The 68511-nt window shown below is 51.2% G+C and overlaps 3 protein-coding genes across 9 annotated transcripts in view; 1 reads left to right on the top strand and 2 right to left on the bottom strand.

Moving 5' to 3' along the window:
• Nucleotides 1-8203, bottom strand: part of PLTP (phospholipid transfer protein) — a 9991-nt gene extending 1788 nt beyond the window's left edge. For 2 of the 6 annotated variants that reach the window (XM_004370554.2, XM_023724374.1), the window contains exons 1-12: nt 7927-8203; nt 7198-7308; nt 7010-7109; nt 6080-6208; nt 5706-5861; nt 4674-4737; nt 4529-4592; nt 3711-3802; nt 1957-2133; nt 1809-1868; nt 517-681; nt 357-424 (exon numbers count right to left, since the gene is read on the bottom strand). In XM_004370554.2, the coding sequence (XP_004370611.1) occupies nt 357-424; nt 517-681; nt 1809-1868; nt 1957-2133; nt 3711-3802; nt 4529-4592; nt 4674-4737; nt 5706-5861; nt 6080-6208; nt 7010-7109; nt 7198-7297 (1175 nt within the window). In that variant the 5' untranslated portion in view covers nt 7298-7308; nt 7927-8203. The remainder of the gene's footprint in view (nt 1-356; nt 425-516; nt 682-1808; nt 1869-1956; nt 2134-3710; nt 3803-4528; nt 4593-4673; nt 4738-5705; nt 5862-6079; nt 6209-7009; nt 7110-7197; nt 7309-7926) is intronic. The other 4 variants (XM_023724396.1, XM_023724388.1, XM_023724385.1 and 1 more) reach the window with 3 other exon arrangements.
• Nucleotides 8204-26635: 18432 nt separating this feature from the next.
• On the top strand, nt 26636-37944 carry PCIF1 (phosphorylated CTD interacting factor 1). Of its 2 annotated transcripts, XM_023724366.1 has the most exons (16): nt 26636-26742; nt 28638-28810; nt 30199-30341; nt 30432-30556; nt 31664-31801; nt 31991-32121; nt 32245-32399; nt 33087-33234; nt 33316-33399; nt 33679-33778; nt 34822-34984; nt 35731-35903; nt 36054-36140; nt 36223-36407; nt 37014-37107; nt 37201-37944. In XM_023724366.1, the coding sequence occupies exons 3-16, from the start codon at nt 30218-30220 to the stop codon at nt 37690-37692; spliced, it is 2199 nt and encodes a 732-aa protein (XP_023580134.1). In that variant the 5' UTR covers nt 26636-26742; nt 28638-28810; nt 30199-30217; the 3' UTR covers nt 37693-37944. The 2 variants fall into 2 exon arrangements, with proteins under 2 accessions (XP_023580134.1, XP_023580128.1); XM_023724360.1 differs by lacking the exon at nt 26636-26742 and having other exon boundaries at nt 28675-28810; nt 30432-30805.
• Nucleotides 37945-38536: 592 nt separating this feature from the next.
• ZNF335 (zinc finger protein 335) lies at nt 38537-62954 on the bottom strand. Its single transcript, XM_004370289.3, has 27 exons — nt 62393-62954; nt 59527-59767; nt 58881-58958; nt 58362-58670; nt 58131-58265; nt 57118-57264; nt 53992-54244; nt 53701-53878; nt 52389-52501; nt 51566-51584; nt 51330-51446; nt 51165-51241; nt 50917-51077; nt 49953-50185; nt 48700-48793; nt 48468-48562; nt 43244-43503; nt 41750-41861; nt 41298-41672; nt 40263-40405; nt 40034-40185; nt 39781-39884; nt 39613-39690; nt 39352-39435; nt 39198-39263; nt 39034-39115; nt 38537-38954 (listed from the first exon to the last, which is right to left on the bottom strand). The coding sequence occupies exons 1-27, from the start codon at nt 62591-62593 to the stop codon at nt 38827-38829; spliced, it is 4035 nt and encodes a 1344-aa protein (XP_004370346.1). The 5' UTR covers nt 62594-62954; the 3' UTR covers nt 38537-38826.
• Between the last annotated feature and the right edge of the window lie 5557 nt (nt 62955-68511).

The raw sequence follows: 68511 nt of genomic DNA, 5'->3' as shown, positions 1-68511 counted from the left end.
ACTTGCCTCAAGGTCACTAGGCTGCTAAGTTGTGCTGAGGTTTCTGCCAAAACCCAAGTTCTTGCAGGTTCTGGTTCCCAGGCACTAGCTACATGGCTGCAGGTATGTCATTTACCCTCACTGGGCCACTTGCTCATCTCTCAATACCTGTGCCGCCTGGCTTTGGAGTTTTGAGAGAATGCAAAGAAGTCATGCTTTAATAAAGCCCTCAGTATGCAGTAACAGAAAGGCCCAGCTCTCCAGTGACGTATAGGTATGATTGCATCTTAGTTCCGTGATTCTGTTGGGCAGGTGTGACTATCCTGCAGACACGGAGGCTCAGAGAGGGCAAGGGCTTGCCCAGGGTATCTGCTTACTTGCGCAAGTCCAGGTGCGTGCGCAGCGCCTTCCCCTTGAGTGCTATCTTGGCGCTGAGCCGGGCATCCTGTGGGTAAGTGGGGAGGGGTGTTACTGACTGGAGGGGTACACAGCCCACTTCTCCCTGACCCTCGGCAGCCCCCACTCTGGCAGCCGCACCATGGTCATGCTGGACAGCTGGACCTCAGGCTGGTTGGGCGGGACCAGGGCGATGGTAATGCTAGCAGTGATGGAGATGGTGGTGCCAGAGGGTTTGATGGTGCAGCGTGGTGGCACTGTGACCCGCAGCTCCAGCTTCATCGGGGAGTCGATCACTGCCGGGCTCTGGGGACAGAGCAGGGCAGGCGAGTCAGATCCCAGATCTGTTCCCTCATGAGCCCCCCTGGGAGGAGGGGGTGATGCAGCCTCTGCCGTCTGTGAGCACAGGCCTTGACCAATGTGAAGCCTCGTCTAGCTTCCAGAACCTTCCCAGATCTGCCTGCAGTCCCCGTGCCTTTGTCTGCATTGTAGACCTTCTAGGAATGTCTCGTTCCTTCTGTTTTTGCTCTCCTATGTTCTCACCACTCAAGATCCGTCTCCAATCCAGATGCCTCAGGGACAGCCTCTTTGCATGAAATATCTCAGCCCGTGGCTATGTCTCTTTTTTTCTAAACTGCTGTGCTCTTTCTTCCCCAGGCAGTGTAGGAATCCTAATAGCTAATGTTAATCAAGTGCTTAGGCTTCACTAAACATGATTCTAAACACTTCCCATGTTACTTCTTTAAGACTCACAGTAACTCTATGAGGCAGGTACAGTTATCATCCCCATTTTACAGAAGCTGAGGCACAGAGAGATTAAGTAACTTGTCCAAGGCTATGTCGTTATTAGCTGGGATTCCAATCCAGGCAGTCTGGCACCAGAGTCCATGCTCTTAATCGCTTAGCCGTAAGTTTGATGAGGATGATGACAGTGATAATAACAGCAGTTAGTGTTCACTGAGCACTTAACTCTGTACCAGGCGCTATTCTAATGGCTTGGCGCGAATTGATTTAATCTACATCACACCCAGCGTGACCTGGGATCACACAGGTTCAAATCCCAGCTCCATCATTTACCACATTGAACCCAGGACACGTCCTTTCACGATAACTGAAATACTTCTTTTTAAATGCTTAACTCCCATGCCCCTCACTATGCAACGGAAAATAACCCAAAAGAATATGTAGTCATTATTTAAGCCCGGGTTCTCACCGCGGCTCCGTGAGGGAGACAGGACAGGAAGTAGTATTCCACCTAAACAGACTTTGGAAACAGCTTAGCGGTGAGGAGACTTGGCCATGGGCAAGAGGCTAGGTCTTCTGTCTACTCCTTGGCTGCTGCTGGGGCCAGCGCCTGCACCCTCACTGGTCCCCTCCCCTGGGGTCTAGGTGGTGTGCCCCCCACCACATCCCTACCTCCCACCACTGCTCACCAGCAGGATGATGCTCCCAAAGTAGGTGGCCCGCAGCAGCATGTCCAGATCGTGGGGCACCTAGACAGGGAATGGGGGTGAGACAAAGTCATCAGGAGCTCTGTCACTGGCCCTCTCTTGCCCACCCCCCGTACGGGCCCTAGTGTACCTTGTCCCCCACCAGTGACAGCTGCAGAGCTCCCGCCCGGAAGTAGCTCTCCATGGCAGAGTCGAAGAAGAACTCCGAGATAGCCACATACACCATCCGCTCCTCCTCCTGCAGCTGGGGCTCCACTGCCCGGTTGGGCAGGCTCCAGTTCCTCTCGGCCAAAGGGAAGAAGGCCCCCTGGGGTTGGGGGTCAGGGTCAAGGCAGACTGGCTCAGTACACAGACTGACGGCAGGTGTCTCCCAGCCCTGTCCCAGGTACTATGGGGAGTGACGGGGTTCGGACCCAGGTGCTGCCCTTGAGAGATCTGCAAATACATCTCTTAAAAGGCATCAAAAGAAGGGCAGCTGGGGTGCTGCAAGGGAGCAATTCCAGCCCACTGGAGGGTCGATCAGGACAGATTTTACAAAAGAGAAGGTGCTTGAGTGGATCTGGAAAGCTGGATGGCAATAATAACAACTGTTGTTGGCTTCCATGGAGTCGGCTCTCAACTCATAGTGACCCCATGCACAACAGAACAAAACACTGCCCAGTCCTGCACCGTTCCCATGATTGCTTATAAACTGGACTGTTGGGATCCATAGGGTTTTCACCAGCTGATTTTTAGAAGTAGATCTCCAGGCCTTTCTTCCTAGCCTGTCTTAAGTCTGGAAGCTCAGCTGAAACCTGTTCAGCATCACAGCAACATGCAAGTCTCCACTGACAGATGCATGGTGGCTGTGCACGAGCTGGATTGGCTGGGAATCGAACCTAGGTCTCCCGCATGGAAGGCAAGAATTCTACCACTGAACCACCACCGCCTCATAGCTAGTGTTTACATAGTAATTATTATGTGCCAGGCGCTATTTAATCCCTTTACGTAGATCAGTTCCTTTAAGCCATATAACAAATCTGTGAGGTATGTTTTCTTACTGTATTATTTCTATTTACATATTAGGAAACAAAGGAGCCCTGGTGGTGCAGTGGTTAAGCGCTCGGCTGCGAATTGAAAGGTTGGTAATTCAAACTCACCCAGCAGCGCCGAGGGAGAAAGACCTGGCGATCTGCTTCCATAAAGATGATGCCCTAGAAAAACCCTATGGGGCAGTTCTACTCTTGTCACGTGGGGTCACTATGATTAGAATTGACTCAACGGCACCTGATAACAACGTTAGGAAACAGGCACAGAAAGGTTAAGCCAAGATTTGAACTTTAGCATTCTGGCTCTGGAACCTGTGCTCCGAAACTCTGCTACATTCCATCGGGAGGTGCTAAGGATAACGATTATGAGCAAAGCTGGCCACGTGCTAGTTGTGTGACCTTGGGCAAGTGACTTTGCCCCTCTGAGCAAGTCTCACAGCCCTGAAATGGGTATAATGTTAATACCTGTCTCAGGGTTGTAAAAAGATGAAATGAGATTATGTGCATAGAGCTTTATGTCCAACTCCCTCAGGAGAGACAGGGAAAGGTAGTGGGAGCAGCATTAGCAGAGGCCCTGAGGTCAGAAGCGAGGAGCATATCTGGGGAAAAGAGCAGGTGCAGAGAAACAGGATAAAGTTAGAAAGGTTGGGCCAGATAAGATTTAAGAAGGCTGGAAGGCCAGACACAGGAGGTTGAACCTAATTCTCTAGGCATCAGGGAGCCACGGCATTCTAATGGACTGGCTTCATCAGAGCCGTGCTTTAGGAAGATAAAACCAGCAATTTAGGGGAGGAGGAAGCAAGAAGGAGTCTGGTTAGGAGGTCAGCGGTCACAACACACCAGCCTAGCAGCTCACCCGGAACTCCATGTCCAGGTTGCTAGAGGAGGCCACAGGATCTTTCAAGAGGGAGTAGTCAATGCCAACGAGCTCGTCCACAGAACTGCGCACTAAGGGAAAGGCTCAAGTCATTCAAAGCTGTGTGATGTTGAGCAAGATGCTTACCCTCTCTGGGCCTCAGTTCCTCATCCATAAAATGGTGATAATAGTACTTTCCTCACACGGTTATGAGGATCAGATTTGTTTTAAGTGTAAAGCACTTAGAGCCTGGTGTGTAGTAAGTGCTTAATAATGTTAGCTGCCATTATTATTATTACTATTATTACAGGGGTTTCATCAAATCACTAAGAGCAAAATGGCCAGGCGTCCCCATTTCTCTTCGTTGATCTCCCCTGCCTCTCCTCCCCATCCCTGACTGTATGTGGAGTGTGATGGGACAAGCTCCCTGTCCCACAGGCAGAGGACACGGCTTAGAAGAAAGGAATTCACATTATCTGAGCATCTATTAAGTGCCAGGCGATGAACACAATGGGCCCCCGATGGCCGGCAAGAACATACTAAGATGTCCTCAATATGTTAATCATCACAGCAACCCCACGAGGGAGGCATTGCCAGCCAAGTGAGAAAACAAGGCTCAGAGAGAAGGGAATACTTTCCTCAGGCCACAAAGAAAGTCGGCAGTGGAGGGCAGATTTGAACTCAGGGCTGTTCGACAGAACAGTCTGGAAGGGGCCCACTCTGAGGTGCCACATGACAACTCGACCCCAGCCTCTTCCCCATCCCGACTCCAGTCCAGGGCCTGACCCAGAGCTCCCAGTCCCCCAGCACCAACTCACCAGGCACAGTGCTAAGAAGGGAGTTGAGCAGCACCATCCCAGCGTGGTGGAGCACCGGGCAGATCTGGGAGGTGGGGCAGAGTCAGGGCCTTGTAGGCGAGGCCATGCCCATCCCTGCTGCCCCCTGCCCTGCCACTGCCCACACCTGCTGGTTGAGGAGGAAGCGCATCCCTGAGGTGATGAACATGGACAGGAAGTCATACACCTTCCTGTGGGGGGATAAGAGGCCAGGTGAACCCCTGCCCCTACCCCTTGGGTCCTGGAGGAATCACAGTGACTAGAGATGTGGTGGTGGTGGTAGGGACGCCTCTGCTTTGACCTGAATTACCAGCTCCTTCATGGAGGTTTTCTACGACCCAGGCCCAAGTCTCCCCAACGTCTGATTTTTAAGACCTCTCCTACTCCTTGCCCCCTTCCAGCCAAATGAATCCACCATAGTTCCCCAAACCTGCTCTGAGCATCCTACTTCCATATGCTTACTGATGCCCTCCCGTTCACCCTCAGTGCTCCCTGCCCTGTCCTGGCTCAGATGCTTCCTCCTCCAGGCAGTCTTCCCAGATCATCCTCCTCTGACTCCCCGCCCCCACCAGAGTCCTGACTTGGCCCCTCTCTTGAGGCCCTGATGACAAATGTGTTGTCCCTCCAGTGAGGCACTGAGCTCCTTTTGGAATCCTCAGGGCCCGGCACATACTTTGCTGAATCAATAAAAGCTGACATCAGATGATAAATGCACCACTTCCAAAGCAGCACAAGGTCGCCTTCTCAGCCCACCACCCAGAATTATGCTACTATTTTTTGTTATTAAGAGCTGCCATTTATTAAGAAACTCACTACATGTCCAGCTTTGCACACTCTAACCTTCACAATTACTCTAAGTGGTTAGCACTTAGATAAGCAGTTATTATATGCCAGGTACTGTACTAAATATTTTTACATATATTAACTCAAATTCTCCTCACAACAATTTTATAAAACGAGTTCTATTATCCCCATTTTACAGATGAGGAAACTGAGCACTGAGCTTCAGTGACTTGCCCAAGGTCACAAGCCAGGAAGTGGTGGAGTCAGGACTTGGACACACATGGTCTGACTCCTAAGCCTGTGCACTTTATATTGCACTAGGCACATGGGCTATGCGGCTCCAAGGGGGTGCACTGGGGTTGGGGATGGGGCTTACTTGAAGGTTCCCCCGAAGTTCACGTGCATTCTGGAGACAGAGGCCTGGCAGGAGAAGTTGGACACCTTGATCTGGCCAGTGGGGTCCCGGGAGAGCTGCAGAGCTGTGTGGATGGATATGCCCTCTGCCGAGGCATTGATGTAGCCCCCATCATAGCTGCCAATAGGAGGTTAATGCTCACCCCAGCTGGAAATTTAACTGGGTCTTCACCCCCATACATTATGATAACTCATTTAATAAGGCTTCACTTCTTCAGTCTACCAGACATTCTGCCAAACCCTCCTATCAATCCTTATGTACAAGAAACAGACTCAGAAAGGCTAAGCACCCCAGTCCTCCTGACCCACCCCCTCCCTGAGGCGCTGGATCCTCACAAGAACCAGTAGAGCAGCTGTCTCCGGAAGCGCATCCCCAAGGAGGCGTTGGTAATTTGTAATATCAGCTCCTGCTCCGGGTGAAAATTGAGCTCAGAGGAGGTCATCTGCAGCTCTGTGACCTTCATCCTGCGGGGGACCTTTAGAGTCAGACCCAGGGCCGGGACCCCTCAAAGGGCCTGGAGACCAGGAACTGCTCACATCCCCCAGGGCCAAGAAGAGGGGACCCTCTTGACAATGGGAAACTCCTTCCCTCTTCTAGTCCAAGTCTGGGAAGTTGGGTTTGGCAGAACCAATTCTCTTCCTCTGCCCCTCAAGGGTCCAAGATGAATTTGGGTAGCTCCCACATTAGCTTGTCCTGACTCAGGCGCTAAAGGTGAGCTCTGCCTCATCTCTTAGAAGTCTTATTGTTTGCACCCACCCCCTCCCACATCCTGGAGTTGCTTGACCTGATCTTTTTACTGGCTCCTTGGATTTCATCTCCATCATCTAAGCTCCGCCCCATCTCCCAATTCCCTGTTCCCCACTCCATCCTAAACCAAGGCTCCGGTCTTTACTTTGGGGCTGGATCCCCTCCATCTCCAGGCAGGGTGCCCTAGACTCTACTCTCATCCATTGGCTAAGTTCCTTGACTCCGCCTCTCAACTCTTAGGCTACGCCTCAGTACCATTGGTCCTGCTTTACTCCTCTTGGCCCCACCTATCCTTTCTAGGCCTCGCCTACCTGCTTGGTCCAGACTAAGTTGGCTGGCTTGGCCTTGGTCTCCTCGGCCCCATCCTGTTTCCTAAGTCCTGCCTCTTCCATTCGTCTCGCGCTCATTCCACTCAGCCATCCCATCTTCCGAGACGGCGTACTATTTCATAACCCCCGCTCCCGTGTCGCGTAGGCCCCACCTTCACCTCCCAGACCCCGCCCCGGCCCCCCACTCACTCGGAGATGTTGTAATAGAAATGGCCCTCGCTGCCCCGCAGGTCCGGAATGGTGATGGTCTCCAGCTCTTGCTCCAGAAAGCGCAACCCCTCCTGCTTCACTGAGGCAACAGTGAGACCCTTAGCGCGGGCGCCCGCTGCTGGGGCGACCCCACCGCAGCCCTTTGCCGCTCGCCCCCGCGCCCTTACCTAGCTCCAACGCCTTGGAAGTGATGCGCATTTTGCAGCCCGGGAGCTCCGCATAAGCGCCTGCCAGCAGCGCTAGGAAGAAGGCCCCGAAAAGGGCCATGGCGAGCAGGCCTGGGGTGGAGGGTCGCGGGGGTCATCCGGGCCGCTAAAGCCCCCTCCTCGGACATCCCACCAGGAGAAGGGGCTGGCCTGGACCGATACTCTTGGAGATAGCTCTTCGGGGAACTTGCAACCAATAATATTGCCTCCAGTTGGCAGATGGGGAAACTGAGGCTCAGAGAGGGGAAGCGACTTGCACTCTAGCTCCAAGAGGATTTGAGGCCGGGGTAGGGGTGTCCTCAGTTCCCTCGTGCAACCTCCGCGTGACGGGTTTGGACCTCCGGGGGACCAGCCCCCGCCCCCTCAGCCTCCCTTATCCTTGGCCGAGGGCAGGCGCGGGCTTGCATGTTGCCATGGCAACGGCTGCACGCGCATTCCTAGGGGCCGCCCGCAGTCTCCCGGGCCCCGCGCCGGGGGGAGCGGAGGGAGCGGCCCCCGGCCCGCGGGCTCCAGGGTCGCCTTGCTCCCCCAGGTCCTAAACCCTGCCGTGCATGATCCCGCCTGGTGCTCCCCATCTCGGCACCCTCCTCCATCGGTTCTCCTCCCCATCCCAGGTTCAGTAGACCATGCGACTCGACGAGGGTCTGGGGTGGAGGTTGGGGGGCGATACAGGGACGCGCCTCAACTCACGCAGCCGGGGAGCTGGGGGCGGCGCGGTCACGTGCGCGACGGGCAGCGCTGGGATCCCGGCGGCAGGGTCTGGCTGGCAGCGCGGTTCTAGCGCCTTTATAAAGCCGGACCTCCCCGGCCCCCCTTCTCTCTCTTCTTCTCCCCTCCTCCCTTGGGGCTGGGAGGGGACAGGGCGGGACGCTGGCAGCCAGGAGGTGGAGAGGGCTGCACGGAGTGGGCCCGTGATAAGCCCGGCCGCCAACGAGACAAATGTGGTACCCCAGCAGGGCTGGAGAGAGGGAAGTCAAGGAGCCGCCGTCCCGCCCCAAGAGTCCCTCCTTTGCCGGGCCTTGGTTCAAATCTCAGTTGCCCATCTCTTCCTGCGTGGTCTTGGGCAAATCACTTCCCTTTGGGCACTGAGCCTCAGTTTCCTCATCAAGCAAAATGGGCATGATAATAGAAACTGCCTCTGAGGCCTTTACTGCAGCCCAAGGCAAAGCAAAAGTCAATGCCCAAGGCACGTTTTTTCCTTTCCGTCGACCCACAATCATGTCAAGACCTCTCCTTGTCTGTCTTCTCTAGCTGGGGCCCCCAGCTGTCTGTGTGTTGCTACCTGGGGACCTTAAAGGCTCAGAAGCCTCTCCCACTTGGATCCAAGTATATGCTGCAACCCAGGAGGTGAGGACACAGCCGCAAGGACCAGAGTCACGTCCAGAGGGAAGGTTAGTGTTTTCTGAGGGCCTGTGGATTTTTCCTGGTGCACCCTTGAAGCTAGGTGCTTGCACAGTGCCTTCCATCTACCCCCTACAGTATTCCCAGCTCCTAGGATAGGGCGCAGAGTGGGTTTTTTATTGTCAAATGGATGAAAGGAGAAGCAATAATGGTCAATGTTCATTGAGCACGTATTGGGCACCAAGCTCTCATCGTCCCTGGTTTTGAAACTGAAAATCCCCTTCCTGGGAACCCGCTCAGTCTCAGGCAAACCAGGATAGCTGGTCGCCTTAGATCTAGCTGAACTCACTTAACCTTTGTAAACCAAAAACCAAACTCCTTGCCACTGAGTCAATTCTGACTTATAGCAACCCTGTAGGACAGAGTGGAACTGCCCCATAGGGTTTCCAAGGCAGTAAATCTTTACGGAAGCAGACTGCCACATCTTTCTATTGCAGAGCGTTTTAACCACTGCGCCAGCCACCAGGCCGCCTTAACCTTAACAACCTGTGGGAAAAAAATGCAAACCTGTTGTCGGTGGACTGGATTCTGACTCATAGCGCCCCTATAGCGACCCTGTGAGGTCAGTACTATTATGAACGTCCTTTAACAGAACACTAGAGTTAAAGATAATCCTGTTAAAGACTTCGCTCTTGGGAAACCCAAAGACTGTTCATGGAAGAGTGGGAGGTGAGTTTTTACAGCCTAATAGCTAGATGCTTAGATTCTTGTGTTTGACAGACCAGGGTTCAAATCCCTGTGCTACCAATTTTTAGGTATATGACCTTGGATGGGTTCCTTAAGCACTCTGAGCTTTAATTCCTCATCCTAAAATAGAAACAACGATTTAAGGTTGTTGGAAGAATAAATTAAATGGGATCATGTATGTGATGTGCATGGGCACAGTTAAGTGTTCTGAATTCCCATTCTTTGCAATGTTATCCATAATTTGTTATGATCCACACAGTTGAATGTGTTCGTGTAGTCAATAAAACACAGGTAAACATCTTTCTGGTATTCTCTGCTTTCAACCAAGATCCATCTGACATCAGCAATGATATCCCTTGTTCAATGTCCTCTTCCAAACCCAGCTTGAATTTCTGGACAATGAATAAGAAGACTGAAGAAGAATCGATGCCTTTGAATTATGGTGTTGGTGAAGAAATATTCAGTATACTGAATACTGCCAGAAGAGCAAACAAATCTGGTTTGGAAGAAGTACAGCCAGAATGCTCCTTAGAAGCAAGGATGGTGAGACCTCATCTCACTTACTTTGGACATGTTATCAGGAGGGACCAGTTCCTGAAGAAGGCCATTATGCTTGGTAAAGTAGAGGGTTAGTGAAAAAGAGGAAGACCCTCAACGAGATGGATGAATACAGTGGCTGCAACAATGGGCTCAAACAGGCAACAATTGTGAGGCTGGCATGAGACTGGGCAGCGTTTCATTCTGTTGTATGTAGGATCACTGTGAGTCAGAACCGACTCAACGGCACCTCATGACGACAGCAACATTATGACCAGGGGCACAAACCACAAGCAAACAAGGCAGAAAGGGTGTAGAGGGGAACAGAGAAAGTGCTAAGGGCATCCCGTGGAGGAAGTGCTTAAGTGCTGGCCCGAGATTTCTTTGAACTCCAGTAACCCTCGGCCTTCCTGGAGCCTGGCTCAAGCAGAGCACTGGTGGCTGTTAGTTTTCTTTCCTCTCGTTTTCCAAACTGACTTGCAGGCTCCATCTTTGTATTGTTTTTATCCCCTACAGGGTCTTGTCCCCTGAAATTCACTGTCCCCACAACAGGCCGAGTGGATTTTAAATGTGTCCATGTGATCTTGGGCCAGTGGTTTAACCTCTCTGGGCCTCCATTTCCCCATCTGTAAAATGAGGATAATCAAAGTACCTCCCTCCTAGCGTTGCTCGTGAGGAGTCAGTGAGTTAATGCATTTCAAGGGCTTAATAAGCACCTGGCATTTAGTTAGGGCTCAAAAAATGCTAGCTACAATCATTGGCATCATCGAGCCATCATTGGGCCTCTCCCCCAACCCTCACCATTTTACATTCTGCTCCGGCCCCACTGGCCTTTCTCTGCCTTGAACACGCAAGTTCTTCTCGCTCGGGGCCTTTGTATTTGCTATTCCCTCTGCCTGACATGCTTTTCCCCCTGATCTTTCCATGGCTGGCTTGGTCATTCCAGGCTCAGCTTAAATACACATTCTTCAGAGAGGCCCTCCCTGCCAACCTATCAGTTATTCTCAATCACATCAGCCTGGTTTTATTTTCTTTATAGTTCTTACTACCACTTAAGATGTTCTTGCTTTTTTGTTTATTGTCTGTCTCCATGAGAGCTGGGGTTTTGTTCACCACTGTCACCTCAGTGCCTAAAACAGTACCTGGCACAGAGTAGGTACTGAATGATAATAATAACGTGTGGAGTAATTGTACAGGTTTGGAGCCCTTGCATGGCCCTGGGGAGCAGGCAATACGTACCGCATTCCTCATTCCTTATGAACTCTGTGCCTTGCTAACCTCAGCCCAAATGACTCTATGCACAGCCCTGAGCTGGGCTGGGAGAGTTCCCAGTTTCAGTGACTTGCCTACTCAGCTTCACCTCTCCGTCACATGGGCTTTCCCTTCTCCCAAAAGCTTGTTGCTTGATGCTGGCGGATGGGCTGCTAGCACGGGCTTTGGCAGTCCCTCAAGTCCTCTTCACTTGGCTTAAGGGATCAAGGGCTCAGAATCCTTCCTGCTTTCCCTTCTGGCTTTGAAGAGGGAAGGGGAGGTCCCAGCCCTCAAAGGGACCAGAAAGGAACACTTTTTTAGCCTCTATTATGCACTAGGCACAGCAAACAAACAAAAAAGAGGGCAGCAAAGCAGTTAAGTGCTTTGGGTCCAGACAGACCTGGTTCAAATCCTGCTGCCATTTTCTAGAGCAGAGGTTAGCAAATTTTTTCCCTAAAGGGCCAGACTGTAATTATTTTAGGCTTTGCAGGCCCTATAGTCTGTCTGGAGGCCTGGTTGCACAGTGGTTAAGAGCTACGCCTGCTAACCAGAGAGGTCGGCATTTCGAATCCACCAGCTGCTCCTTGGAAACCCTACGGGACAGTTCTACTCTGTCTTGTAGGGTCGCTATGAGTCGGAATCAACTCGATGGCAATGGATTATAGTCTGTCACAGCTGCTTAACTGCCATTGTAGCACAAAAGCAGCCATGTTGTTGTTGGGTGCCATCAAGTTGATTGCAATTCATAGCTACTTCATTGTGGGGTTTTTTTTTTTTTTTTATTGTACTTCAGGTGAAGGCTTACAGAACAAATAGTTTCTCATGAAACAGAAGTACACGTTGTTTTATTTTTTTTTTTGGTAGTGCAAAAGCAGCCATAAAAAACAAACAAAAACAACCCATGGCCATCGAGTCCGACTCATAGAGACCCTAAAAGCAGCCATAGACAATACTTAAAACACGCTGCTCACTGGGTTTAGTCCATGGGCTGGGCCGCAGTTTGCAGACCCCTGTCCTAAAGTAGGAGCCCTGGTGGCAGAGTGGTTAAGAACTCGGCTGCTAACCAAAAGGTTGGCAGTTTGAATCCACCAGCTGCTCCTTGGAAACTCTCTGGGGCGGTTCTACTCTGTCTTATATGGTTGATAGGATTCGGAATTGACAAGACGGCAATGATTTTGGTTTTGATTTTTGTTCTAAAGTAAATAAAAAAGTAAATCACTTTCTGAGCCTCAGTTTCCGCATCTGTAAAATGGGGATGGTCTTGTCCTTGTCAACCTCCCTGGGTGGCAATGAGGGATTACATGTGATAAAGTGTACAAAGTGTTGCACTAGTACTTGGCACAAACCAAAGGGCACAACAAGTGGTTCTGATAATTAGTGGTAACTAGTTGTTTAAAAATGTTATAAAGAGCTTTACAAACATTAACTCGCTTAAACTGCATAACATTCTATAAGGTAGGTATCATCACCCCTATTTTACAGAGAGGAAACCAAGGCCCAGAGAAGTTAAGTAATTAGCTCCAGGTTACAGAGCTAGTAGGTGGCAGATCTGTGAGTCAAACCCAATCAGCTTAGTGCCAGAGTTCATGCTGTTAACCACTCTACTCTGAAGTAGCTCTAATTGGGAAACTGAGGCGCAGACAAAGGAAGTAACTGGTTGAAGTGAGTAAACACAGGCCCTGCTGACCACAGAATACCAAGTTGGATTTCAGCCCAAGATGTCAACATGGGCAGCCTGGCTCCCTCCTCCCTCTTCCTGTCTGCGGTTGTGTTTTCTTTGGATTCCTGCATGGCTTGGAGAAGCTGCGTCAGCCCATCTCCCCTCCTGACCATTCTCCCACCCCTTAAACCCACCCAAACTATCCCTCAGGAAATGACCCCCTCCCTCTCACTCTGCCTGAGCTCATGAGCTCTGCTGTTTACGTGCCTGCGTTGGTCAGCGTGGGTGTGCCTGGAAACATGTGAAAGGGGACCCAGTTGGAATGGGGAAGGGAGCAGATGTCCCACTAGGGGACCCTGATTACATCTCTCCAAACGGGCCAAATGACCACGTGTTTCCAGAGTGCAGCTGGACAGAAGAGCCCTCATGGGGCCAAATATTTGCCAAATGGGGAGAAGGAAAAGAAAGGACTGGGGTTTTATGGGTTCAGCCAAGGCAGAGCTGTTGGATGCTTTTCTGTGACTTTTGAAGCATGTGGACGTGGTCTTTTGCTTTCTCCTTCTTTTCATTTCCTCCTTGAAGACCAGTTCCTTTTTCTGGGGAAGGAGCTGGCCATCTGGTCCTTGAAGGCCCCTCCAGGTTTGGTACTCAAGGATTCTAAGGTTTCTCTCAGGGTTCTCGCCTACCTCCCAGGTCCTTCGCACCCCTATACCTGGTGCCTCTCCACACAGTTTGGATGTTGCCTCGAGCAGCTCACTCTTCCTCTTTGATTTCTTCTTTCTTCTCTTCCTGCTCCACCTTCCTTCCCAGTTTCTATGCTTCCTTCCAGCCTGATGGCTAACTCTGACTTAGGAGGCCTCTTTTTTTTCTCTGTGGTCTTCTATGCTTTCATTAGTAATGTGAACTCTATGTGGTATCATTACTGTTTATGTTTTCATTAGTAACCCAGCATGGGCTTCTCGTCCTTAAATTGTTCTGAGGAAGGGGTGGAGGATCTGTAGCGGTGCTTTTTAGATGTTTGGGTTTCATAGCCAGTAATAAAATTTAAAAGGAATTGAAGGGAGGGGGCAACAAGAGGTAGTGGACTTTTCTTTGGACAATAAAGATGGGCCACCACCTGTCTCTTTTTTGCAGGACCTTCCTAAAGGTTACAAGAAACAGCCAACATACTCTAGCATCTTAAATTTTTCCAGGATGCCCTAATGCTATGGTGTCTGGAGTCCCAATAAAACACAGACTGTGTTTAACCAACTTTTTGGCTAAGACCTAATGTCTTAGGCTGGGTTCTCTAGAGAAGCAAAACCAGTAAAGGGTATAAATATATATATAGAGAGAGATTTATATCAAAGAAGCAGTTCATGAGATTGTGGAGGCTGGAGTGTCCCAAGTCTGTGACTAGGATAGAGGCTTCTCCCGATTCACGTAGCCGCAGGGGCTGGTGAACCCAAGATCGGCAGGTCGGAAAGCAGGGCTCCGTTCACAGGCTGTGAAGATCCACGAATCCCAGGATCAGCGGATAAGCTGATAGCTCAAGTCCCAAGAACCAGAGGCCAGATGAACAGGAGGCACCCGCAGGATCCAGAGGGAGCAAAAAGCCAGAACGTCTGCTTATGTTTGGATGCAGGCCACACCCCCAAGTAAATTCCCTTGCAACTGATTGGCTACTTACAGCAGACTCAGTTATGGGAGTGATCACATATAAACCCTGAGAATCATGGCCCAGCCAAGTTGACACACAATCTTAACCATCACACCTAACAAGGACTGCCTACCCCATAGCCAGGAATCATGAGGCACATCACAGCCCTCTGGCTTCCCTCCTCTCTTCCGCCCAGCTAGGTCCATATTTTAGCACCTTCATCCTCTGGTACCAGAGTCTTCTCCTCTCCCAGCCTTCTCCATCTCAGATCATGGCACCATCTTCTACCCAGGTGCTCAAGTCAAAAAGATAGGAGTCATCCTTGACTCTTTTTTTCTCTTTATGCCCAATATCAACAAATACACGTGTTTCTAATTTAAAAAGATGTCCTGCATCAATACATTTTTTCCAGTTGCGCCAACACTAGTCTAAGCCATTTTCATCTTTTACCTAGAAAACTTGCCTCATCTCCCTGCCTTGCTCACCCTTATCGGCCTGTTCTCCTTGCATCAGCCAAAGTGAGCTTTAAAAGGTAGAAACCACTGCATTTTAGTCCCCTGCTCAGAACCCTCCAGTGGCTCCTTATCACACGCAAAATAAAGCCTGGACTCTGTTCCATAGCCCCTGAAAGATTCTAGGTGATCTAGCTCCTGCCTACCTTCTCCAACCCCATCTTCTGTCAGCTCTTGAAATACACGAAGCCTGTTCCTTCTGCCTGTTAACTCTTCCCTGTTCCAGATACATCTTTGCACAGACTTTTGTTTGTGTAGTTAGCTTCCTTGATTCACTCAGATCTCTACTCAAATGTCACCCCTCACAGAAGCGCCCTCTTCATCATTTACCTTTCACCTATTTGTAATTCTTTTTTTTTAAAATTGTGGTAAATGTGTATGTAACCAAACACTGGTCATTTCAGCAGTCTTCACACGCACAGTTCAGTGACATCAGTTATGTTCACCATGTTGTTCAAACATCGCCCTTATGCATTCCCCAATTTTTGCATCATTGTTGACTTCTTTATTGTCTGTTTTCTTCAGTAGATGGTAAGCCCCACAAGGGCAGAAGCCTGACTCTCTTATGCATGGCTATGTCCCCAGTACCCAGCAGAGTGCCTGGCACATAAAAAGTGCCCAATGGACATTTGGTGAATTCAAGAATGGGTAGTTCTTTGGTGAGTGGCGTCTGGGGTCTTAAAAGCTAATGAGCAGCCATCTAAGATGCATCAATTGGTCCCAACCCACCTGGAGCTAAGGAGAATGAAGAACACCAAAGACACAAGGAAAGTATTAGCCCAAGAGACAGAAAGGGCCACATAAACCAAAGACTTCATCAGCCTGAGACCAGAAGAACCAAATAGTGCTCGGCTACCACCAATGACTGCCCTGACAAGGAAAACAACAGAGAGTCCCTAACAGAGCAGGAGAAAAGTGGAGTGCAGAACTCAAATTCTAGTAAAAAGACCAGACTTAACGGTTTGATTGAGACTGGAGGGACCCTGGAAGACATGGCCCCCGGACTCTCTGTTAGCCCAAAACTAAAACCATTCCAGAGGCCAACTCTTCAGACAAAGATTAGACTGGACTATGGGATATAAAATGATACTTGTGAAGAGTGTGCTTCTTAGCTCAAGTAAATACGTGAGACTAAATGGGCAGCTTCTGTCCGGAGGCAAGATGAGAAGTCAGACAGGGTTAGGAGTTGGTTGAATGGGACACAGGAAACCCGGGGTAGAAAAGAAGAGTGTGCTGTCACAGTATAGGGAGAGCAACTAGGGTCACGTAACAATGTGTGTGTAAATTTTTGTATGAGAGACTAACTTGAATTGTAAACTTTCACTTAAAGCACAATAATTAAAAAAAAAAAGAATGGGTGGTTATTGTCATCCAAAGATCCTTCCAAAGTGGGAGAGTCTATCGCGGACTGTGTGGCCCTCACCTAATTTCCCCCTGAGCCTCTAAGCTGCCTGTGCTTCATGTTGGCACCACCTAGCTCCTTGTGTTTCTCCTGGAGCTAGGTCTGCAGCCAGGAATGTTATGCTTTCCTAATCTGTTTAGGGGCCTAAGCAATCCCTAAGGTCGTGGGAGATGCCCCTCAGGATCTGGGCTGACTGTGCAGGAATCAGGGCTACTGGACCCAACCCACTCCCAGCCCCCTTCAGACAGGCCCAACTGTCCTGGGACTGCACAAGAACTTTCTCTGGAGTTGGGGAAGGTCTTGTCTCCTGCCCCAAAACCCATGTGTTTCCTGATGTGGGAGAAGCTGCTGGGGAGCTTGAACTTCCTCTCAGTGGCCCTTAGGACAGAACTTTAGGCCTGAAGTTAGATCAGTGATTCTCAAGTCTTATGCACATTAATCAGTTGAACCAGTTGCTGCTGAGTTGACTTCAACTGGTAGCGACCCCACGTGTGTCAGAGTAGAACTGTGCTCCACAAGGTTTTCAATGCCTGATTTTTCAGAAGTAGACAGCCAGGCCTTTCTTCTGAGGTGCCTCTGCCAAGCTCATTAATCATTTGCAGCACCCAAGGACTCCTGCACATTATCAGCTTTTAAAGTAGGGAGTTTTTGGTTTTATTGTTTTGTTTTAATAACTATGCCTGGGCCCAAAACCTTAAGATTCTCATTTAATTGGCCTGGAATGGGGCCTGGGTATTGGAGAATATTTTTTAAAGTTCCTCAGCTGGATGTAATTAAACAACTGAGAATAACAAGTGTGAGTGAGGACATGGAGAAACTAGAACCCTCATACATTGTTGGTACGAATGTAGAATGGTGCAGCTGCTTTGGAAAACACTTTGGCAGTTTCTTAAAAAATTAAACATAAATTTACTGTATGGTCCAGCAATTCCAGTCCTAGGCATCTACCCAAGAAAAATGAAAATGTATGTCCACACAAAGAGTTGTACATTAATGTTCATAGCAGCATTATTCATACTAGTCAAAAAGTAGAAATAATCCAAATATCCATCAACCTATGAATGGATAAACAAAACACAGTACTGTCTATCCATACAATAGAACACTATTCAGCCATACAAAGGGATTAACTACCAGTACATGCTGAAACATGATTGAACCTCAAAAATGTCATGCTAAGTGAAAGAAGCCAGACACAAAAGATTACATTTTGTATGATTCCATTTATATGACATGTCCAGAAAAGGCAAATTTACAAAGACAGAAAGCGGAGCAATGGTTTACCTGGGGCTGAGGGGGAGGAACAGGGATTGACAGCAAATAGCCACCAGAGATCTTTTTGGGTGATGGAAATCTTCTAAAACTTTCATTGTGATGGTTGCACAATTCTGTAAATTTACAAAAAATCACTGAATTGTGTACTTGAAAGAGGTGATCTCATAGTATGCAAATTAGACCTCAATAAAGCTGTTGAAATTTTTCCCATCCAGGGTTGGGTCCTCTGCATTAGAAGCCAAGTGTCTCAAGAACCCTTCAATTGGGACCCAGCCTCAGTGGGTGTCTTCCTCCCCCTCTTCTGTAGATCAAAGTTTCCTCTGATCTCAGACATTCAGGAAGCTGCCAGCTGTCACCCTGGCTTCTTTTTGGAGAAGTCTGGGACTGAATTTTGCAGACTCAGCTTGTATCAGCATAAACATCCTGGTCTTGGCCACTCCACCCAAAGTACAAAAGTGGAGATTGTAGAGAGGTGGGGGGAGGGGACCACCACAAGTGCTCCCCACACCCGAGATGACTTGGGGATGCTGAGCACTAACCCAGGTTGTTGCTGTGTGCCATCGAGTCCGTTCTGACTTGTAGAGCCCCTATACTGACTGAGTGGAACTGCCCTATAGGGTTTCCTAGGCTGTTACCTTTTGTTGTTGTTGTTACTGAGAATATACACAGCAAAACATTCACAGATTCGACAGTTTCTACAAGTACAATTCGGTGACATTGACTACATTCTTTGAGCTGTGCAGCCATTCTCACTCTCCTTTTCTGAATTGTTCCTCCTCCATTAACATAAACTCACTGACCCCTAAGGTTCGTATCTAATCTTTCGAGTTGTTGTTGTCAATTTGATCCTGTATAGATAGTTCTTAAAAGAGCGTAATGCTCAAGGCAAACATTTTTTACTAGTTAAGCTAAACTATTGTTTGGTTTTAAGAAGACTTCAGGGGATATTTTTGGCTTAAGATTTAAAGATTATCTCAGGGCAATAGTTTCAGGGGTTCATCTAGCCCCTATGGCTCCAGAAAGTTTGGAATCCATAAGCATTTAAAATTCTGTTCTCCGTGGTGCCCCCTTTGATCACGATTCTTCTATAGAATCTTTGATCAAAATGTTCACCACCAGTAGCCGGGCACCATCCAGTTCTTCTGGTCTCATGGCAAAGGAGGCAGTTGTTCACGGAGGCAATTAGCCACACATTCCATATCCTCCTCCTATTCCTGACTCGCCTTCTTCCTTTGTTGCTCCCGGTGAGGAGAGACCAGTTATGCCTTGGATGGCCACTTGCAAGCTTTCAAGACCACAGGGACTACACAACTAACTAGGAGGTAGAAAAGAAGCACTAAACATGTTATTAGGCCAATTAACGGGGCTGTCCCATAGGCTATAAGAGCAGATTACCATGTCTTTTCTTCGGCAGAGCAGCTGGTGGGGTTGAACTCACGAACCTTTCAGTTAGCAGCCGAGAACTTAACCATTGTGCCACCTGGCTCCTACTATCCCAGGACAGGAGCTGAATTTGGATTCCAAGGCCCTGGTTAGACCTGCACCTCCCATTCCCTGGGGATGCTCAGGCTGACCAGTTCTCCAAACATGCCATAGCTTTCCACATCTCCAGGCCTTTCCACGCGCTGTACCTTTCCCCTTTCTTGCCCACCTGGAAAATCCTATTCTTCCAGCAAGATTCAGCCCGTTGTTGTCTCCCCTGTGTTCCCACAGCCCTGTGCCTGCCCTCAGAGCCCTTGTTTCACTGGAGCAGAGGGTTTGCTTGAGTGTCTGCCTCCCCCACGGCTCTGTGGGCTCCCTGAGGACAATGGACCTGTCTTATTTACCACTTGTTCTGAAAGCTCTTGGACAGGCCTCAACATATAGTGGGCCCAGCTATGTGAAGAAGTGGAGGAAGGGACAATCTGCACTACATCAGACGCTAGCGGGGCCTGGAACACCAAAGGAGCCACCCAGTTCCCTTCATCTATTCTTGGCCTGAATGGCGTCTCTCATCTGGTCCCAGAATCACCAGGGAGCCCCTCCCTGTGGGAACCACAGTCTTAGGGTGGACGCCTCCCTTCCTTGGCTCTGCTGGGCCAGGCCCATGTGCCTTGGAAACTACCTTAGGGTTAAACTGCAAAACAGTCTGTGGGCAGCTCAGGCCCAGCTTGGGGGTGGCGGGCCACCTATAGCAGGATGTCAGGGGATGAAATGTATGGTTCCGTATCAGCTGCTGTTTGCTGTAGTGGAAGAGAATGAAAGGGTTAAGGTATGTGGCAACGTGGGCCTGTATGTTTATGTTTTTGCCTTAACTCGGAGCTTAGGCTCTATCCTGAGTTGAGGCTGGCATCCTCAGAGGCCCTGGCAGCTGGCTCCCAGACAAGACTAGCTGCATAATTTTTGGGGCCCAGTGCAAAATGAAAATACAGGGCCCCTTGTTAACAAATTATTAAGCATTTTACACAGAAGAAAATATTCTTTGATGGTTATGAGGGTAGGGAGGGAGGCAGATGGGTATTCGCTAACTAGATAGTAGATAAGAATTATCTTAGGTGAAGGGAAGGACAGCACACACAACAGGGGAAATCAGCACGACTGGACTAAATCAAAAGCTACAAAGTTTCCTGAATACAACCAAATACTTCGAGGGACAGAGTAGCAGGGGCGGGGATCTAGGGACCATGGTTTCAGGTGACACCTAGGTCAATTGGCATAAGAAAATTTATTAAGAAAATGTTCTGCATCTCACTTTGTTGAGTGGCGTCTGGGGTCTTAAAAGCTAGCAAGCTGCCATCTAAGATGCATCAGTTGGTCCCAACCCACCTGGAGCTAACGAGAATGAAGAACACCAAAGACACAAGGAAAATACTGGCCCAAGAGACAGAAAGGGGCCACATAAACCAGAGACTCCATCAGCCTGAGACCAGAAGAACTAGATGGTTCCCAGCTACCACCGATGACTGCCCTGACACGGAATAGAGAGTCCCTGACGGAGCAGGAGAAAGGTGGGGTGCAGAACTCAAATTCTAGTAAAAAGACCAGACTTAATGGTTTGACTGAGACTGGAGGGACCCCAGAAGACATGGCCCCAAGACTCTCTGTTAGCCCAAAACTAAAACCATTCCAGAGGCCAACTCTTCAGACAAAGGTTAGACTGGACTATGGGACATAAAATAATACTCGTGAAGAGAGTGCTTCTCAGCTCAGGTAGATACATGAGACTAAATGGGCAGCTCCTGTCTGGAAGTGAGAGGAGAACGCAGAGAGGGTCAGGAGCTGGTTGAATGGACACGGGAAATCCTGGGTAGAAAGGAGGAGTGTGCTGTCACAGTATAGGGAGAGCAACTAGGGTCACATAACAATGTGTGTATAAATTTTTGTATGAGAGACTAACTTGAATTGTAAACTTTCACTTAAAGCACAATTAAAAAAAAATTATTAAGCATTTTAAGATGGCCACAGGAGAGCAGAAAACCAAGCACAGGGCCCTTCTAAAGCCAGCTGGAGGGAGACTGCTTCTCCAACCTCCTCTCCCAGCCCAGATCTGCTGGTCTAGCAAGGCTTCCAGAAAAGTTGCTGGAGTGTATGAAGACCCCTGGATCTTTGCTCAACTTGGTCATCCTCATCTTGGGAGTGGAAGACTCCAGGCTTCTTGGTGGCCCAAAGGGTGCTGCATTGGTGTTCCCACCACAGAAACCACAGCCTGGAATAGGAACGGGGATACCTTACAAAGTCATTCAGACTTCAACCCAGTGCCATCTGTCTGCGGTCACTGAATATTTACAGAGGGTCAGGCATAGCCCTGGACATGGGGCCACGGGTGAGCAAGCCCTGGCCCTGCCCTTAGGCAGCTCACAGCCTCGTGGGGGTAGTGACAAAAAAATGGACATGCCCCATGAGCACAGCCCACTATGGGAACACAGAGGGGCCCTGACCTAGCCTGGGGTGGGGTGGGGGAGTTCAGGGAAGGCTGCCTGATGAAGGTGACATCTATACTAAGACTTGAAGGATGAAGTAGGCAGAGGGGAGGAAGAATGAGAGTAAATGGCATATTGAAAGGCCATAGGCCAAGAGAGAACTTGGCACATTTAGGAAAGCTACAAGTAGTTCAAGATGGCTGGGACCAGATCAAAGAGAGATGGTTTGAGGGTTCAGATCATGAATAAAATGAATGTATGTGAAGTGCTTGGCTCACTGCCTGGTACACAGTAAATACTCCACCACAGTAGCCCTCATTCTAATTCTGGTCTTGTAAGCCAAGTTAAGGGCTTGGGACTTTATCCTGTGGACAACAGGGAGACATTCAAGGATTTTAAGCACAGAATGACTTGATCAGATTTGTAATATGACCAGATATAAAGAGATCCCCTGTGGCTGCAGGGTGGATTATGGACTGGAAGAGGAGCAAGGCTGAAGGATCAGAAGATCAATTTGGAGACTATTGTAATATACTAGAAATTATTGTATATATGTCATATGTTTGTATATATGAATTGTATGTGTATGTATATATTATATAATCTATCTCTCAACAATAGAATAAATAAATATATAGTGGAAGATAGAATACAGCAATGAAAACCAACCATAGCTACATGCAACAACATGGATGAAACTTACAAGCACGATGTTGAGCAAAATAAGCCAGATACAAAATAATAGTGTATAATTCCATACACATAAAGTTCAAGGAACAGGCAAAACTATTGTGTTTAGAGATGCACACTCAGGTGATAAAACTATAAGAAAAACAAAGAAGTCATTATCACAAAAATAGTTGGACCATGATTACCCTGTGGTAATATTCAATATCTTGACCTGAGTGATGTTTACCTGAGTATTCTCTTCATGAAATACATTTATGTCTTATGTTTACATTTGTTATGGTTTCCATTTATGTTTTATGTACTTTCTGCATGTGTATTATTCTTAATAAAAAAGTTTTAAAAAATGAGACTTGATTAAAGGTAGTGAAAATGAAGACGGAGAGAAGTTAAGGTTGATTTTGACTGTATGTGGAAAGCGAGGCAATGAGGAATACACTGGGAGGAACAAGTTTGGGGAGGCAGATGAAGGTGAAGAGCAATTTTTTATTTTTTAAATTGTGCTTTAGGTGAAAGTTTACAGCTCAAGTTAGTTTCTTATACAAAAATTTATACACACATTGTTATGTGACCCTAGTTGCTCTCCCTATAATGTGACAGCACGCTCCTCCTTTCCACCCTGGATTTCCCCTATCTATTCAATCAGCTCGTATCCCTTTGTGCCTTCTCATCTCACTTCCAGACAGGAGCTGCCCATTTTGTCTTGTGTATCTACTTGAACTAAGAAGCATACTCTTCACTAGTATCATTTTATGTCTTATAGTCCAGACTATTCTTTGTCTGAAGAGTTGGTGAAGAGCAATTTTTAACACCCTGAGTAAATTTGTAAGATGCTGAAGTGAAATGTTCAGTACCACTGCGTGAGCTCAGACAGGTCACTTTCCGAGTTGATGCCCTTCTCTGCAAAAGAGGGAAGCAGTGTGGTTTTATGAAACCAGCTTTGGGTTTTGGCATTGGGAACCCTGAGCTTTAAATCCCTGTTCTGTTAGTTTGTGGCTGTGTATAAACTTGGACAGTTATTTCATCCCTACCCGTTTGTCCAGCCTCAGGTTCCTCATATATTGTGTGCTGTTGAGTCCATTCCAACTTATAGAGCCCCTAAATGACAGAATAGAACCGCCCATAGAGTTTCCTAGGCTGTAATCTTTACGGGAGCAGATGGCCAGGTCTTTTCTCCCTTAGAGTGGCTGGTAGGCTTGAACCACCGATCTTCTGGTTAGCAGCTCAGCAGTTAACCATTGTGTCACCAGGGTTTCATGCGCAGATTTGAGATAATTCCTACTCACGAGGTTCTTGTCAGAGGATTACATGGTAAAACAAAGGCATAAGCACATGGGATGTGCTTGGTTATCAACTGTTAAGAGATTATGAGCAATAAATGGGAAAATATTTTGAAAACAAAAGTAAGAGCAGGAAACAATTACTACATGGCACTTACATGGTATTGTAAGACCTAGCTGGGAAGCTTGTAAAACTGGGCATTCTGCAGGTCCAGGATGTCCATATAACTTATTGCCCGAAACAGCACATTTTTTAAATTTTTTGTTTTGTTTATTGTTGTAGTTTAAGTGGAAGGTTACATTTCAAGTTAGTTTTTCATACAAAAATGTATACATTGTTCTGTGACCCTAGTTGCTCTCCCTATACTGTGACAGCACACTCCTCCTTTCCACCTCTGATTTCCCATGTCCATTCAACCAGCTCCTAACCCTCTCTGCCTTCTCATCTCACCTCCAGACAGAAGCTGCCCATTTAGTCTCATGTATCAACTTGAGCTAAGAAGCACACTCTTCGTATCATTTTATGTCCCACAGTCCAGTCCAATCTTTGTCTGAAGAGCTGGCCTTGGAAATTGTTTTAGTTCTGGGTTGACAGAGAGTCCAGGGAACATGCTTTCTGGGGTTCCTCCAGTCTCAGTCAGACCATTAAGTCTGGTCTTTTTACTAGAATTTGAGTTCTGCACCCCACCTTTCTCCTGCTCCATCAGGGACTCCCTGTTGTGTTCCCTGTAAGGTTGGTCATTGGTGGTAGCTAGGCACCATCTAGTTCTTCTGGTCTCAGGCTGATGGAGTCTCTGGTTTATGTGGCCCTTTCTGTCTCTTGGGCTAATACTTTCCTTGTGTCTTTGGTGTTCTTCATTCTCCTCTACTCCAGGTGGTTGGGACCAATTGATGCATCTTAGATGGCCGCTTGCTAGCTTTTAAGACCCCAGATGCCACTCACCAAAGTAGGATGCAGAACATTTTCTTAATAAACTTTGTCATGTCAATTGACCTAGATGTCCCCTGAAAGCATGGTCCCCAGACCCCCGCCCCTGCTACTCTGTCCCTCAAAGTGTTTGATTGTATTCAGACAACTTAACTTTGGTTTAGTCCAGTTGTGACTTCCCCTGTAGTGTGTGCTTGTCCTTCCCTTCACCTAATTCTTGTCTACCATCTAGTTACTAAATCACCCTCATCCTCCCTCCCCACCCTTGTAACCATCAAAGAATGTTTTCTTCTGTTTAAACTTTTTCTTAAGTTCTTCTAATAGTGGTCTTACACAGTATTTGTCCTTCTGTGACTGACTAAATTCAGTCAGCGTAATGCCCTCCGAATTCCTCCATGTTTAAGATGTTTCATGGCTTCATCGCTGTTCTTTATCGTTGCGTAGTATTCCATTGTGTAAATATACCAAAATTTGTTTACCCATTCGTCTGTTGATGGGCCCCTGTTGTTTCCATCTGTTTGCTATTGTGAACAGTGCTGCAATGAACATGGGTGTGCATATATCTATTCATGTGATGGCTCTTATTTCTCTAGGCTATATTCCAAGGAGCAGGATTGCTGGATCATATGGTACTTCTATTTCTAGCTTTTTAAGGAAGTGCCAAATCAATTTCCAAAGTGGTTGTACCATTTTACATTTCCACCAACAGTGTATGTGTTCCAGTCTCTCCACAACCTCTCCAGCATTTATTATTTTATGTTTTTTGGATTAATGCTAGCCTTGTTGGGGTGAGATAGTATCTCATTGTAGTTTTGATTTGCATTCCTCTAATGAACAGCGCACTTTTGAGAAAGGAGGCAGTATTAATTATGCCCGGACAACAGGCAGAAACTAAGACTGTCTCAGGAATGCAGGACATGTGGTCACCCTATGTAGAAGATTAAACGTCCCACCTGAAATGGAAGCTCTGTGGGGGCAAGAACTGCTGCACCTATGGTGCCTACAGAGAGCTGGGATATTTCTGGAGGACTCACATCTACTTGGAGCAATCCTCACAACAAACCTGTGAAGTGGTAATACATTTATTACCTATGACGAGCCAGTTACCATCCTCAGTATTTTACATGCATCTCATTTAATTCTCACAACATCTCTATGAGGTAGGTAGGCTTATTATCTTCCATCTGAGGAAACTAAAGCTTAAAGGTTAAATAACTCCTTCAAAGCCATACATTTGGGTGGAGCAGCAGGGATTTAAACCCAATCAGATTGACGAGAATCCGTTCTTAATTAGCATTCATACCATTGCCTCCGTTTTTATTGACACCCCCCACACACAAACAAAGCTGCATGGGATCGGGCACCATGACATCAGAGGTTGCCCAGCCTTTGCTGGGACATCTGCGGCCTCCGCCTCCACACAGCAAGCACGAGTCTGACAGCAGGCGGCAAGCTTGCCCTCCTCGGAAGCTACCACTGGGCGGTGTGCTTACTTGGAGCCCAGAGGGAGGTGGAGCTACCATCCTGAGTCACCTGCTGGCTTGGGCACCTAGCAACTGCCAGTCTGCTGCTGGGCTAACCCTTATGGCTGTCTTAAGGACTCTGTTTAGAACTTCCCAACTAGGCCAAAGCCCTCTTTATTATGTGTCCCCCATGGCTGATTTAAGTTTTTTCTACCCAAGAGCACTTATAACTTGTGCAGCCTCACTACAGGAGAAAAGTCCGATGCGCGTGAAGCCTGAACCGAAATGGCTGGAAAATCATCCAGGGGACCTACAGGGCAAAGGCCTAGAGAAGGAAAGCAATCTGCCGGAAGTCGCGGAGCAAGTCCCCGGTACGTCCAGAGCTACATCACCAGGACTCCGCCTCCGGGTCGGCGGCTGAGTCCGAGCCCCCAACAGGTTCCGCAGCAGCCCCAAGCCCCCTGGTGCGCACACTCAGTCCAAGCTTGCCGGCGGACCGCCCACCCAGGTCCTCAGTCCCCTCCGGTGTGCAGGCGGGGGAAACTGAGGCGGGGTGCGTGCTCCTTCCTTCCTCAGTCCACACCCCAGGGCACTCAAAGGTGTTTCCCCACTTCTCAGACCCGCAGGGAGCAGCGGAGAATGGGGGGAAAGGAAGGGGGCCGACAGCAAGCAGGGACTGAGGAGCCTGCCGAGCCTGCCACACTCAAGATGGCGGAGCGGCCGCGACGAAGTCCCTCAGAGGCGGAACCAGCGCATGCGCAGCGCGGAGTCCCGGGCCGGGACACAAAATGGCGGCAGCGGCGCTGGGGAGGGCGAGGCGGAGGCGGCAAAACAGGCGGTCGAGCAGAACGTGTAGCCGCGTCCCCTCGAGTCCGCTCCGGGCAGGTAAGGGTCCCAGGAAGCAATGGTCCTGCCGCGAGCCGCGCCGGAGTCCGGCGATCCGATGCCGGGAGGCAGCGGCCCCTCCGGCGCTTTCCGCTCGGGGCTGTCGCTTGCCCCGTCTCCGTCGCCGCCGCCATCTTAGGCCTGCGGGTGGGCGGCCGGGCCGGTGGCCGGGGTGAGGAAGGTGGGCCTGGAGAGCGCAGGCGGAGCGGCCTCTAGGGCCCCTCCGCTACTGCCGCCGCCACCGCCTTTGTGTCGGGCTCCGACTCTGAGTCGCCTCAGCCCGGGGGCGGGAGCGCGCGGCGGGGCGGGGGGCGGAGCCCGGGAGATGGGCCGGCGCGCGCGCGCCAAACAACCCGTCCCGCTGAGGTTGGGGGGAGGGGAAGGTGCACGCGCACTGTGGCTTGCCCCGCCCCTCTTTCGCGCTCACCCGCGCCTGCGCACTTGCTAGCCCTTTGACTCCTCCCTGCGGCCTGAAGGATGCTGATTGGTGCATTCATGAGATTCTCCCGCCCTATCGTCCTCCAATCCCGGAACTGGACTTTCTTCTTTCTGGTGGGTTCTTGGGGTTGCGCAGATACAGTTTATCTTTAAACTGCTTTGCACATGTCAGAGTGCGGTATGCGTGGGGGTTGGGAAGCCACAGAATGAATAAAAACGTTATTTTAAGAGATAGCTGTTACTGAGAATGTTCAATATGCTAGACTCTACGCATAGAGACCAAGGCGGTCGAATGCGGTTTATAAGCCGGAAAGCGGCAGCAGAGTCTGGAACCCGAGTCTGCCCAGCCCGAGAGCTGGTACTTCGGCCACAGACCTGCTGCACTCAAATCACCTGGGGAATTTAAAAAAAAAAATTTTTTTTTTTAATGGTAAAATCTTCAAACGGTGTAAAGTGACAAAATAAGCCATACTGTTTCGCAGTCCTACTCTTGGGGTGCGTTTAAAAAATACAAGTTCTTAAATACCTCCTCTCCCCATTTAGTCCTAAGATTTGGATTCCTAAGTTCTGGAATCAACTTTCTGACAAGCCCCAGGCTATTGTGATGCACAGCCAGTGTTGGAAACCGCAGTGTCCCCATTTGGCCTCACGCTAGATGTGCTGCTAGTGCCTCGTCTGCACAGTTCATCTACATCCTGGTGCATCAGTATCACGGAATATTTCTTGGGGGAAAATATTTTTAAATAAAGATGAACAAGATGTGTTATATAATGTATTCGCACGTATTTTTTATTAAAAGACATGATTTAATTAAGTGTGCCTTTCACTTGCTGTGGGTAGCTTGGGACTGTGTCCCCATGTCTGTGATATGTATGTTTTTGTCTGGTCTTAGGGATTCTCTAAGGAGACCTGGTGGCACAACAGCTAAGCGCTTGGCTGTTAACCAAAAGGTCAGCGGTTCGAACGCACCCACAGGCTCCATGGGAGAAAGACCTGGCAATCTGCTCTGGTAAAGATTACAGCCAAGAGAACCCTATGGGGCAGTTCTAGTCTGTCACATGGGGTCACTGTGCGTCAAAATCGACTCCACTGCACACAACAGCAGGGGTGCTTTGGTTGGCTGGACTGGGCACAAAATTTGAAGGTCCTGATGCACGATGAAAACGGGCTCTTTGTTAAAAAATTATTAAGAATTTCAAAATGGTGACAGCAGAGAGTTAAGTACACGGCCTTTCTGAATACGGGCCCCGTGAGACTGCGCATACCTAGGAATCCCTGTTGGTCCGAAAGCTTGAAAAGTACCATTTGCATCCCCTGGATCACCAGATGCCCCCACAGTGTGTCCTGCCCTGTCCTGGGGGCTCCCAACTTGCTCTGTGCCCTTGTCCCTCTTGCTGTTGTCCCTGTCCTGTGCCATTTCACAGGTCTGTGACTCTCTCCTTCTGTTTACTCTCCAGCTGCTGACGCAAGGAGTCCCCTGGGTCCCCGTCCACTCCACTGCTGACCAGCCCAGTCACCTGTGCTGAGCCTTCCTGCAGGCCTCCTTTCTGCCTCTGTGGGACCCTGTGACGGGGGGTCCATCCGGCCAGAGAAGAAAACCCTCTCATGCTAGTACTGCAGACCCCAGAGGGTGAGAGAGAGGGGGACCTCGTTCAGCCTTGAAACCTGTGGGCTCAGCCCGCAAGGCACCGGGATTCCCTTCTCCCCAGAGAACCAGGGCAGCTACAGCCTTTTCTCCCCTTGGCCAGGGATTCCAGACCTTTCTGTTACCAAGGCCCCCTTTTGTTGTATATGTGTCCTGTTGCCTCCTGCATTTTTATCTGCCAGACTGTACCAATGAAGTAACCATTTTTCCCGTACCAAATTAACAATTAACGTTTATAACTGAGTGTAAAATAAAAATCAGTGTTCTAATGATTCCTACGATGTTGTCAACAGCCTATCAGAGCTTCTGATCAGCAAGAGAGAATGTGACCACACTGAGTTGATAAAAGTTTCAGCAAGCAAAGATAATTGATGTTTAAACTTGCCTTTGTGGTCTTTTTGTGGGTAAATTGTTGATTTCTTTTGGGTGTTGTGACATATTCAAAACAGCTTTAGTGTCACCAGTCCCATCTCATTTGGCCTCCCAGGAGCCCAGCTCCCCCAGGCTGGGAAGCACGTTGACGTTGAGGCTTGTGCCGGGTGTGCTGGGGTGGGGGTGGCAGGGAATACAAATCGGAAGGAGCTGACCTCCTTGCTGGTACTTCAAATAAATTTTCACCTGGGGATTATGAAGGATTAAATTAGATATTCCTTCTCAGTCCCACTGGTTCTGTTAGTAACAGATTGCTTCCTGCCCTCTAGTGTATAATGGGGTACCTGGTTAGAGTCCATGCCCCTTCCCCAGCTGTGCTTTGTTCCAGTTGCATTTTACTGCACAGCAGCAGGGAAGGGGATGAGTGGACTGTTCCGCTTGTAGGAATAGCGTCTCAAGGCCAAGCCCTGTTCTGTCTTGTTTGCCACCCTTGGTGCTTTGTAAATGGTTGCAGAATAAATTCAGCTCCTGTTGGAGCCAGTTACCGTGCCCAGCACTGGAGAGAGACCTATATTGCACCCAATTCCTAGTCTTGGGAGTTCTGATAGTGTACAGTCTACTGGGGGGACACACCCAGTTGACAGACCAGATCACGTGAGTGCTAAGATAGAGGTGCTTATGGCCCTGAGGAAAGGCTGAGACCACTTAGTATGGTGAATAGGGAAGGCTTCTTGGGGGAGATGAACCTGGTGACAAGCCAAGCAGAGAACTGGGGGAAGAATATTCCAGGCAGGAGTGAACTAATTCTATCGATGAGGGAACTGCAACCTAGACCCCAGGGCTCCTTCTGTGGCACCATGTTGGCTCTCCAGGACAGGACTGGATTTCTCCCTGTCTGTGGGTGGTCACGGGCTCTCAGTGGGTTGCGATTTCGTGGGTGGGGGTAGAGCTGACCTCCATGCCTTGCTGGCCCTGACACCCTTTGGTCCTCTGTGTGGCAGGTCCCTTGTGGGTGCTGAGATGGCCAATGAGAATCACGGCAGCCCCCGGGAGGAAGCGTCCCTGCTGAGTCACTCCCCAGGCACCTCCAATCAGAGCCAGCCCTGTTCTCCAAAGCCCATCCGCCTGGTGCAGGACCTCCCAGGTACTGGCAGGGGGCAGTGGTGAGGTGGCGGGGGAGCAAAGGCACCTGGGAGCAGTCCTGAGCATGGCTGGGCTCCGCGCTTGTTTGCAGAGGAGCTGGTGCACGCTGGCTGGGAGAAGTGCTGGAGCAGGAGGGAGAACCGTCCCTACTACTTCAACCGATTCACCAACCAGTCCCTGTGGGAGATGCCCGTGCTGGGCCAGCACGACGTAATTGTGAGTGCCAGCCTCAGGCGGGTCTCCGGGCAGCCTGGGGGCTTCCCCAAATGTGCCCTGAGCCGTTATTACACCCTCAGTCCTGGGCCACCCTGGGCCAGGACCTGGGGATACGACGACGAGCAAGACAGATACAGTTCTCGTCCTCATGGAACCTACACTCAAACGGGACTGACGAGTAAACACAGTTATAATAATAGTGATACTGAACTTCTGCTTCCTGGTGGGCACTGGGCCAGTGACACAATCGTGAGTTAGATGTGGTCCCTGCTCTTGGGGCTGGACAGGGACAGGCATTGATTGACCAACTTTACTGTAGGGTTACAACTGGGGCACTTACATGAAGAAAAGTGGGTGTGAGAGTCTCTCGGGAAGACTGGCCTGGGGCAGGGGTGGGGCAGGAAAAGCTGCTCTGAGGCTTAGTGGTGGGAAGGTCAGCAAGGGGAAGGTGGGAAGGGGAGAAGAGTGAACCAGGACTGAAATGGCAGTGTGATGGGGCAGTACAGGTACGGGCTGTCTCGGGGGAACGGGGGCTTTAGGTCCCTCAGTTGGGACAGACTTTCTTCACTGGGCACAATCAAGCCAGGTGGCATCCCAATTTTGCAGATGAAGAAACTGAGGCAAAGGAAGGGGAAATGACTGACCCAAGATCTCACTGAGTAAGACTTGTACCGTGATCTGACTTCAGGGCCACATGTATGAGTGTGAACGCATACTCTTGAGGTTACAAAAGGGCCATCCACAATCGAGAGTTTCTTGAATTTTTTCGTTTGTTCTGCTTCCTAAGGAAAAGGAATTAACACAGGCTGAGTGCCGATCCCACGCCAGATATGTTAAGCAAGTCATATTCACTGACTTATTTACTAGTTCTCTCAGTGGTGAGGCTGGGCTCAGTGTGGCCGTTTGGAAGGTGAGGAAAGAGGAAGGGAAGTGATTTGATGTCCATGGTCACACCGCTAGTGAGTAGCAGGCAGGAGTGGAGTCCAGGCCCCCTCTGCTCCTGTCCACAGAGCAGGGGTAGGGGGCGGGAGGGCAGCAGGAGTCCGCAGGACTGGGGCTCCCACACCACTGGCCCCAGTTGCAACTCTGCTGGTCTCCCTCCACCAGTCGGACCCTTTGGGGCTGAATGCAACCCCACTGCCCCAAGACTCGAGCTTGGTGGAAAATCCCCCAGCTGAGAACAAGGCCCGAAAGCGGCAGCTCTCGGAAGAACAGCCAAGCGGCAATGGTGTGAAGAAGCCCAAGGTGAGTGTCTACCCCTCCGGACCTGGCGGTGAGCAGTCAGCTCAGGCAGGCAGCCAGCAGTTCACCACCAGGACTGGGCAGCAGCATCCTGGTCAGGAGGGGGCCTAGCCCTGGTTCACCGGGTGCTGGAGCGTTGGAGCCTGTCGCTAAATTTCCCAGCCTGATGCCTTTGTAATTCTCTCGTTTCAGATTGAAATCCCTGCAACACCCATAAGCCAGTCAGTGCCGAGCTCCCCCAGTGTGCCAGGAACCCCAACGCTGAAGATTTGGGGTGCATCCCCTGAAGATAAACAGCAGGCAGCTCTCCTCCGACCCACTGAGTGAGGCTTGGGGCACCCGTTGCTGATGGCCAGGCTGTCTGGGACTGTGGGTCTGGTGATGGTCGGCCGGGCACTCCCCCAGCCCTTCACTACTTTCCTCATTGCTCCTATTTGTGTCCCAAGGGTGTACTGGGATCTGGACATCCAGACCAATGCTGTCATCAAGCACCGGGGGCCTTCAGAGGTGCTGCCCCCACACCCCGAGGTGGAACTGCTCCGCTCCCAGCTCATCCTAAAGCTCCGGCAGCACTACCGGGAGCTGTGCCAGCAGCGAGAGGGTAACTGCCTCCTGGGCCTCCACCTCCTTTCGTTCCGTCCATCGTTAGGAAGCGTGGGGGATTGGCCCGGTGGGCTTGGGGAGGGCGCACTGGAGCCCAGTGGTTCAAAGAGCATTCACTGTGGAGGGGACAGACCTACTGGAGTCCCAGCTCCACTAAGTGCTGGCTCTGTGATCTGGGATTCATCGCTGCACCTCAGTTTCCTCATCTGTAAAACAGAAAGAGTAACAGTGCCTACCTATGAGGGTGGCTGGGATCAGTAACAGCGAAAGTAATCATCAGCTCGTCCATAGTACTGTGTGGCAGGCACTGTTCAGAGCGCTCCTGCGTACTTGTAAAAAGCCTACACCTCACGGGGTTATTACGAGGAGTGAGTGAAATGGATAAGTGCTCAATAAGCTGCAGCTTTTATTACTTATAATTAGTAAGTAAACCTGCTTAACTTTGCTGAAACATAGCCCCCCCACCCCGGCCTGCCCCCGCCCCCCTTTTTTTTTTAACTGTATGTAACACTTCACACACCTAAACCAGTGATTCTCAGAATATACTTCAGAAAATGCTGCCTAGGATGTAAACTTCTGAAATGACGGGTCAGGTCTTACTGTTGTACTCCCAATGCCCTACACATGTGCCAGGCCTCAGGTGACACTCTCAATCCAGACCTTCGTCAGCTCTCCTATCCCACAGGCATTGAACCTCCCCGGGAATCTTTCAACCGCTGGATGCTGGAGCGCAAGGTGGTGGACAAAGGATCAGACCCCCTGTTGCCAAGCAACTGTGAACCAGTCGTGTCGCCTTCCATGTTTCGTGAAATCATGAATGACATTCCCATCAGGTACAGCCCCACAGCTGGGGAGGACCTGGGCCACCTGGTTCTTGTTAGAAGGGCTCTAACGCAGCCCGCTCTCTAACTCAGGTTATCCCGAATCAAGTTCCGGGAGGAAGCCAAACGCCTGCTCTTTAAGTATGCAGAGGCTGCCAGGCGGCTCATCGAGTCCAGGTTTGGCTCTCTCTCCTCCTGCCCCAAGCAAGATGGGTGTGTGGCTGGAGGGGGTGGGTTGGAGGCTACCTTGCCCACTCTCAGTCCAGGCTCTGTCATTGCTCTTGGTGACAGAAGTGGGGCCAGCTCCCAAAGGCAGAGTGCGAGGGCTACGGTGAAAGTCTGGAGGCTGACGGCCCTTTGCAGTGCCCTGCGGAAGTGGGATTGGGGGGACAGACACTCTTAACAGCTGGCCTTGTGCAGAGCTGAGCCACCTCTTGTGTCCCCCTCACCTGGCAGGAGTGCGTCCCCTGACAGCAGGAAGGTGGTCAAGTGGAACGTGGAAGACACCTTCAGCTGGCTGCGGAAGGACCACTCGGCCTCCAAGGAGGACTACATGGTGAGTGGGCCCTGTAGCAAGGCCAGCTTAAAGGTTCTGTGGCCACTTCCTCCAAGAAGCCCCCTGCCTGCCCAGCAGCTCATTCTTGTGCAACACAGCAGCCCTTGATGCTCAGCAGTCCCCAGACTCGTGAATGTGCACGTTTGCCCAGGTTCCTGGCCTTCTCCCAGAGTACATTTCCATTAATGGAATCCTGTGCTTGGCCACACACCACAAGTAGCTGCCTCTTCAGCTTAATGAATGTTCCACATCTCCCTTGAGAACATTTTTGGAAACATTGACAAACTACTATTTCTTGTGTGTCTGTGTTCACATCACAGTTAAGAGCTACCACCAAATTGATCCCTACTCTTAAGGTGTCCAGAATAATTGTTTTCTGGCCAAAACCCATCATTTCTTAAGCCTCTCCACTAGCACTAGCAATGGGCTTTCTTTTCAGGGCCATTTTTCACAAGAGACCAGGTTGGGCACTTCACGCTAGTAACTGTGCACTTGACACGTAGAGTGACCAAGGTAGGTGTGTGTGCTCACTAGCCAGAGGGACTCACCTCCACTCACCAGGCTCACGTGATTCAGCAAAATTAGAAATGCCTACAGTCATCCTTGCAAGGAGCTGAAAGCTCAAATTTCAAAGCTGCAGTGACCAAGGACCCTGTTTTATGTCTTGCTCCCCAACAGACTGCAAACACTTTATAAGTTGGGACTGTCCCCAGTTTGTGTTTCCCTAGCAGTTTATCATGGGATAGGGCAGAGTTTAATGCCCACAGTAACTACTGGCATTTATTAGACACTTACTGTATGCCAGGGGCTTGGTAAGCCCTTACAGGGAATGACCATATTTGATAGTCAAACCACCGTTAGGTAAGTATTTCATGTTCTCTTGACAGTAGGAGAATAAGGTTCAGAGGCCAAGGGATTTGTCCAAGGGACACAGCTTGTAAGTAGTAGAGCCAGGTTTCAGAACGGGGGCCTGCCCTTTCCCTGCTGGCCCAACAGAGACTGTCAGCCTCCTGTAGAGCCCTGATCAGTAGCGTCCCCTCCAGGACCGCCTGGAGCACCTGCGGAGGCAGTGCGGCCCTCATGTCTCAGCTGCGGCCAAGGACTCTGTGGAAGGCATCTGCAGCAAGATCTACCATATCTCCCTGGAGTACGTCAAACGGATCCGTGAGAAGCACCTTGCCATCCTCAAGGAAAACAACATCCCAGGTAGGGGGGGTGGGGACAGACAGGCAGTGGGGGGACTGACTGTGATGGCCTCCACTCTGTGCCCCTGGCTCTGATGGAAGGAAGAAGTAAGGCTGGGTCTCCAGGCCATGGGCAGGTTTGGGGAGTGCATTCCTCTCAGTGACATAAGAGGGGTACTTTGGTGTAGGGCGAGGGAGTTTCAGTTTGGCCCAAGGGAAGAGGGAGAGGTGATGAGGGAGGGAGGGCCAGAGTCAGTGGACTTGGGTTTCCCTCCATTCGCTTCACACTTCAAGCCTCAGTTCCCAGACTGAGGTGTCATGCCTGCCCTAGGGTTGTGTGAGGATTCCATGAAAAGTCAAAGGGTGTAGCCCCAAAGGATCCCTAAGGCAGGCACTGTAGCTGTTATGAAGGAAAGGCAGTTCTGGCACTCCTGCTAGGCAGCGGGACCCCCAGACCCGAGCATGCTTGCTCTCCAGATGGCAAACTGAGGCCTGTTCAGTACTCAGCATGCTAACGCAGGCCACCAGATCCTGCCCTGCCAACGTCCTGTTTTTTTTTTTTAAATTACTTTTGCTCCCTGTGTTATTGCACCTAAGCCACTGTTGACTCCTCTGTGGAATGGCATTCACCTCCCTTCGTTACTGGGAGGCTTTGGCGTGCATGTGGAGACCTGGCACACAATGGGCCCTGGGCCGTCTGGGGTGAGAATGAGCAAAGCTGGGCAGGGGCCGGGGCAGGCCAGCCCTCACTGCTCTCCCTGTCCACAGAGGAGGTGGAGGCCCCCGAGGTGGAGCCCCGCCTCGTGTACTGCTACCCAGTACGGCTGGCCGTGTCTGCACCCCCCATGCCCAGCGTGGAGATGCACATGGAGAACAACGTGGTCTGCATACGGTATAAGGGCGAGATGGTCAAGGTCAGCCGCAACTACTTCAGCAAGCTGGTAAGAGTTGGGCTAGGCAGGTCCCCACCGATGGGAGAAGCACCCTAGCTGAGGGGACAAGTTGGGACCCAGGGTCTTTCTTGACCTCAGCAGGAGGTCAGTGATGAGAGACTGGGGCTACTGCTGACACCCAGTGCTTTTTGTCCACAGTGGCTCCTTTATCGCTACAGCTGCATTGATGACTCTGCCTTTGAGAAGTTTCTGCCCCGGGTATGGTGTCTTCTCCGACGGTACCAGGTACAGGCCTAGGCGGTGGGGGGAGGACTCCCCTGGAAGAAGCTGGGAGGCCGAGCCAGATGGTGACTGTGCCGCTCTGCAGATGATGTTTGGCGTGGGCCTCTACGAGGGGACGGGCCTGCAGGGCTCACTGCCTGTGCACGTCTTTGAGGCCCTCCACCGGCTCTTCGGCGTCAGCTTTGAGTGCTTTGCCTCACCCCTCAACTGCTACTTTCGCCAGTACTGCTCTGCCTTCCCCGACACAGACGGCTACTTCGGCTCCCGCGGGTGAGAGCCAGGAGCTGCTGGCCCCGTTCTGCCCAGGCCTGGGAAGCTGTCCCCAGAGCACAGAGCCCACCTCGGCCAGCCGTGCAGGCTTGGGTGTAGCCCCTGCCTTCACCACACACAGCTTTTCTGGTGCTGTGGGTAGGCAGGTGGCATCCCCTAACCGGCCTTTGTGTCTCTCAGGGAATTAGTTCAGGTGTGGCATAGGAACGCCTAATCCAGGCACTGAGAGGAAGGAGAAGTGTAACAGACCTTGAAGACTTAGAAACTAGAGGTGGGGATGAGCACAGGGGTAAGGAGAGGATAATGCTGTCTCCAGCAGGAAGAAGTGGCCGCTGGGGACTGGGGTGGGAAGCCCAGCAGCTGGGGGATTCCTGGGCCCAGCGTTGTGTTTTGGGGGCAGTGGGGTCAGAGCTGGATTTGAACCCCCACACCTCCACCAGCTCGCTCATGGACTTGGGCATCAGAGCCTCTGAGCATCTGTCCTCACCCAGGGTGGGGCAGGAGAGAGATGCCCACTAAGGGTGGGTGACCAGGGCCACCTCGTCAATGTTCCGCATGGTGGCCTGTTTTGGCTAAGGGACTGGGGATGCTCACCTCTGTCCCCAGGCCCTGCCTGGACTTCTCCCCACTGAGTGGCTCCTTTGAGGCCAACCCGCCGTTCTGCGAGGAGCTCATGGACGCCACAGTCTCTCACTTTGAGGTGGGTGGACCACTGCTGCCAGGGGGCCGGCAGGCCAGATTGCCAGCTGCCGGGAGGGCAGCCCCTGACATCCACCCTGCGCCCCTCCCACAGAAACTGCTTGAGAGCTCCCTGGAGCCCTTGTCCTTCATCGTCTTCATCCCTGAGTGGCGGGAACCCCCAACACCGGCGCTCACCCGCATGGAGCAGAGCCGCTTCAAACGCCACCAGCTGGTCCTGCCTGCCTTCGAGCATGAGTACCGCAGCGGCTCCCAGCACATTTGCAAGAAGTGGGTGCCTAGGGAAGGCAGGGGTCAGAGGGATGGGCTGGCCCCCAGGCGAGCCCGCCCTGAGCGCTGCCTTTGCCCCCACAGGGAGGAAATGCACTACAAGGCGGTCCACAACACAGCCGTGCTCTTCCTGCAGAACGAGCCCGGCTTTGCCAAGTGGGGGCCAACACCCGAGCGGCTGCAGGAGCTGAGCGCAGCCTACCGGCAGTCGGGCCGCAGCCACAGCTCCAGCTCCTCTTCGTCGTCCTCCTTGGAGGCCAAGGACCGGGACTCGGGCCGCGAGCAGGGCCCTAGCCACGAGCCTCACCCCACTTAGCACACCATGCGGGGAGGAGGAGCCTGGGGTGCTGGTATGGACTGCTGGGACTCAGGCCTCTTGGGGCTGAGCGGACCCCAGGGCCCTCCCCCTGAGGTGGCAGCGGGACTCAGGCTGCCAACGACATAGGAAGATTATGGTTTTGCCAGGGCTCCCCTCCCTGCCCCGTCCCCCAACGCCACACCTCGAACTCACTCCAAATCCCTTGTAAATAGGCCCTGATGCCTTCCTCTCCCATGCCCCAGCCCTCCTGTCGCCACTTTGTTTCATTCATAAAAAGAAATACAGAAACCCTCCCAAGAATGTGTGAGGGTCTTGAGGGCAGAGAAGGCTGAGGAACCTGGAACGACTTCTGGGACCACACCCTTGACATCCAGGCTCCCCTTCTCCTGGCCCCTGGGCCTTCACATCAGCCCAGGATCCCAGTGTCTTCCGTCTCACCTGGCATCCCCACCCTTCTGAGGCTCAGCTGTGCCCACGGGCCTGCAGAGCCCAGAGCCCTTCGTCATCCAGCTCCAAGCCCCACGCTCCCATGCTGGGCCTGCACTGACACTCAGGAGAGAGACTTGCTGCCCTGGAGCCACCACAGTGAGTGGGCAGCCAGGCTCTGTGGGACTCTTGGCAGCTCAGCCATCTCCCGCTTTCAGGCCTCTGTTCCGAGGATCTGCCCAGCTGTTGGGCCCCTGGGCCCCTGTACTTACAGAGGCAGGGAAGCTGTACCATGCAGCCGGCAGCCTCCAGCCACTCCCACCCTCAGTGGGCTGTTATCAGGCTCCGCCTTCCTCTGCTTCCCAGGTCCTTGCCTGGCTCAGGCTGTAGCAGCAACTGGACAAAGTAAGCCGGCCAGGGCTGGACTCTGGTCCCTTTATTGAGACTGAAGGGCCAGAGGGTCCATCCAAACAAAAATAAAGTTCTCTCCCAAAGCCTGCCTGCAGGCTGGGGCACCCAGCAAGTCCTGGCTGGGGCCCGCAGCTGACCCCAGCCCTAGCAGCACAGGTCTGGCTCCCTCAGAGTATTGGGATGCTGGCTGCCCAGTATCTGGAGACCCCAGGTGGTGGGGTAGGGTGAGTCCTGGCCCCCCCACCCCCAGCATGATTGGCCCCAATATCCATGTTCTGCTTCGGGCCCTGGGGCTCAGTCATCAGTCAGGGTGATGACGTCGTACTCGATGCCCTGGTGCTGCAGTTGCTGAATGTGCTCCGGTACTGCCTCCTCCGAGGTGAACAGGCCCTGGGCTTGGGCCATGGCAGCATCAGCCACCGCTGCCAGGAGGGAGAGGGGGGTGAGCCTGAGGCCCAGGTGCTGGGCCCATGCCCTGGCTCCCATGGTCTGGCCCCGTACCTGTGACAGCCGAGTGTGCTGCAGCTTCAAGCTGCGCCTGTGTGACAACCTGCTGGCCCGGGGACACGGGCACATACTGGATCTGGAAGGGAGAAGCTGATGAGGTGTTGCCCAAGGGCCCTGCCTGTGCCTAGCCCCCGCCTCCCCAATCTCAAGGGCTCTACCTGGGACTCCTGAAGGAATGGGGTCCCTTGTTCGTACTGGATATGTGTGATCTGGCCCTCCTGTACCTGGGAAGAGAAGCCAACCCCATGGTCCCAGAAGGAGACTGTGCAGCCCTCCCCGCCACTCTCCATCCTGGCCCCAGGCCTGGCCTACCTGGATGTGATGTCCCTCGGGGACCACAACATACTCCTGGGGGAGCAGGTGCTGGACTCCATCCTGGGAGATGATGTACTGTACCTGAGAAGGGTGGAGAGGAGGCAGGTGGCTGGGCCCTCCTTGCTGGGAGCTAAGCTGGGAAGGCAGAGTGGGGATCAGGGACAGCCCACCCTCAGCAATGGGGGTTGTAAGTGAGGACCCTGGGAAGGGTGATGGTGGGGAGGGCGGGCAAGGCTGAGGTGGTCAGCAGCTGCGCACCTGGTTGTCAGAGGTCACCAGGTGCTGTACCGTCTGGCCATCTGCCGTAGTGATCTCCTGGATATAGGTGGCTTCCTCCTGCCAGGGCCAAGCCAACTCTAGCCTCAGCACTCTGTCCCCTACCCCTGCCCGGGGCCAGCCGGCAGGGCCCCCTCCCTGGCCTCTCACCTGGTTGGTCACTGTCTGCTCCTGAGCCACGATAATGTGGTCCTGGCCCAGTGCCTGCTGCAGTCGTTCTGGGCCCAGGACCCCGTGACTGGATTGGAGTGCCGCTGGGCAGAAAGGGAGGACGCTTACCCAGGGACCCAGGAACCCTGAGACGCCCCCTCCCCTGCACCATCAGAAGGGTGCCTTCTGGGCAGTGGCTCAAGCCCCTGGACCCCATCCCAGTACCCACCCTGTGGCCCCAGGGGCGGCTCACTGTGCAGTGTGGCCAGCGTCTCATCGCTGTTTAGGATGATGGTCTGGGTAGGGGTCCGGGCTGCGGCCCGGGCTGGAGGAGCCCCTGACTTCCTCCCATCAGGACTGTGAAGCCGCTGGATGTGGAACTTGAGGTGCCCGTTCCGGTTGAAGCTGAAGGGAGGGGAGGAGGCTCAGGACCGGCTCAGCCCCAGGGGCCCGGCAGCCCCTGCCTCGGTGCCCAGCCTCACCGCTGCCCGCAGAGGTGGCACTCGAAAGGCTTCTCGTTGGTGTGGGTCAGCATGTGCCGCCGCAGGTCCTTCTTGTTCTTGGAGGCGAAGCTGCACTGGCTGCACTGGTGGGGCCGCAGGCTCGAGTGCTGTGCCATGTGGGCCTGCGGGAGGGCAGAGGTGGGCTCTGGCTGGTGGGCGGGACAGCAGCAGCAAACCCCAGCTCCTCAGAGCTGTACAGGGAACCTGTCCCCGGGTGAAGTGGACCTGGGAAAGCCAGCACCCTGGGCACCAGCGGGGAGCTGGGGAGTTCACACCAGACCAGAATCTTTGGGGCTGCTTGGATGCTGAATGAAAAGCCCTAGGCTCTGTCATTAGGTCACTTGGACAATCCTGTCCCCGCTCTCAGACTGTCTACCCATGTGTAACCGACAGGTGCCAGATGAGAGAACCTCTGAAGGTACCCTCCAGCCTTGGCATTCTGAGGTTCAGGGCCCCGCCTGACTGCATCTCATCCTCTGGAAGGTGGGGCTGGAGGCTGCTCACCTGAGCTGCTGTGGGGATTCAGTGCATGGCTCGATCTGAAACCCAGGAATCTTTGGGCAAATGGAGAGCCCCTGGGACTCAGCCATAAACCTGCTCCAGAACCTGCCTCACTTGCCTTCTCACCACCCTTGAACTTGAACCTGCGCCCTCAGTACTGTAGACAAATCTCCCTAAGCACGCTGCCTGTCTCTACACCTCTGTGCCTTCGCTCCTGCAGGCCGAGCTCAACCACCACCTCTGTGACATCTCCCCACGCCTCATGACTTGTTCTCCGTTTGTGCTCTCTACCACATGCATTTTGTCCTCACTGGGGACGCTGTCTGGCATTAGTCCCCTTATGTCTCGTCTGTCTCCCGACCAGACTGGGAACTAACTCCCCGAGAGCTGGAACCTTGCTGAGGCATCTCTGTGACCCTAGCAGGGACAGAGGGCCTGGCTGGAGGGAGTGCTCAATAAAGGCTTGTTATACATATGAGCGGCTGAGTGAGCGACAGCTGGGGCACCACCTACCCGGACCTCGGGCCACTGGCGGGCACTGAAGGGGCAGTCAGGGCACTTGAAGGCGCTAGGCCCAGCATGGGCCCGTTTGTGACTCTCCATCTCAGCTCGGCCAGGAAAGGCCTCAGCACAGATCTTGCAGGAAAACTTCTTTGATGCTGCAGCAGCTGCAGACGGTGGGGAGGGGGGCACTACCAGGCCCAGGGCTTTGCTGGCTGCCGGAGACGGGGAGGCGGAGGCCTGGAGATCACCACTTTGGTGGGTCCTGGCCGGAGATGGGGGCTCAGGGCCGTCTCTGGACAGCCCCCCACACTGCAGCAGGGGCCACTTGGTGCCAGAGGCCAGGGCTTCGGGACTTGGGAAGGAGATGGAGCCATCGGCGGTCAGCTGTTGAGACACCAGGAGTGTGAGGAGCCGAGGCAGGGGGTGCAAGTGGGGCAGAGGCTTGCCACCCAGGGCCTCACCTCGATGTGATGCAGCTGGGTGCCGTCGGCTGCCATGATGTAGTGGGTGCTGGCTTCTTTCAGGGCCTCACTCACCACCACGGCCTGGGCAGCCTCCCCGGGGGGCTCCTCGCTGTGGACAGAGGGAGGGGTGAGGTGGGCTTCTGGGAGAGGATGGAGGGCCAAGGGGCCCCCTCCCCCAAGAAACAGTCATCAACCGAGGGCGACTGCCACCACAGAGGACGTGGGAGTCAGAAAGACCTGGTTTGCCTCCTGGCTCTGCCTTTTGCCCACTGACCCGCCACTGCCTCCTCTGTAAATGGTCACAAATGCCCAGCATATGATGTTGTTGGGTGCCATCCAGTCGATCACAGTGACTCCATGGGACAGAGTAGAACTGCCCCATAGAGTTTCCAAGGCTGTAATCTTTACAGAGCAGATCACCAGGTCTTTCTCCCTCGGAGTGGCTGGTGGATTTGAACAGCCAACCTTTCAGTTAGCAGTTGAGCATTTAACCACTGCATCACCGGACTCCTTACGGTCCTGCTCAGAAGATGGAAATCCCACCCCCTCAATGGGCATGGTCAGGGTGAGGCCAAGAGGTCCTGCCCAAGTCTGGCCAGGTGGGACAGGCAGCAGACAGTGGGCGGGGGAGGGGGAAGGAGCGCTGGTAGCTGTGGACCCGGTAGCTCTAGAAGGGGAGGAAGGGTAAGACGACCTGCAGGCCGAGAGGAGAGGGCAGGTACTGACCGACTGGCCCTTCTCCCAGCATCGGCCCAGGGCACAGACAGGGATCCTGACTCCCATCCCAGCTACACAACTGGGGACTTAGATTCTTCCTCAGACTGTGCCAGCGTTCAGTGAACATATAAGCATTTCGGCCCCAAACGAGCTCAGTGCAGAGGAAGCCAAGCGTGCGTGCAGGACCTCAAATACCAGGAAAGGAGCCTGAGCTCGCTCGGAACATCAGCACAGAAGAGCCCTCTGCGATCACCACAGAAAGAGCATGTGAGCTGTGGTGCCACTGCAGGGTGACCTCAGGCGAGTTACCCTGTCTGAGCCCGTGCTCTCACAGGCACAGTTTCAGGGAGATGATGAGTCCAGCACCAGGCACATACAAGTGGGCAAGAAACGGGAGCCCCTGACTTGCAGAGAATGCGGCTCCACCAGTGCCCAATCACTTGCTATATATTAGGGTTTTGCCTCCTGCTATCTAGGTCTGGTGGTGCAGTGGTTAAAGTGCTTGGCTGCTAACCAAAAGGTCAGTGGTTCGAACGCACCAGCTGCTCCACAGACAAAAGATGTGGCAGTCTGCTGTAAAGATTTACAGTCTTGGAAACTCCATGGGGCAGCTCTACTCTGTCACATGGAGTCACTATGAGGCAATCAACTTGACGGCGATAGGTTTGGTTTTGGGGTATCCAGGCTTAGATGGGCAGGGCCTTCATCTGACCCACCCCCACCCCAGCACGCTTATAAAAGACTGGAGGGAGTCTTGGAGACCAAAGGTCTCACCTGTAAGGTGTGCCAGGAGCTGACGTCCCCTCTTCCATGGGGGGTGCCGTGATGACACTGTAGCCAGCCCCGCCAAATGGCCCGGGCGCCAGGGTGATCTGCTGTAGGTCAGGGGGGCCTAGCTGGCTCTCGGCTGCCACGCTGCCCCCTGGCTCTGCCACATGGAGGGTTACCACCTGTGGAGCAGCCCCTGCTGGGGACGGCTGCCCACCAGAGGATGCTAACTCTGCTTCCGCATCTTCAGACTTCACCACAGCCACCTGCAATGGCACCAGCAGGCATTACGGGCAGGGCTGGAGGCGAAGATCCATAGCTGTCTCAGTGCCTCAAAGCTCACCCACACTCCGGCCAGACCCAGTGCCATCTCCACTCATTCTCACCAGCAACTGGAAGCAGACTCAACAAGAATAGAGCAGAGCGATTTTGCCCCTCAGGGGGCATTAGCAATATCTAGAGACATTTTTGGTTGTCACAATTCAGGTGGTGGTGGGGTGCTACTGGCATCTAGTGTGCAGAGGCCAGAGATGCTGCTACAATGCACAGGGCAGTCCCCTCCTCAAACAAAGAATTCTTTGGCCCCAAAAGGTAACAGTGTTAAGGTTAAGAAACCCTGAGGCAGATCCCTACCTCATACTCTATACGAAATGAACTCAAAATGGATCAACGACATATATATAAGAGCTAAAACAATAAAACTCTCAGAATAAAACATAATGATAAATCTTCAGGACCTTGTACTTGGCAACAGGTTCTTAGATACGACACCAAAAGCATGAGCAACAAAAGAAGAAAAAATAGACAGCCTGGACTTCATCAAAATTAAAAAAAAAAGTTTGTGCATCAAACGACATTATCAAGAAAGTGAAAAGACAGCTACAGAAAGGGAGAAAGTCTGTGGAAATCATATATGATAAGGGTTTAATATTCAGAATATATAAAGAACTCCAACAACATACAAAGGAACACTTACAATTTGTCCTTCTGTGTCTGACTTATTTCATGCAGCTTGTTTTTAAGGTTCATTCATGTCATAGCACATATCAGAACTTCATTTCATTTCTCATTACAGCAGAATAATATTCTATTGTTTAGATATACCATACTTTGTTTATCCTAAAATGGCAAATTTTAGGTTGTGTATATTTTACCACAATTAAAATAAAGAAACCCTGGGGCTGAGGGACAAGTGGCAAACCATTTAAGAAAAACGATAAAGTCAGAACTCTATCTCATATCTTACTCCAAGTCCACTTCAAATGTGTTAAAGACCGATATGTAACAAATGAAACATTAAACCTACAGCAAAACTGTAAAGCGAAGTTAAAACAAAACAAAACAAAGGAAATTACCAAAGATTAGACAGGCCCATAAGACAAAACAAGACTAAATGGGCACACCAGCCCAGGGGCAAGGATAAGAAGGCAGGAGGGGACAGGAAAGCTGGTAATGGGGAACCCAAGGTTGAGAAGGTTGACATGTTGTGGGGTTGGCAACCGGTATCACAAAACAATATGTGTATTAATTGTTTGATGAAAAACTAGTTTGTTCTGTAAACCTTCATCTAAAGTACAATTAAAAAGAAAAAGAAAATGACGGGGAAGTTCTGGATAAACTGCTTATTAGGAAATCAAGACGAGATGAACTGCTTTTTTGTTGTGGTGTGTTAATAACACAATTAAACCACGGAATGAAGTATGGGCTTCAGAAAAAGGAAGTAAATATGACTCTCCCTAATTAAAACTAATGAGATAAATTTCACTTGTGGTACCCACAATACACTGGCTAACGACTCCCTCGAAAGGCTCAGGAATTCAGTTCACTCTATTGCCTACATATTTGAAACAGTCTATCCCAAATTTAACTCAACTGTCTAAGCCTTTTCTACTTACCAAATATTCAGCAGATGAATAATATAAAAAATACAGCTCTAGATGTAATCAGGATGCCCAGAAACAAAAAACATATGGAAAAATGAGAATTTCCGGATTGTTCAATATATGGGCAAAGAGCAGTTTTCGATTTTTCCAAGTTAGTTTTTCTACAAGCAATCTTCTATAAGCAGGCAACTACTCAGGACCTGAGGTTGCCGTTAGTCCTTGGGCAGCAAATGGCCAGGGAATCCCTAAAGACCAGAAGTTCTCCTGGTGCTGGTGGAGCTCGTTGTACCACATCTGAAAAACCACTTCCCCTTTTATCATCTGCACAGCCCCCCAATGTTCTCACCCTCAGATGTTGCTTTGGCATCTGCTTCTAAGAGTGAAATGAACACTAAGAAAATGAAACCTCCCTGATGTGTTATTCTGGTCATTAAAAATGGAATAGCACAAGGAGAAAATAAATTGCAGAAATTCGTCAAAAGGAGTCCCTTAGTGGCCTTCAGCACTCACGGGGTTGGCTACTGAAATACGAAACGGCAAACGTGAAAGAGCTGGAAATGAACAGACCTGTGTCACAGGGCTAAGAGCAGAATCACAGCCTCCAGGTCTCCCCTTCCCGGTTCTAGCTGCGCTCCTGTTCCTGATCATTTTATGTTATGATAACTCCCTCATTATTAGCCAGTTTATGCACTTGATGTCCTCATCGTGTGATTATTTCTAACAGATTCATTCTCAAAACTCATCTGCCACATTCCTCGCCAAGCATTCTCTGGAGTCACTTTCCTCTTCACGAAATTATGCCAGTGTTTCCTTTCCCATCATCTATCACCTATTGTTTATGGCTATTGTGCAGATTGAATTATGTCCCCCAAAAACACGTGTTGTAAATCTGAACCTCTATGCCTACGGTTATAAACCCATTTGGGAATGGTTTTCTTTGTCATGCTAATGAGGCAGGATTGGTGTAGGGTGTATCTTGAGTCAATCTATTTTAAGATATAAAAGAGGTGAAACAAGCAAGTCAGTAAGCAGAGATGGGAAGAGAGATGCCAATCCACATGAAGACTGTCCAGGAGCAGAAGCTCAGAAGAGACAAGGACATTCCTCCAGAGCCAACAGAGAGAGAAAGCCTCCCCCTAGAGTTGGCGCTCTGAATTCGAACTGCCAGCCTCCTAAACTGAGAAAATAAATTTGTTAAAGCCAAAAAAAAAAAAAGGAATTGTGAGGAGTCTTTAATGACTCATACGAGAGATAAAGGTGGAAGGAGCCCTGGTGGCGCAGTGGTTAAGAGCTTGGCTGCTAACCAAAAGGTTGGCAGTTCAAATCCACCAGCAGCTCCTTGGAAACCCTATGGGGCAGTTCTACTCTGTCCAATAGGGTCACTATGAGTTGGAATCGACTCAATGGCAATGGGTTCCTTCATATACGAAGAGCTCTTGTAAAGCAACAATAAAAAGACTAACAATAGAAAATAGATATAGTACACAAAGAGGTAATTCAGAACAAATAAAAATGGCCTCTGACTATACAAAAAGTTCATGCTAGTTTATAATCACATCATTATAAATTAAGACCATGCAATGTATTTCTAGCAGACTGATAGAGATTAAAAAAGATTGATAATACTAGTGTTGACAAGGGTGTAAGGAAATATACCCTGGCAGTGCCCCTGTAAACTGGCTATCCTTTTATAAGGCTTCATACCCTCTGACCCACCAATTCCACTTCTAGGCGGATTTTTTTTTTTTCAAACCAAAAAAATGTTTATCAGCACTTGAAAATGTATGTGCATTCACACACTCCTTGAATTAACGAAAAACTGGAAACAATCCAACTAACAAAGGACTACATCAACTTTCAAACCTCCATATGATGGAATGACATGGAGACATAAAGAATGAGGAGCTCTGTGTGTGCTGGCCAGGAACATGGAAATCACAGTGTTGAGTGAAGAAGAGGCAGGTTGCTGAGGAGTACGAACAGAATGATCCCATTTTTGTAAGGAATACAAGGTCTATGTATTAGTATGCACGTGGACAAAACTCCGGAGAAATGCTTATTAACCTGCTAACAGTGGTTACCTGAGAGGAGGAGAGGAATGTTAAACACTTTCACCTTCTGTATTAAATATTTCTGATTTTTTGTTTTTACAACAAGTATACATTTTTGTAATCAGAAAGAAAAAAACCCAAAAAACCAGCATGACAGCAGCACAGGAGAACTGCATGCAGACGGACCAACAGAACAGAACTGAAAAGTCTAGGAAGAGACTCCGGTACCTGTGGGACTCTATTCCACTGCACCACCAGGGCTCCTGTGGGAATCTAGTGTATGCTAAAGGGGGCATTTCAAACCACTGAAGAGGATTAGATTATTCATGACGCGGCATTGGACAACTTTTTGAAAAAGAATAAAGTCAGACCTTGACCCTTCCGCGTACAGCACAAATAAATTCCATATGGAGTAAAGACTTAAGTGTGAAAAATGGAACCCTAAGAAGAAAATATAAATGATGGTTTACAGAGTCTTGGAGTGAAGATGAAGAAGGCTTTCTAGATAGGATATCAAAGTTGAAACTATAAAAGACTAACACATATAATGATCTAAAACTGTAAAACGTCTATATACCCACCAAGCCCCACGAACGAAATCCTATGACTTCTAAGTCCAACGCCAGATTGCCTCCTCTAAGGAGTTTTCTGTCACCCAGCCCCATGTTATGGCTCCAGGTTCTCAGAATTTATCATCTCAAACACGTACCTGACATCTTTTCAAGAGGCCAGGACACAGGAGGTGCTAACAAAATTCTCTTGGAGGTGGGCTGGCTGTGCTGGGGTGGTGGCTATGTGTGTGAAGGTGACCCCAGGCAGCTGGGTGAAGGGGGAGGAGAAGTGGAGACGCTGAACTCCACGGAGGACCTGCTGGCCTCAAGGAGAACGTGCCACGAGCGAGGCCTGAGCTAGAGAGAGCCTCACAGAAGGAGAGCACTCGACCAACAGGAAGCTACTTCCGGCCCCTGGGGCAGAAGCCACAGGCAGAGGCTGGCCACAGAGCCAGGAGGAAAACCAAGCAACGGTGGGGCCCTGGAAGCCTGGGGATGCAGCATGTAGGGCTCAGCAAACAGAGATCACTGGGGAATGCAGAATGGAGTGGAAGCTGGGAGCTCCTCTGATGGGCCCTCCCGACCTCTGTACCTGCCCATTGGATTTCAGTGGGTCTGGCTCCTCTCTAACTGGGAGCCCCTGAGTGTGGGGCACGTCTGCTGCATTGCTCTGCTCTAGCCCCAGAGGCCAGTGCAAGGCTGGGCATGGAAGGCACTGGGGCAGGCGGGGTCCCGCAGCACTCACCTGCAGGGGTGGGCCCCCCAGCTCCCGCTGGGCACTCATGTTCAGCAGCAGATCCAAGGCTGTCTGGGTGGCCATCGCAGTCGATTCCTCAGCTCCTGGAGGGTGGGGGTGGGGATCTGGGCCTTAGAAAGGGCTGGAAAACTGGCACCCAACACCGCCCCTCCCCTCTTCCAGCCCACACCTGCTTTACCTGTGCCCCTACCCAGCCCCCTACCCCTCCTTCAGAGCTCACCCTGCTGGTAGATGATGGTGGCGCCGCCCAGGGTATCAGAACAGAGCAGCGGGGGGGTCTCTGGTGACTGGAAAGGCGTTGCCTCTGGGGGGACCTGTGGGATGGGGACACGGCCAAGCCTGAGAAGGGCGGCTGAGATTTGAAAGCCATTTACTCAGCCCCTCCTGTGCGTCAGGCATGTTGCACCTGCTGGCTTGCTTCATCATCAGCACCACTCTCCGTGATACTTACCAGACCTGTCCTACTGATCGGAGCCTGGGGGCGGCGGTTAAGAGCTCGGCTGCTAACCGAAAGGTCGGCAGCTCAAATTCAACAGCCGCTCCTTAGAAACCCTATGGGGCAGTTGTACTTCATCCTACAGGGTTGCTATGAGTAAAAATGGACTCAACGGCAACACTTTTTTTTTTTTAATGCTACAGATGAGCACACTGAGGCTCAGGGGGTGAAGTGGCCTGCCCAAGACTACCGCTACCAAGGGGCAGAGCTGGGACTTGAATCCAAGACTATCTAGCGCCTGTGTTCTTCCAGCGCACCATGTAGTCCATCTGCTCAGGGCTGCTGCGTGAGCGCACATGTGGCTGAGACCACTGGCTGCATACCCAGAACCCACCCTCCCCTTCTTTCTTGCTAACAGCTCTGATTTTCATCAAGAAGACAATGTACCCAGCTATAAGACTACGTTTCTCAGCCTCCCTTGCAGGTAGGTAAAGTGTAGCTAAGCAGAAACCTCTGATAAAGTTCATGAGGAAGACAGATGGGAGGCATCACTTCTACCCTTCTCCCAACCCTTTCTTCTGCTTCCTGCCTAGAAGGTGGCTAGGATGGCTGGAGTTCCTGCAGCTACACTGGACCATGAAGCAACCATGAAGCCAGAAGTCCTGTGTCTAACATGGCTGAGCCAAAACATACAGGGAGCTTGGTCCCTGATGACTGTGGAGGCACCACACCAGCCCCGGACTGCAGACCTTTGGTCTTCTTTTATTATGAGAAAATAATAAAGTACTATCTTAATTAAGCTACTGGTATTTCCAATCTCTATTACTAGCACCAGAAAGCCACCACTACTCTGAGCTTAGGGATGGCATATCCGTGACCTCAGCTGATCTTTACCACGACCCAGAGAGGCAGGGATCATTACTGCAACAGAAGTGCAAACAAGGATGCTGAGGCTGGGAGAGGTGATGTCATACTGTCCTCCTGGCCCATGACCCCAAGTCCCTTCTATCTGTTGCTGCCTCCTCAGCTGAGCTTACCTCAGGAGGTCCTGAGGGGCTGGGGGATGGCCCAGGGGCTGAGCTGTGCTGCTGCTTCAGCTCCTCAATCTGCTGCAGAGAGAAAAAGGGGCGGCGGCGGGACGGGGGCTCCTCGGGGTGGCGCCGCCCCCACTCCTCGAAGCTGCTCGCATGGCGGCACCGCACGTGCAGGCGCAGGTTCTTCTTGTGCCGCGTGCTGAAGTGGCAGTACTCACAGGCGAAGGGCTTCGCCCCTGGGGGCACACGGAGGGATGCTTGCGCCTGCTGAACCCTGACCCACCCCCTCCAGGAAGCCTTCCATGACCTCAAGGACCCCTCCACTCGACTGACTCCCAGCAAGTCATCCCTAGACACAAGCGAGCCCACGCCGTGTCCACTTTGGCGGCCAAAGACAAGAATGAATCAGGTCCGCCCTCGGCACTCAAAGCCTTCCTGCTGGCGCCTGTTTCCAAGGTCATCTGACCAAACACCCCTTGTGAACCATCTCCCCTGGTAGGAATCTGGCTAAGAAAGCACCAGGCTCCCTTTTTCCAATCTTCCCACAGTATGCCTACCACAGGGATGGGCACCAATGAGGAGAAAGTACCAACATCTTCACTGGGCTGAGTGTACGATGCTGCTTCATGTGCCGAGGACAGGGCCTGTGGCAGACCCGTTTCTGGCTCTGTGCCCAGTAAACAGACAGGGCTCAGGGAACAGACGGAACTGTCATAACGACCACATGGTAGGTGCTTCTGATTTCCCCATCTCACAACCGAGGAAACAAAGCCTCAGAAAGGGCAAGGGGCTGGCCCAGGGTCACCCAGGGAGTAGGTGACTGAGCCAGAATTTGGTCCAGGCTACAGAGTGAGCTCACCCAGGGAGGGTTCCTTTGCTGCCCCATGGCTGGGGCTGCCCAGGAGGAAGAAGACAAGAGCTGAGCCTCCAATCCAGGGAGTTGGGGGCTGGGGCATGGCTGGCCCACCTGTGTGCTTGACGGCCACGTGGGACAGCAGGAAGTCCTCTCGGAAGGTGCGGTAGGGACAGAAGCTGCATTTGAAGGGCTTGTCGCTGACATGGGACAGCTGGTGGTTCAGCAGTGCCTTCTTGTCCTCGCAGACAAACTCACAGAACTCGCACTTGAACCTGCAGGCAGTTGGAGGGAGGGAAGCTCAGCGATTGGGGTGGGGTGGGAGGCTGCTCCCAGTCCCAGGGGGCTCCTGGAGGGTGTACCTGCGGTTGGCGACAGCTTGGATGTGCGTGAGCAGATGCATTTTGAAGGTGTAGCGCTTCTTAAAGGACTTTCCACACTGGGAGGAGTGGGTGGAGGCTCAGACGGCAGGCTCACCAAGGAGGCCCCTTGGGCCCCAGCCCTGCCCTGAGCTCCCACCTACCCACCTTGTCACACATGTGGGGCTTCTCAGTGCTGTGTGTCTTCATGTGCTGAGTGAGCCTCTTCTGCATGGGGTAGACACGGCCACACACGGGGCAGGGGAAAGAGCTCAGCTTTGGGGTCTAGAAGGTCCCAGAAGGGGCCGGATGGATGAGAAAGGGAGAGTGAGACCTCACCTCCTGCCCTGGCAGCCTCTGAACAGCCCCCAGCAGCCCTTCCCAGGCCAGGGCCCCAGACTCACCGGATCTGGCCTCTTCTTCCTGGGGGAGAAAGCCACAGGAGTTAGACCAAACCTCCTCAAGCGCACTTCACACCCCCTCACATTGACCCAGCCTCAGCCGAGCATCCCTACTCTCCACCCAAGTCCCTTTCCAACTGGGTTTCCCTGAGGAAAATGTTAAGAAGCATGCTGTGAATAAGTTCTGCATTCAACTACATTTGGGAAACAGTGCACTCTTTCTCTGAGTCACAAAATACATTTGTACATTAAAGGCTCTGAGAAGTTCTGCAAGAAAGAGATCGGTTGAACCATGTTCAACTTGGTGTCCCCTAACCTTTTTAGGATCCTGTATTCAACCTTTGCCCACCTCTCCCAAGATGTGAGGCTAACTCCTCCTTGAAGCTGCAGAGCTAATCACACTTCAGTGAGCTATCGCTGGGCCCTGAAGAATTTTTGTTTCTCCCCACATTTGTCCTAAGCCTGCTCTCTTAGTGCCGTGAGAAAGAATATGGGCTTGGAGTCGCCAGATCTTTGGATCACTTACTGAGCCCCTTTAGGTACACAATTTCTTTTAATCCCCTTAACAACGAGTGTCCCCATTTTACAGATGGGAAGCGAAAGCTCACAGCAGAGAAGAGTCTGCATTGGGGACCTCAAGGCCCTGCTCTGCCCCTCCTTGAGCCAAGTGATCTGGGCTGAACCGCTTTGCTGATTGCATGTGCAATGTGCTGCGAGTGCGGCTGGCCCAGAGCAGGGGCTCAGTACACGGGAACAACGGTCCCTGGGCCTCCACTTCCCCACCCTGGCCAGCCTCCCCGCTCCTGCCCCGCCCACACCCACTGACCGGTCTCGGCTGTGCACGGCCGCGTGTCGGATGACGTCCTTCCGGTAGACGCTCGTGTAGCTGCACTCGTCACACTTGTAGGGCTTACTGCCCACGTGGTTGAACATGTGCTCCTGGGAAAGAGGTGGAGGGACAGTGGGCCAGGGCTCAGCCTCCCCTGCATCCCCACCCCACCTGTGCCCTCAGCCACTGGCCCTTGGTGCCGCTGTGGGAACAGCGCACAGAACGGGGAGGGCTGGACAGCAGAGCCTCCACAACAAAAGCTAGGAAGACGCTCTCCCGTGGGAGCATCTGCTCTGGGCCAGGTGGCGCCACTCACCATTTGACACAGCAAGGAACTCAGGCTCAGGGTGGTGGGACTTGCTGAGGTCCCACAGTGACCTTGTGGATGGCAAAGCTTGGGGCCAAACCCAGGCAATGTCGCTCCACAGCCCATGCTTTTCTCACCCAACTATGTTCCAGAGGATAACTTCCACGTCACGGGCTCCCTGTCTATAAGGGAGCGAGCGCTGTGTGCAGAAAGCACCAAAACACCAAACCAGGACCAGCCGTCCGGCCAATTCTGACTCACGGCAACCCCATGTGTTCATGGTAGAATTGTGCTCCATAACATTTTCAGTGGCTGATTTTTCAGAAGTAGATTGCCAGGCCTTTCTTTCAAGGTGCCTCTGGGTGGACTCAAACCTCCAATCTTTCAGTTAGTGGTCAAGTGCATTAAACCCATCCCTGAACAACTCGCTCTGCCACTTTGGCCAAGCCGACCGCAGTTTTCTGAGTCAGTAAAATGGGGCTATCAACACCTACAGCCTCGCTGGACTGCTGCGAAGATGAAACGAGAGTGCACATACAGCAGGTACAGGCCTGGGGTTGCTTTGGCCCAAACGGCACCTTTGGGCTATGAGAAAAAGGAGTCCCTTTCTTGAGACACATTACTGCCACCTGCTGGAGAACTGTTCTAACATCCTGAATTAGATGAAACGAGTTTCCTGCCATCTGCCAGGCTGTGGTCATGGACAGGCCAGTCTATGACGTCCACCAAGTACAGTGGCAACGCCTCTGTGTACTGTGTACTGTGCACCCTGCAGAATCACCACTGCAGCCCTCCCCATGTTCAGGCAGATGTTCCTCAGTGTGCCAGCAGGCAGACACGTGCCCTGCAGATCGAGGGGACGGTGACCTGGATGTGCAGTTAGCTCCTCTCCCTCTCAGCACTGCCAGCTGGCCTCTGCCTGCCGCCTCCTCCCTGTCCGGGGGTACCTACCAGCCTCCGTTCCTCCCCCGCCCATGCCTCTCAGCCTCCTGCCACACGCACCTTGAGCGAGGACCAGCGGCGGGAGCGGTAGCTGCACTGCAGGCACTTGAAGAGCTGGGGGTCGCCGGCCTCATGGGAGTTGACATGGAAGCGCAGATCCTCGTGGGACAGGAAGCGGGAGCCACAGATGCGGCACAAGAAGGGCCTCAACAGTGGTTTGGGTGACTTGTAATAGTACCTGCCAGGAGGGTGTGGGGAAGGGGCTGGCTGGACCGGGGGGGCCACAGAGAAGCCACACTGGCCCCCAGGCCCTCCAGCTGCCTTCCGCACCCTCGTCTCTGCTCCACATACTTGCGGTATTTCTTGCCAAGGAAGCGTCGGGAGGGCCGGCCGCGGCGGCGGGGTGGGGCGTCGGGCTCGTCCTGGCTGGAGGGGGCTGCATTCTCTGTGTCCGACTGGCTCACAGCGGGTTCCCTGGGGGTCCTCCCAGGCTTGCCCAGGGTTGCCCGGTGTCCTGGGCCAGAGGAACTGGGAGCCTCGGGGTCCTGTGGCTCCGGGGGGCTCTGTCCACTCTGGGAACTCACCAGAGACTCTCCTTCCACGCCTGCCACGGACACACAGATCACAAATCAGCCACAGACCCATCAGTCACAGACCACTAACAAGCACGCCAGGTCACTCAGCAGGCAGTGGCAGGCCTGGCTAGAGGACAGCACAGAGGGCCCACCTCCTGCAGCTGACACGCTGTTAGCACTGCCTGACTTAAACGGGATGCTGTCCAGAGCAACAGCAGGGGACCTGGGGTCTCCTTGTCAGGAGACCTGGGTTCCAGACATGGCTCCATCACCGATTTGCTGTGTATCTGTCCACTCCCCCTCTCTGAGCCTCACAGTCCCCATTTGTCAAAGGGAGACGGTAATCGCTGCACTACTGACCTCACAGAAACATTCTCAGGTTTGGGAAGCAGTAGCAGTACTTTCAGTTGGTTGCTCCCAGGGAGGGGAACTGGGAGGCTGGAGGGTAGATGCGGAGGGAGGGAGAAGATGTCACTGTAGGTGCTTTCAAACCTATTGACGTTTCAGCTATTTGAATGTGTTATCTATTCAAAAAAATATGCTGCTGCTGTTGAGTAGGTTCCGACTCATGACGACCCCATGTGTTACAGGGTAGAACTGCTCCATAGGATGTTCTCAGCTATAATTTTCAGAGAAGCAGATTGCCAGGCCCTTCTTCTGCGATGCCACTGGGTGAGTCTGAACTACCAACCTTTAGGTTAGTAGTCAAGCACAAACTGTTTAAGCTACACAGAGACCTTCAAAACAATAGTTACATACTTTATTGTTAGCTGCTGTCAAGTAGGCCCCTGACTCACGGCAACCTCATGCACAATGGAATAAAATGCTGCCCAGTCCTGCGCCATCCCCATGATTGGTTGTGGAATAGACTGTTGTGATCCATAGGGTTTGTCACTGGCTGATTTTCAGTAGATCACCAGGCCTTTCTTCCTAGTCTGTCTTCATCCGGAAGCTCTGCTGAAACCTGTTCAGCATCAAACTTATTCAACAACAAGCAAGCCTCCACTGACAGATGGGTGGTGGCTGTGCATGAGGTGGAATGGCCGGGAAGTGAACCCAGGTCTCATGCGTGGAAGGCAAGAATTGTACCACTGCACCACCAATGCCCCCATTTGAATATATTTTTAAATTAAAAATGATGCAGACAGTGTCAGTAACATGCTTTTTCTTGACTGGGGTGCTGGGTCATACAGGTATTTTTGCTGGCGACAATTCCCTGAGCTGTGCACTTAGGATCTGTGCGCTTGTCTGTACACATATCTCAGTAAAAAGCTATTTAAAAAAAAGACTGAAGGACATAATGATCCCCTCCAAATGGTATATACAAAGACAGCTACCTTTTTTAACCACTGATCTTTGTATGTTCACGTGGACTCCACCGTGTACTGTACTTTTATCCCAAAGAGCACTAAAGGACTCCTTTCACTATTTCTTGTAAAGCAGGTCTTTGAGCTATGAGTTCTCTCATTTTTTGTTCATCTGTGAATGTCTGTTTCTCCTTCATTTTTGAAAGATAGTTTTGCTGGATATAGTATTCTTGGTTGACATTCTTCTTTTTTCAGCACTTTTAATGTGCCATCCCATTGTCTCCCGTTAACCGTGGTTTCGGTTGAGTAGTCAGCTGTTAGTCTTATTGACAGTCCTTTTATACATGATAGGTGTATTTTCTTTTGCAGCTTTCAAAATTCTTTATCTGTGGCTTCTGACAGCTTTTCTGTGATGTGTGCAGGTGTGAATCTTGTGTGTAATTCACTGAGTTTCTTGGATTGCAGATTAATTTTTAAATCAAATTCAGGACATTTTTGCCAAATAATATCATAATATAATAATAATATATACATATATATAATAGTAATATTATTTCTGCCATTTTCACTCTCTCTTCACCTCTGGCACATGCATTATGTATATACTGCCGAACCTGATGGTGTCCCACAGGCCTCTGAGGCCTCTGATTTTTCTTGTTTTTATCCTGTTCCTTAGATCAGATAATCTTTATTGGCCTATATTCAAGTTTGCTGATTTTTTGTTCTGTAACCTAAAATCTGCAATTGTGTTCCTCTAGCAAATCTTTCATTTCACTTATACATTTTAACTCCAAAATTTCCATGTAGTTATTTTTATAGGGTCACTATGAGTCGGAATTGACTCGACGGCAACAGGTTTTTTTTTTAATCTCTACTTGGTGAGATATTCATCTCATCATTTCTTTTAATTCTTTAGATATGGTTTCCTTTACGTCTTTCAAAATTTTTACAACATAGTTGTTGTTAGGTGCTATCGAGTCAATTTTGACTCACAGTGACCCCATGTTACAGAAACTTGCCCCATTGGGTTTTCTAGGCTATAATCTTTACAGGAATACATGGCCAGGTCTTTCTCCCGTGGAGCTGTACCTTTTGCTGTCGGGGGTAGAGCATTTAACCCTCAAAACAATACTAAAAGACTGCTATCACCACCATTCATAAAAAAGGGAACAGGAGATTCAAGAGGCAAAGCAGCTAGTGAGTGGTGGAAGCAGCACGCACACCCGTGTCTGGGTGTTTCCTGCCCCTAGAGTGCTCTAGGCCAGGGCTCCTAGGGCATTATCTCTGCTGTTAGCCCTACTCCTATGTTTGCATTTCAGGAATCGTATTTCACACATGCCTTCTTAGTTCAGATATAAAGACCCATGCTTAATTTACCACTGGAAGGCATTTTCACAAAGCTGAGATTTCATTTCTTGAGTTAAGGATTCTCAAGCTTAGGTCTGGAAGGGCTTTCCCCTTCAATGAGGGGACCTGTAGATCACCCTGGTTTGAGACATGCTGCTCCACATGCACTCGGCTCCACAGAAGCAAGTGGAAGATAAGGCCACCTCTGGGCCCTACACACACAGGTCCCTCCCCCAACCAAGTCTCACCATCCGGGAGGTCTGAGGTCTCCAGGCGAGGCAGCTTTCGGGGCCGGCCAGGTCTCCTTCGGGGTCTCGGCGTACTGGAAGCAGGGCGCTGGGGCCGCAGCTGCCGGGCCCGGGGCTCATCCTCGGCCGGATTGTAGTCACTGTCCTCTGCGGAGGCAACAACAGGAGGTGGGTGTCAGTAGCTTTCAGCCCTGACCCCTTGCACGGCTCCCCTGGAAAGAGGCCCACTTCCTCACCCCTGCCTACTGGCACCCTATTCCTCCTTAAAGCCCACCAGTGATGGCTCCTCCCAGAAGCCCTCCTGGATGACTGAGCGTCCCTTCTCCGAGCCCCTGTAGTCCTTTCTCTGCACCGTTTCTGGCACCTACCATTGGCTCACACAGCGTCTTTATAAGATTACAAAAAGATGCCTCTTTCCCAAGACCCCTCACAGCCACTGCTGGAAAACAGTTGTAACAAACATGCAAGTCTATAAACACATTAAGACTGTGCTATCAGCCACAGCAGCCACCAGCCACATGCGGTTACCGAGCACTTGAAATGTGCCTAGTCCAAACTGAGGTGTGCCTTCAGTGCAAAATACACACCGCATTTTACAGATATAGTATGAAAAAAAGAGAATATTTTTTATAATGTACTTTTATGATGATTACATATCAAAATGATACTACTTTAGATACAGCAGGTAAGTAAAACATGATTAAAATTAATTTCACCTCTTTTTAACGTGTTTACCACAAAAGTTACAAGTACACATGTGGCTTGCATTATACTTCTATTGGACAGACGTGAAGGGGATCCCCTTAGAGGTGGGGCTCTTTTTCAGTGCACAGCCTGCACAACGGCACACATAGGGTCCTACTCTCAGAGCCTGGCCTGCCCTATCTTAACACTGAAGCCACCTGTGGCTGCGTCTTTGCCAACTCCCCTTTCCTGGCCCTCCAACTGTAAGTGAGTATTTGGGGATAGGGACGAGGGTGGGGGTGGCAGGCCTGGGAGCTGTGGTTGCCTACCCTCCAGGTCATCAATGGCGCCAGCATCTACGATGTCGTCATCATCCTCCTCCTCAGGCCCCTCCTCCTCCTGGGCCTTGGCTGAGGCACCCCACTTCCGCAGACGTCCCTTCTTACCAGCTGCCGTTACTGCTGCTGGGGAGGGTAAGACAGGCCTGCCATGACTAGCTCCCTGCACCCCGCCCCCAGCCTACCATGCAGTCCTGGGCAGGTGGGCTACTATGGACGGACCTGGGCGGAAGTGCCTCTCCCGCATATGGCGCAGCAGCGTGGCCTTGGTGCTGCTCCGGTACTGGCACATCTTGCACTTGAACTGCTGCACCACCACCACCTCCATCATGGCCTCCAGGCTCTGCAGGTCTGGCTCCTCGGCACCAGGGCCTGGAGGTGGCTGTTCCGTCGGGGAGCTGGGCCCATCCCGTGCCTCCTCTGGCGGCTCCAGGCACGTGGATGTGGATGTGGGGCCGTCGGCCAGGGCCTCGATGGCCGCCAGGCTGTGGGCCAGGGTGGAGCTGGACATCGGCGACGCCACGGGGGCTCCTGCGGGTGGGTGAGGCAAACAGTGCGGAGGGAAGCAGATGGCAGGGTTGGCCACAGTCAGGCCCAGATATCCCAGAACCCAAGTGCCCACCAGAGGCCACCTGTCAGTAGAGAAACTGAGGCCCAGAGCAGTGGATAACCTGCCAAGATCACACAGTGAGTCAGTGGCCATGCCTGGCCTCTCCCCAAGTCCAGCGCCTGGGGTCTTACCATCGTCTGGGCCTTGCAGGATCAGGAAGCGTGTGGTCTCGGCTCCGCCATTCTCAGCACTGGTCACAGTGATGCAGCCTGGGCAGAGATGGGGGAGTCCCAGCTGCAGACCCACACTCCACAGGCCACTCTGGCTGCCCACGTGGCTCGAGTCAGCCCCATCACCCCTCTCAGACTCAGTTGCCTCCATTAGGAGGGCTGTTAGGAAGCCCTGTGCGTGACACGCTAGCCCAGCAGCCTGTCTGAGCTCATGGCCCAATGCCGTTCACTGCTTGCTGGTGACAGTAAGTAATTTTAAGTCCTTTGTGCCTCAGATTTCTCATCTGGAATGTGAGAATTATAAGAGCATCCACCTTTTGGGGTTACTGGAAGGATTAAATCAGCTACTCTGTGTAAAGTGTTTAGAACAGCACCCAGCACAAAGAAAGCTATTCCCGTTTCTGTTATTTACGGACCTTACTATGTGCCCTGTCTCATTAAACCCTCATGCTACTTACCACTATCAGACAGGGGCTTCACTCCCACTAATGCATTCAGGGCTGTACGGTTATTTGCCCAAGGTCACACAGCAGGGGTGAGCAGCTCACTCTGCCAGACTCTGCAGGGAAATCCCGTGGGGGACCCTCGCCCCCTCTGCCTGACTCACTCTGGATGAGGTCGGGCCCGATGGTGGACTCGATGATCTTGTCAATGGCTGAGCCCAGGTCCGAGGAAGACGCTGTGCAGTCAGACACCAGCATGGCGGGGTCTGGGAGTGCGCTGGAGTGCACCAGGGCTGGGGGGTCACCTGTCACCCCCGCCGCTGGACCACGGGACACAGAAGATGAATCTGGGAGATACCCATGAGGCAGGGGGTCCGTGCTCGAACTGCTCTCAGACACCTCCTCCTGGGGTGGGGGAGAAGCAGGATGGAGGGCATTCAGGAGCCAGCGGTGGGCAGACAGCCCTGCTGGACAAGCTCTCTGGTCCAGACACACAGTGAGCAGAGCTGCCCACACTCTCAGCCCCACTTGGGACCAGCAGGAGAGGCCCTCCAAGAACAAGCCCCGGGGTTCCTGGCTTTGTCTGGTTAGGGATCACTCCAGAATAAGAGAAGGTGCTCCCATCCCCCATATTACAGACAAGTGGAGCTCTTTCACTAGGCCTTTGCTTAAGTTGTTTCCTCTGCCTGAAACACTCTTCCTCCCATCACCCCATGGCTAACTCCAACCAGTCTGCACATGACCATTTAGCTGGCGCCTCTTCTAGGAAGCTGACTCGGACCCCCAAGACCAAGTACTGCTCCCTCAGTGCTGCAGTCCCCGCTACTTCCTATCACATCACTGCCCACTCAGCACTGTAATGTCCTCATGCCACTGTACCCTCCACGAGGGCCAGAACCATGTCTGTCTTGTCCCTTGCTGTATCCCCAGGGCCCAGCACAGGCTGGCACATGGCAGGCCCATCTCAGGTGAATTAATGAATCCCAAGTTGCCAAAGTGGGGTCCACTGCTGTGCACTTCTATCAAATGATATAGATATCATCCTCCCTGTTTTATGGAGGGGAGTGCCTGGCTGGTGCAAACAGTTAACACACTCAGCCACTAACTGAATGGTTAGAGGTTCTTGTCCAGCCAGAAGCACCTTGGAAGAAAGGTGTGGCAATCTACCTCAAATCAGCCACTGAAAACCCTACGGAGCACAGTTCTACTCGGACACATGTGGCATTGCCATGAGTCGGAATCAGCTCCATGGTTACTGGCTTTTTCAAGTGGTATCTTGAATATAATCACTATTTTGCAAATACCAATAATGGTAATGGCTCATACTGAATGCTTACTATGTGTTGAGCACTGTTCTGATTGGTTTGCATATATTAACTCACTTAATCCTCACGAAAACTCTATGAGGCAAATATATTTATCATTCCCACTTTACAGATAAAGAAAGTGAGATCTAGAAGTGGGATAGTTTGCCCAAGATCACAGAGCTAGAAAGTGTCAGTCAGGAGGAGATGGTTTAAAAAGTGGTTCCAACATGGGTGAATCTGGGAAAGCATTACGCTGAGTGAAATTAGTCGCAAAAGAACAAATGCTATATGAGACCACGATCGTAAGAACTCAAGAAATGGTTCAAACACAGAAGAAAACATTCTTTGATGCTTACGAGGGTAGGGAAGAAAGGAGAGGGGTATTCACTAACTAGATAGTAGATAAGAATTATCTTAGGTGAAGGGAAGGACAACACACACTACATGGGAAGTCAGCACAACCGGACTAAACCAAAAGCTAAAAAGTTTCCTGACTACAACCATGGTTTCAGGGGACATCTAGGTCAATTGGCATAACAAAGTTGATTAAGAAAATGTTCTGCATCCTAATTTGGTGAGTGGCGTCCGGGGTCTTAAAAGCTAGTGAGCCGCCATCTGAGATACATCAACTGGCCCCAACCCACCTGGAACAAAGGAGAATGAAGAATACCAAAGACACAAGGACAATATTAGCCCAAGAGACAGAAAGGGCCACATAAACCAGAGACTCCATCAGCCTAAGACCAGAAGAATTAGATGGTGCCCGACTACCACCAATGACCACCCTGACAAGGAACACAACAGAGAGTCCCTGTTGGAGCAGGAGAAAAGTGGGGTGCAGAACTCAAATTCTAGTGAAAAGACTGACTTAATGGTCTGACTGAGTCTGGCGGGGCCCCGGAAGACGTGGCCTCCGGACTCTCTGTTAACCCAGAACTGAAACCATTCCCCAAGCCAACTCTTCAAAGGTTAGACTGGACTATGGGACATAAGATGATACTTATGAAAAGAGTGCTTAGCTCAAGTAGATACATGAGACTAAATGGGCAGCTCCTGTCCGGAGGCAAGATGAGAAGGCAAAAAAGTGACAGGAGCTGGTTGAATAGACATGGGAAATCCCGGCTGGAAAGGAGAAGTGTGCTGTCACAGTATAGGGATAGCAGCTAGGATCACATAGCAATGTGTGTATAAATTTTTGTATGAGAAACTGACTTGAGCTGTAAACTTTCACTTAAAGCACAATAAAAAGAAAAAAAAAAAGTGTTTCCAAGAGAATGTCAGTCGGCAGTTCACAAAAAGAGCACCTCAGAGGTAGGTATTCCTGCTCCATTTTACAGACGGGGAGAAGGAGACCCAGAGAGGTCTCCCAGGGAATCAGGGCAAGGCGAGCACTCAAGAGGCCGTCTGTCTCTCAAAGTGTGGGGACAGTGGTTAGTGCAGTGGGTAAGACCACAGCTTAGATATGAATCCTGGGTGTCTACGCTCTGTGCCTCGGTTTCCTTTTATGTAAAACGAGAAAACGAGTGGATGTGCCTTACAAGGTATGAGGTTTAAACGAGACAATTCACATTAAGGGCTTGGTATGGTACCTGGCTCACAGTAAACCAGAAACAACAAACATAAGCCGTAAGCAAGTCTTGTTGGCTGCTTCCCCTTCCTTGGCTGCCTGGGACTGCTGCCTGCGGTACCAGTCTCCACCCATGCCGTCCAGCCCGGCACATACCAGAGAGCTGCCGCCGCGGTCCGAGCTTTGCCCCACGCCGGAGTCGTCGGCCTCTATCGGTCCCGGGGCGGCCGCGGCGTCGCTGCTGTCGGCCGACACGGCTTCCGAGGTGCCCACACTCAGGCCACTTTCGGAGGGCTCCTCGGGCCGGCCAGGCCCAGGGGTCGCGTCGCTACTGCTCTCCACCTCGTTCTCCTCCATCGGCTCTGAGGGTCGTCTGGTACAAGGGCGCAGGGTCTGTGGCCCTCACTCTGCGGCAAGAGGTGGAAGGGACTGGAACAGGTGGGCCACTTCCCGGGCCTGGCGACCACAGCCCACACATCTGCATCCTTGCGCCCATTTTGCAGATGCAAAGACTGAGGCTCGACAGGGCGGGGCTTTCTCGTGTCCACAGAGGGGAACTCTGGGCAAACAGGACCGAGAAGTCTTGCTTCCCGGTCGAGGGCTGTTCACCATTCCCAGGAGAGTGGTCAAAGGCCGGTAATCTTGATCCTTTCCCGATTTCCCCCCTCCCCCGTGGCTCACACAGAGTGGTTCGCTCTACGCGCCCCATTCAAGCTCAGTGGTTCAGCCCTTTGGACCCCTGGATCCCCCCAGTGCTGGGTGGGTGGTACAGCCCGCAGGCCCCCTGGGTCAGTGGTTCGCTCCCCCCTCCCCTGGTTCCCCTGCGGAGGGGGCTGACAGAGACGGTCCCGGGGCCTGGCGACTCGGGGCTGTCCCCGGCGCTGCCTGCGCTCCAGACCTGACGCCATCTTGTGGCGGCGCCAGGTTTCCGCTCAGGCAAGTGCGAGAGCGACTAAAGGGCCTGGGACCCCGGGGCCCTGTTCGGACAGCCCCGCCGGCCCGGTACCTCGCTGCCGGGTGCTCCCGCAGTGCGGCCCCACTCCACAGCAGGGCGCAGTGGGACGACTTGACTCTGGCCGACACTCACCCGACGCTCTCGTAGACGCGTTCCTCTCCGACTCCGGCATCGACAAGGTCGCCATCCTCTTCCCCCCCGCCGCGGAGGGACCCATCATCCTATAGTAGGCCGGAACTACTTCTTCCGCCGTCCTGGGGAAACTGCAGGTTTCCATTATGTCGGAAGGTCGCTCTGAGGTCCCAGAACCGTAATCCGGTCTGTAGAGCGTGTAGGATTTTGCATTTCGCCTAGTTTGGGTGATGGGGGACGCTATGTGTTGGGGACTACTTTTTCTCCCGGCGGAAGATTACAAAGGGGAGTTGTTCTTTGACGTCACTGCCTGGGTCCCTTCCTTGGTCCGCAGGGCTGGGCGCGGCGGCGAAGGTGGCCCCACTGTTCTGGGGGCGTGGTTCCTAGTGGCCTACCCACGCCCCTCCCGGGACAGACGTAGAAAGCGTTCCCGGCGGCGTAGAAAAGCCTGAGGTGGCGGCGAGGCTTAAATTTGGTGGGGGAGAAATAAATGTTATCAGTTATTTTGCCAGGCTCTTTACCGATTATTTAACGCTCCCATCATGCCTAATCGGGTCCTTCCTGGTTAGCCTTGGTATGTCCTGGGAGCCTTGTACAGATGGGAAAACAGGCCTGAAGATGGGAAGTGGCTAGTCCAAGGTCACATCAAGTCAGGGGACGCGGGTCTCCAGGAGGCAGGTCCAGATGCCGGGTTGGAGAAGTGGAGAGGAGCTGATGTGTTGGACCTTAGTGGGGTTTGCATACAAGTTTGTTAAATTATTAACCTGGAGGTCAAAAGGTCCTCCCACAGCTGCCCTCTCTGTGGGTGGTGAAGGTATATTTAAAGGCCTTCGGCCCTTGAGAAGAGGTATTTCCCTCCTGATGTTCGAAATGCCACCTTTGACACCACCTTCTGTTTAAGTGGAAACCCTGGTGGAGTAGTGGTTGACAGCTATGGCTGCTAACTAAAAAGTCGTCAGTTCGAATCCACCAGGCGCTCGTTGGAAACCCTATGGGGCAGTTCTCCTCTAACCTATAGGATCACTATGAGTCGGAATCGACTCCATGGCAACAGGTTTGGTTTTGGGTTTCTGTTTAAGTCTTTTTAGTATTTTGTGGTGGAAGCACACTAAAGAGGGAATCCGGCACCCTGGTTTTGTCCCCAAGTCTGTGTATTGCACAGGCTCTTTTTTTCAATTGAAGAATACAGATTTTGGAGGAAAAAATCTTAAAAAAAAAAAAAAACCTGTAGAGAAAGCCTACTGAAAAAGGACAAAGTGCTTTGAGTTACAATAGTATGCCCCTGAGTATGAGGGGATTTATCTCGTCCTTTTCTAGGAGCAGGTTTTGGTACGGGGAATAGAGCATGAGGCCCTTGGATGGGTCAGGCCCCTGGTCCCCTCTCCCTCCATTAGTAGGACCGGTCCTCCAGGGCAGTCCTAAGAGCCATGTCAGCACTGGCATGATGGCCAATTGGCTTTGCACTCCTTGGGCAGTTTTGCAACACGGTCCTGATTCCTCAGCTCCACAGAGGCACCCCTCGTCTTGCACCCCATGCCCCCAATGCTTGTAGCATGTGTCCCACCCTTGACCAAGTCACCTCCCCAAAGCATGTCAGTACTCAGCAGTAGATCTACAGTACCCCATTGCCATCCTCATCCCAACAAAGACTCAACTGTCTCCTGGCCTTTGCTACCGAATCACAAGATTGTAGAATGTCATGGTACAGACAATGACAACCTCATCATGGAATAGAAGGGGAGCCCAAGTTGGAAGCCACATATCAGAATCAGTGCATTACAAAGACAAGCAAACCCTGGCTTACTGACTGCTAATCCAGGGTTTGTCCCAGCATAGCATGTAGTCTGTAGGTCTGGGCTTAGGTTTGTTCTGCTTCTGGGAGCAGTGAGGGAATTCCAAGTCAGAAGGACATCAAAGAGGACTATCGAGAAAAATGCACAGAGGAGAGTTGCCGATAGGAAACTAGAGGAAATACTTTATTATTATTATTATTTAATTATTTTTCTGGTTGAGAATATACACAGCAAAAACATACACCAATTCAAGTTTCTAATGTACATTTCAGTGACATTGATTACATTCTCTGAGTTGTGCAACCATTCTCATCCTCCTTTTCTGGGTTGTTCTTCCTCCATTAACATAAACTAACTGCCCCTTAAGGTTGCTGTCTAATCTTTTGAATTGCTCTTGTCAATTTGATCCCATATAGATCTTAAGAGCATAATGCTCAAGGCAGACATTCTTTACTAGTTAAGCTAAACTATTGTTTGGTTTTAAGAAGACTTCAGGGGATATTTTTGGTTTAAAGTTTAAAGATTATCTTAGGGCAATAGTTTTGGGGGTTCATCCAGCCTCCATGGCTCCAGAAAATATGGGTTCTGTGAAAATTTGAAATTCTGTTCTACATTTTTCCTCTTTTTATCAAGATTCTTCTATAGAATCTTTAATTAAAATGTTGGTAATGGTACCCAGGCACCGTCCAGTTCTGGTCTCGTGGCAAAGGAGGCAGCTGTTCATGGAGGCAATTAGCCACACATTCCATATCTTCCTATTCCTGACTCTCCTTCTTCCTCTGTTGCTCCAGGCAAGTGGAGACCAATTGTGGTGCCTCCAATGGCTGCTTGCAAGCTTTTAAGACCCCAGGCACTGCACAATGAACTAGGAGTTAGAACTGAAGCACTAAACACGTTATTAGGCCAATTAACTGGGATACCCCATAAAACCATGACCTTAAACCTCCAAACTAAGGAACCAAATCCCATGAGGTGTTTGGTTGTATATAAACAGGCTCAGCAGCTACTTTTTTCTTTTTTTTGTCATGGTTGTAAATATCTATCATACAACTTTTGTCAGTTCAGCTTTTTACAGGTAGGTGTACAACTTACTGACAGCAGTTACATTGATTGGCTGTGCAACCCTAAGGAGAGGAGGTACTTTAAATGAGCACCTACCAAGTGCCAGACACTGCATGGCTGCTTTGCTGCATCATGTTATCTTCTCAAGGAAGTAGGGGTTGTTATCATCCTCTATTGCAGAGAGAAAGAAGCTGAGGCTCAGAGAGGGAGAGTGATTTGTCCAAGGTCACACAGCCAAGACAGGGTGGAGCTGGGATATGAACCTGTCTGTCTGACTATAAAGCCCCAGGCAATTTAGGTACCATGTGAAATATGCTTAGTAACCATAACACTTATAATACTGTATGCCAGGCAATGTTCTAAGTGCTTTACCTACATTAATTTATTTAATCCTCATAACCACCCTAAGAGGTAGATGCCATTATTATCTCCACTTTATATATGAGGAAACTGAAGCACAGGACAGTAAAAGAATCTGCTCTACTAAGGGACGGAGCTGGGATTGAAACCAGGCAATCTGGCTCCAGACCCCGCACTTTTACATCGCTCTGCCATTCTTGTTCTTAGATGGTGCTTGAACTATCTTTTCCTGAGTCAGGCTGGATAGTTACTATTTTCTCATTTTGTTGTTGGGTGCCATCAAGTCAATTCTAACAGCAATTCTGACTAATAGCAAACCCACGTGACAGAGTAGAACTGCCCCATAGGGTTTTCTTGGCTGTAATCTTGACAGGTACAGATTGCCAGGTCTTTCTCCTGCAGAGCTGATGGGTGGGTTTGAACTGCCAGCCTTTAGTTAGCAGCTGAGAGCTTAACCACTGAGGAATCAGGACCCCTTTTTTCCATTTTACAGATGAGGAAACAAGCTCAGAGAGAGGAAGTGACTTGCTTAAGATCACACAGCAGGTACCTGAGTTTCCTGGTCTAATGGGAAGGGCTGCAGTTCCAGGCCAGTTCTCCTGTGGTAGATAGTCATGGTAGCTCATGTTTATCGAGCACTTAGCAAGTACCAGGTGCTGCATTAGGTGCTTCCTATGCATTTTAAAACTGTAATCATCACAACAACTGGTGATGGTAGGTACTCTCAGTATTCCCATTTTACAGATGAGGAAACTGAGGATCAAGAGCAGTGATGGGACTTGCCAGAGGTCATGCACTTGATGGTTGGCAGAGTTGGGATTCAAACCCTGGTTTCCGGACTCCCAGTCCAGGTCTCCTTCCATTGTAGCAGACACCCCAGGAGGGCAGCAGAGCTGAGAGTAGGCATGCAGCCAGTGGGTGCTCTGGGGCACCCTACCTTCTCTCTCCATGGCACTGCCATCTATGGGTTTAGTGAAACCTTTTTTTTTTTTTTTAACTCTATTTATAGCTTAAAACTGTACTACCACTTGAGATAATGAGTCCTTTAAGTTGATTCCCTATGGTGTAAAGTAAGGCTTCCTTTTATTTGTCCTAAATCTTCCTCTTCCAGGATTGGAAAGGGATGGGGTAGTGGGGAGAGGCACTAGGACCAGAACTCTGGGATTCAGAAAACAGGCTGAAGTCCAGAGAGTGGTTGCTTGTTTGTATATGGTGGCCATTCCTGTCCCCCAGGTAGCAGGTGACATTTATGCAAACATCTCATCTGACCATTACAAAGACATGAGGGGTGGGCAAGGCCTGGATTTTCATCTCTTTTAATCTATTTTGTTTCCTATGGTACCCCTAACACCTAGCACAGTTTTGGGGTCACAAAGTAGACACCGGATACATAGTTGTGGTATGAATGGCCCTTATTTTATAGATATGGAAACAGAGATCCAGAGCATCTGGGTCTAGTCAGGAAAACAAGACCAGGCTGGATGATGAAAAGAGGCCATTCAGTATGGGAAATTAGTTACAAAGGTGTTTGAAGCACAGAAAGCAACCAGGGGAAGTTGAGGCAAACCTGAGATTTGCAACTTTAGAAGCTACTACCTCCCTTAGGGCTGGAGGTGTGAATGAGGGAGATAGTATTGTCATAGACCAGGAACTGGGGCCACCTACAATGGGCCCAGCTAGCAAGAGCTGAAACCACAGAGAAGTCACAAGAGCTGCTGAAGCCACATCTCCCCTTCCCCTCCACAAACACACAAAGCAGAAAGAAGAAATACCCTGGCTTCTCCCTTCCTCTTACCCTTTAATCTCACCAGGGCTTCCCATTGGCTGAACCTAGCCAGAGGAAACTTGGCTTGCAGGGATCATCCTCTGTGATACAGAGCAGAGCAGAAGTGCAGAGAATGGTTGTTGAATGAGCCAGCTCTTGGTAGGGTAACATGAGGCAAAGAGCTCTGGAGTAAGACTTAAGGGAAAGG

This window comes from Trichechus manatus, unplaced genomic scaffold (genome assembly GCF_000243295.1).
Source record: "Trichechus manatus latirostris isolate Lorelei unplaced genomic scaffold, TriManLat1.0 scaffold00008, whole genome shotgun sequence".
NCBI lineage: Eukaryota > Metazoa > Chordata > Mammalia > Sirenia > Trichechidae > Trichechus > Trichechus manatus.
Note: the sequence above shows the minus strand (reverse complement) of the source record. Positions and strands in the feature narration are given on the sequence as shown.

Excerpts from the sequence above, each read along its gene's own strand:
- ZNF335 (XM_004370289.3), bottom strand. The coding sequence starts at position 62,593 with ATGGAGGAGAACGAGGTGGAGAGCAGTAGCGACGCGACCCCTGGGCCT. Across the intron at positions 54,245-57,117 it reads GACCTCAGACCTCCCGGATG|GCGTGGAAGGAGAGTCTCTG; the intron begins GTGAGACTTGGT and ends TGTCCGTGGCAG. Across the intron at positions 51,242-51,329 it reads AGCCCCACATGTGTGACAAG|TGTGGAAAGTCCTTTAAGAA; the intron begins GTGGGTAGGTGG and ends CACTCCTCCCAG.
- PCIF1 (XM_023724360.1), top strand. The coding sequence starts at position 30,218 with ATGGCCAATGAGAATCACGGCAGCCCCCGGGAGGAAGCGTCCCTGCTG. Across the intron at positions 31,802-31,990 it reads ATGGTGTGAAGAAGCCCAAG|ATTGAAATCCCTGCAACACC; the intron begins GTGAGTGTCTAC and ends CTCTCGTTTCAG. Across the intron at positions 36,141-36,222 it reads GTCTTCTCCGACGGTACCAG|ATGATGTTTGGCGTGGGCCT; the intron begins GTACAGGCCTAG and ends GCCGCTCTGCAG.